Below are 62519 nucleotides of genomic sequence, written 5' to 3'. Positions count from 1 at the left end.
AGTGCAACCAAGATACGCAGTACAGAATCCAGAAAGGTGCCTTCAAAGCATTTTCAAATGAAATGTGAAAGTCTGTTGCTGCTGTTGTGTTAGATATAAGATAAATGGCCATTAACCAGATCTGTAAAATATGTTGTGGGGAGTCAACAGAGGCAATATTGGAAATGCAACAGCTGGACAGCAGTGTTATCAAGTTTTCTTAATTATTGAGACACTTAGGTTCACCAAAAACAGTACTGTAAGAGCATCCTCGACACTTTTTACTGCCAGGCTTTTTTGCGCAAGTGATGTCAGATAGAGAAGGAAGAGGATGGTGATGAAATCTCTGGTGGTGCTGTTGCTGTTAAAGGGATGCAAAATATATTGGATGGTCTCATGAAATGGAGTTACAAAGTATTAGAATGTAATCAATGGAGAAACAGTGTCAGCTACAAAAAGAACAGGTTTTCTATTTGTAACTGTGATTATTCAAAGGTCATGTGTGAACTCACACTTATGGGTCATTCTGCACCTGCACTGAGATCTTCAGAAGCTTCTAGAGCTGCTTTTTGGAGGTAACCCCACCCCCTCACCTGCACCATAAAAGCTGTGCGTTCCTGCGAAAACCCAGTTCTGAGTCCATCATTAGAAGACCAGAAGAAAGGAAAAGCATAAAGAGGGAAGGAGATTAGATTGTGCAAGTTCACAGATATCCATTCAAAGAATCACTGTTACAGATAGGAACCTGTTCCTGTTCTTCTTTATGGTGTTTGTAACTCACACATATGGGAGAATTTCAAGCTAAATTCACTGAGAATGGCAAGTCATGCTAAGACTGGTGACAGCATCATCCTACCAAATGCAGCATCAGCGTGGGGCCTGAGCACCCAGTCTGTAATGAGACAATAATGAAGATGGTTGCAGCCACACAGCCATTTGGCAGAGTTCTGGGAGAGCAATCCCTCTGAGGTATGCCAGTGAGATGGCAGCTTCCCGAGTCGAATGAGTCTTGATCCCTTGCGGAAGAGGTTTCCCAGTAAGTGTAGATGAGGGGGATAGTGTTTACTACTGTGACAGAGAGACAATGAGATAAAATTGCCTTTTCTTTCCTATATGTGCCAAGGGCGGCAAACAGCCAAAGAGACTTCCTAAACTGATTGCTGCAAGAAACAGAACAGGAGCACCTATCTAATGTCTAAGATGGAAAGGTTGCACTCGAGATCAGAACATGGGATTGCATGAAGGTGGGAAGCATTGGTGATTAGCAGAAACAGGCAGGAAAGATGTCTTAGAGAGGACTATTTTGACCCTTTGAATGGACAAGTAAAGTGGTTATATATTGGATGACATTAGCTCAAAAATCCAAGTAGACCACAAGTTGAACATGAGTCAGCACTGTGATGCAGCAGCTAAAAAGGCCAATGCTTCATCAATAGAAGTATAGTGTCTAGATCAAGGGAAGTAATAGTGCCACTGTATTCTGCTCTGGTCAGGCCCCACCTGGAATATTTAGTCCAGTTCTGGGCACCACAATTCAAAAAGGACATTGAGAAAGTGAAGCGTGTCCAAAGGAGGGTGACTAAAATGGTGAAGGCTCTGGAAACCATGTCCTATGAGGAACGACTTAGGGATCTGGGGATGTTTAGCCTGGAGAAAAGAAGGTTAAGAAGTGATATGATAGCTCTGTTTAAATACTTAAAGGGATGACATATTGAGGAGGGAGCTAGCTTGTTTTTCTGCTGCTCCAGATAATAAGACCTGGAATAATGGATGCAAGCTCCAGGAAAAGAGATTCCAGCTCAACATTAAGAGGAACCTCCTGACAGTAAGGGCTGTTCGACAGTGGAACACACTCCCTTGGAGTGTAGTGGAGTCTCCCTCCTTGGAGGTCTTTAAGCAGAGGCTGGATGGGGATGCTTTGATTGAGAGTTCCTGCATGGCAGAATGGGGTTTTACTGGATGGCCCTTCTGGTCTCTTCCAACTCTATAATTCTATGAAATCTAAACTTCATTGTAAAACAGCAAGCTTTATCCAGAAACCAAAGCAGTTCACAGTATGGCAGTGTTAAGACTGAAGCCATTTCAGTTATACAGTACATTTAAAAGCACAAAGCATTTCAAACATTTTCACATGCACAAACCCCATTCATTGCTAAACCAAAAAATTCCTCTTCACAGGACAGCCCCACTGTTTCATTTCGTATGAGGCATTCCCACAGAACTGACCTAGACAGCTCCCTGTGCCTGTTACCTTACCTTCACATCTGTTCAATAAGTTACTCCAGCATAGATAAACAATATTTCCACCTGACAATACCAAATGTATGGCACATCCCATCATCCAGTAATACAAAGCACAGCAGGTATAGCATAAATGACTTACAAGCATAGCAGGAACTGTGACGAACGCAGACCTTGACATTCCACCACTGCCCCACAAAAACATCTTCCCTCACTACATGGTCAACATAGTATACTGTTGGAAAGCTAACACAATTTGTAAGTAGCTTGGTTTCTATGGAGTCAAGCACTGGCCCTTTAAACTGAATATGATGGGAAATGCATAGGAAAGACATCTCATGAATGAAACTACACGTGAAAGGGATCTGGGAGTCCAAGTAGACCACAAGTTGAACATGAGTGAACAGTGCGATGCGGCAGCTAAAAAAGCCAATGCAATTTTAGGCTGCATCAATAAAAGTATAGTGTCTAGATCAAGAGAAGTAATAGTGCCACTGTATTCTGCTCTGGTCAGGCCCCACCTGGAATATTGTGTCCAGTTCTGGGCACCACAATTCAAAAAGGACAATGAGAAACTGGAGCGTGTCCAGAGGAGGGCAACTAAAATGGTGAAAGGTCTGGAAACCTTGCCCTATGAGGAACGACTCAGGGAGCTGGGGATGTTTAGCCTGGAGAAGAGACGGTTAAGAGGTGATATGATAGCCCTGTTTAAATATTTGAAAGGATGTCATATTGAGGAGGGAGCAAGCTTGTTTTCTGCTGCTCCAGAGAATAGGACCCAGAACAATGGATGCAAGCTACAGGAAAAGAGGTTCCACCTCAACATTAGGAAGATCTTCCTGATAGTAAGGGCTGTCCGACAGTGGAATGCACTCCTTCCTCAGAGTGTAGTGGAGTCTCCTTCCTTGGAGGACTTTAAGCATAGGCTAGATGGCCATCTGTTGGGGATGCTTTGATTTGGATTTCCTGCATGGCAGAATGGGGTTAGACTGGATGGCCCTTGCGGTCTCTTCCAACTCTATTATTCTATGATTCTATGATTTACCATGAAGTCCAGGTTCCAAAGGAAGGATATCACAAGGTGAACGTTTTGAAAGATCTTCTCTCCACTGGATTACAAATGGAGAAAAATTATTTTCTCAGAAACAAATATTACTCTTTTAGCAGTAAATAGGATACATAAAATCTACTCCCCGTGGCCATTTGTTAATTTCCAAGAAACAGGTGAATAAATCAGAAGAATACGCACATCCTTGAATATCAAAGAACTTTCCAAAACCAAATTTACTTGTGTGATTACTTCCTTCCAAAATGTAGCTACCATGGAACAACTCCCAAATATATGTGTTAACAAAACATTAGTAGGATTACGTTATATCTACAACAGTTTGCTGATTTAGAAAGCCCTTTCTTGAATAGATGTAACAACCAATATACCCCAAAATGCAATTTCTGCTGTATAAGACACAGTCTGAGATCTCTACCCACACTATAGATGTTAACACCGATGGTTATTGATTAGTCAGAATTGGATATTGCTATTCCACTTTATTCCATGCTTTAAATCTCACATGTCATATTTACTTACAAATGACAGTTATATATATATATATGGGTTGAACAACCCTTTCACTGGGGTCACTACAACATGAAGAACTGTATTATAGAGTCATGGCATTAGAAAGGTTGAGAATCACTGGTTTAGATACTTGGTTGGCCTCAATTAATGTATCTAATATTAAGAAAATGCAGATACACTTAAAGCTGCAGAGCCAAGTCTGGCTTGTAAAAATGTGCCATTTAGCTGATACAGGTAGTTTAAACTGCTTCAGCAAAACTGAAGAAAAAAAAAAGCCAAAACTCATCAGCAATACTAATTTATCTGATTTAAGGTAACAATTCCATTATTGGCCCACGTCTTCCTTAAAAATGTTTCCTTACCAATTTTCAAATCTGGAAGCCGCCCCCCCCCCCCCCCAAAAAAAAAAAAAGTCCATTTGCCAAGAGCATATAGATCAAAATGCAATTGACAAAACAATATTTGCCACCAAGTTCTAACCATTGAAAATGATGGCAAAATACTGCCCTTTTTAAAATAAAATGCGAAGCAAGTACTGACCATTTGAACAGAAGTGCCAGAGAGAAAGACTCCAGGGCTGAGCATGGTGGATTACTTACTACAAATGTCCAAAATTTCATACAAGATAACAGATATGCCCATTGGTGTGTAAGGAGATCTGGAAGGCCGAACCACCTTCTTTCCTTGGAATTTGCATATTTTTCATTGAAATTATAGGAGAAGATGAGTTCCTTAAGAATCTAAACAATGCATTTTAGTTTTTGAAACTACTTGCAATGTATAAGTAGAGGAATTCCACAAATAGTATACACAATTCTAGGTATAACATTTTATACTCTTTAAGCCTTCCTGCCTCTCTAAATCTGTGGCAATATCTGTTAGCATCTTATTCATACTAAGATTAATAATATGCAATAAGTCCCTAGGGATAATTATACCCAAATAAGTAATAGAATTTGAGCAATATTGAAACTGTCATGCTTTAAATACACTAGAGTTCATCTTGTCTCTGACTGGCAGCATTTGTGACTGACCTAGGCCAGTTTAATTGATATTTTACCAAATTTATTAAGCAACTGTTTCAAAACAGGGATTGACTACTGGGGCTTTGGAATGAACAACAAAAGATCATCAGCAAAAAGAACATTTTACTATTCGAAACACAAATCACAGAGGTGCACAAATCTATTTATCTTGGCACATGCTAAGAGTTGCAAACACAAACTAAATATTAAAGGAAACATGGGACATCCCTGCCTTGTAACCCCATTTCAATGCAAAAAAGGATGAGAGGGAAAAAACTGATCATAAGATGTGTTCTTGGTGCTTAGTATAACATTTTTAACCATTTCCAAAATATATTAAATCTGTCTCTGCACTGCAGAAACAGTGCAGTTTGACACTGCTTTAACTGTCATGGCTCAATGCTATGGAGTGCTGTGATCTATACAGTTCATTGTATTACAAGAGCTCTCTGACAAGGAAGACTAAATATCCAACAAAACCACAAATCCCAGAATTCCATAGTGTTGAGTCGTGGCAGTTAAAGCAGTGTCAAATGGCATTATTTCTGCAGTAGAAATACGGCCCAAGACCACTTGGCCATGAAAACTCACTCGGTGATCATCTTGGGCAAGTCACACACTCTCAGCCCTCAAAAACCCTGCCTTAGGATTGCCATAAGTCAGAAATGACTTGAAGGCATATCACAACAATAATTACTAGAACTCCACTACGGTGCCACAACAAACTGCAATTGCCAGAATTCCATAGACTTGAGCCATGCTGTCGCGGCAGAGAGACGCAGAGACAGGAATGGGGGTCCAAAGCTTGGCTGGCCAGGTCTTGGCCAGCCTCCTTTATTCACATTAGGGTTGCATTGGGTTTACATTTATCTCACATCACATCAGAAGGCAATTAGCAGGATCGGGGACCAATGTGTACTCAGGAAAATCCTATCTAGCAAAGGGAGCAGGATGTGTACATCGTCTCAGCCGAATCAACATGGGCTTATCCAATTATGGATAAAGCATTGTCAACCAGAAGATGAGTCATGATTTCGTGGTTTGCCAGCGAAGCCATCACATCCTGTTCTCGGTTGACATTGCTATCCTGGGAGAGGTGCACCCCCCGGGCTTTCCAGGGGATGCCACACCATGGCAGTTAAAGTGCTGTCAAACCAGATTATTTCTGCAGTGCAGATGCAGCCTGAGTTGCATCTCCAGGTGACCTCACTGTCAACTAGTGTGTGTTTTAGTTTGTTGTACCCAATAGACATCAATAACATTCTTAGAGGCACCATCTTGTAATTCAAGCGATAACTTCACTCCTTCTTTAAAAATACCAAAGGACTTGTGGTGCCTTGAAGACTGACCCGTTTTCTGTGCCATAAGCTTTTGTGGATGACATCAAGCTTCATCATTTTCATGGGGTGCAGCCTGTGAAAGCAAATTGTTCCACATAAGATTCCTTAGTATTTAAGATGGCAAAAGACTCTGTCTTCCTTTGATTGGAACACATTAACCAGGCCGAAAAAACAAACAACAACACAACAACCCACCCCCTTAATTTTTTTGGTAACATTTTATAAGTTAAAGCAGGTACAGTCTCACTAAATATGGAGGAATAATAATAATAATAATAATAATAATAATCTTTATTTCTACCCCGCCTTTCCACAATGTGATCAAGGCGGCTTACAGGTAAGAAGACAATAAAATACAAGTTAAAATATTACATATAAAAATTAAAACATCATCAGAGGAGTAGGGACGGGAAGCAAACAATCAAAATATCAGGGCAAAGATAAGACAACAACTTTAAGGTAGTTGGGGCAAAAGATAACAGGATTACTGAAGTGGGAATGCCAGCCGAAATAAGTGTGTTTTTAAATCTTTTTTAAAAGAAAGTAACGATGCAGAGGAACGAAGCTGTACAGGGAGCTTGTTCCACAAAGTGGGGGCAAAGATAGTAAAGGCCCTCTGTGAGGTCCTTACAAAACGAGACTTAGGGACCTCCAATAGGTTGGCCCCAGATGTTCTGAGTGTGCGAGGCGGACTATATGGGGAGAGGCGGTCCTCCAAGTACCCTGGACCCAAGCCATTTAGGGCTTTATAGGTCAACACCAACACCTTGTATTGGGCTCGGAAGCGAATAGGCAGCCAGTGAAGATCTTTTAAGATAGGTGTTATATGGTCTGCCCTGGATCTGCCAGCGACCAATCTGGCTGCCATGTTTTGAACCAATTGTAGCTTCCGAGTGTGGTACAAGGGTTGCCCCATGTAGAGCGCATTGCAGAAGTCCAATTGAGAGGTTACCAAAGCATGTACAACAATTTCAAGGCCCCCCCCGGCCCAGGTAGGGACGCAGCTGGCGTATCAGCCGAAGCTGATAACAAGCACTCCTGACCGTCGCATCCACCTGAGATGTTAGCTGGCGCGACGAATCAAGGAGCACTCCCAGACTGCGCACTGAGTCCTTCAAGGGGAGCGTGACCCCATTCAGGACCGGATGACAAATCTCACCACCCGGAGCAGGGGAACCTATCACCAGTACCTCCGTTTTCCCTGGATTCACACTGAGTTTGTTTTCCCTCATCCAGCCCATTACCGACGCCAGACAGGCATCTAGAGGAGAGATACCAGCCTTAGTTACTGCATCAGTCAGAGACACAGAGAAGATTATTTGGGTGTCATCAGCGTACTGATAACACCGCGCCCCGTGTCTCCGGATGATCTCACCCAGCGGTTTCATGTAGATGTTAAATAGCATAGGAGACAAAATCGCTCCTTGAGGGACACCAGATGTAAGGGCCCTTTTATCGGAGCGACAGTCTCCCAGCTCCACCATCTGGAATCTACCCGAGAGGTAGGACCGGAACCACTGCAAAGCAGTGCCCCCGATACCCAACTCCCCCAGGCGTTCCAGAAGGATACCATGGTCAATGGTATCGAAAGCCGCTGAGATGTCCAGGAGCACCAACAGGGACACGTTTCCCCTGTCCATGCTCAGACGGAGGTCATCAACTAAGGCGACCATGGCAGTCTCAACTCCATAGCCCGCCCGGAAGCCGGTTTGAAATGGGTCTAGAAAATCGGTGTCATCCAGGATCGATTGAAGCTGGAAAGCGACTGCTCTCTCAATCACCTTCCCCAGAAAAGGTAGCAGCGAGATGGGCCGATAGTTATTATGAATCAGGGGGTCTAGGGAGGGCTTTTTGAGCAGGGGTTTAACCACTGCTACTTTCAGTTTCGATGGAAACTGGCCCTCACCTAGAGATGTGTTAACAATGCGGTGTAACAAAGTAGACACCGCATTTCCCCCCTGGGCTGCCAACCATGAGGGGCAGGGATCAAGAGAGCATGTCGTCTTCTTAACGCTTCGAAGAATCCTGTCCACTTCATCAGTACTAACAGACTCAAAGTGATCCAGTACAACAGGGGCCACGGACGCTTCGGAGACCTCACCTACAGGATCTGCATGAATGCTGGCGTCGAGATCAGCCCTTATCCGAGAGATTTTATCCGCAAAGAAGTTGTTAAAATCATCACAGTAGGCTTTGGATGGTACCAAAATAGGGCTCAGGGAGGGAGGGAGCTGAGTTAGCTCCCTCACAACCCTGAACAGCTCTGCTGGACGCGACTCTGCGGACGCAATACGTGCAGCATAGAACGAGTTCTTTGCTGCACTTATTGTCACTCCATAAGCTTTCAAATGAGAGCGAAGGAGTGTCCTGTCAGATAAGCGCTGATGTCTTCGCCATTTACGCTCTAGTCGTTGCGCAGCCCGCTTCCTTTCCCTGAGATCTTCCGTATACCAGGGTTGTTTGTTGGAAGCAGGCCGGAAAGGACACTTGGGAGCGATACTGTGTATAGCCCTGGAGAGATTATTATCCCAGATGTTGGTCAGGGCATCAACAGAATCGCCGTCAGTACCAGTCGTATACCCCTCTAGGACTTCTTGGAACCTTTTGGGTTCCATCAGCCTTCGAGGGTGGACCATCCTAATAGGTCCGCCATCCCCAGGGGGACTTAAGGTAGAAGCCTTGATTCGAGCCTCAACCAGGAAATGATCCGTCCATGACAGGGAAGAGATTTTAGAGATCTCTACCCACGGAGCCTCCATGTCCGAACTAAAGACCACATCGAGAGTATTACCAGCGCAATGCGTTGGCCCTGAGACCAATTGAGACAGGCCCATGGCTGTCATGGTAGACATGAACTCCCGAGCCGCACCTGTTGGAATATCACTGGCCTCGAAAGGGATGTTGAGGTCCCCCAGGACAAGAAGCCTAGGGGACTCCAACACCAGATCCGAGACCAGCTGTGTCAGCTCGGCCAGGGAATCTGTTAGCGCACGGGGTGGCCGGTAGACCAACAGAATCCCCAGACTGTCTCAGGCCTTCAGGGACAGGTAAATACATTCGATGTGATCCATTTTCCGGACTGGGATCCTGGTTAAGGAAAGGGTGTTTTTATGGACCAAGGCAACACCACCACCCCCCGCCCACCTAACCTGATCTGGTCCTTAACTGAGAACCCGGCTGGGAGGGCCTGGGCCCACACTGCCTCACTCTCAGGCCCAAGCCAGGTCTCAGTGATGCACGCCAGGTCGCAGTTTTTATCCTGCAGAAGGTCATATATAATGTGGGTCTTATTATCATGAGGTTCAAGTGCAAGCCTTGTGCTTGTTTGCGGATTTTGAAACTACAACAACCTGGATCGGAAGATTTTGCATCACAGGCCCATGGCTTGTGTAGCATTCAGGTGCACATGTTTGTTTATTTTTCTCCAGAAAAAAATGGGAATTTCAGGGTGATTTAGATCACCCTGACCATTTAGTACCATTAAAAAAGGGAGCCCTGGTGGCACAATGGTTAAATGCCATTCACAGCCACAAGGTTGTGAGTTCAATCCCAGGGCTCCAGAGTTGACTCAGCTTTGCATCCTTCCATAGGTCGCTAAAATGAGTACCCAGCTTGTTGGGGCAATTGGGTTACATATTGTAAACTGCTTAAGCGCTTTGATAAACTGTATAGAAATATACTTGCTACTGCTATTAGTAGCAAAAATCTGCCTCCCTAAAATGACTCCTGGGGGAACCTTTGAGCTGGACCTGGATGGAGATTGAATTAAATCTGTCATTTGCACATCTTCATCAAACTACAGCTCCCAGAATTCCATAGCATTGAGCCATGGCAGTCGAAGTGCTATCAAACTGGATTATTTCCGCAGTGTGGATCCAACCTAGGTCTCCAGGTGACTTCACTGTGAACTAGTGTGTGTTTTGCTTTGTTCTTTTACCTGATAGACATCAATAACATTCAGTGGCCTCATTCCCACTACCTTTTAAACCGGACCGTGAATCATTTTTTTGACCGGCTCAAACAACCCTGGTTCCTACTTAATCCGAATCAATGAAGTGATTCCGAGAGGGGGGGCCATGCACTACACCCATTTAACCTGTGTCTTTTTTCAGCTGATCTTTTCTGCTTCTTTTTCAATAAATTGAATCTGTGCAAGTGTGAACCACATGCGGATCTGAATTTATTCAAACTTCCCCTTTGGCCGGCTGGAACCAAATCATTTTGAATCGATTCATTTGTGAATGGGAACCACAAGAGGATTATTTTGGAGGGAAAAATGTGATCAGGGCCAATGTAGTGGAAACCACGCTCCACTGTTGAATCAATCCATCGATTCGGATCGTACACTGATTTATCTGTAAGTGGGAATGGGGCTTTAGAGGTGTCTCATTACCACCTTAGATGGCTTTAAGAAGGCACTTAAGACGGATCTCTTCCGGCAGGCCTATCCACACAATCTGGTATAAGAGAGTTAGAAATATCCCACCTCTATTTGTAAAGACATGTATTTTAAATGATGATTTAGTCTATGTATTGCATTGATAGTGGTTTTACTGTTTTATTGAGTGTATTTTATATGAAATTGTAGTTTTTAATCTTGTAATGTTGTTTCTGTTGTTGTAATCCTGCCTCAATCCACAGAGAGAGGTGGGAAATATATACAAACTATTATTATTAAAAGGGGTCGCAAAGGTGAAAACTTTGAGAATCATTGCTGTACAGCATTGTTCCTGAAGAAAGGAGGGCCCAGTTCCACAGAGACACATAGAGCCTTATCACACTAGACCAGGGGTAGGCAACCTTTTTGAGCCGAGGGCTGGGTTGCTGTCCCTCAGGCGACTGGGGGGCTGAAGCCGGGGGTGGAGCTTCCACCCTCCGGGGGCGATGCCGCGTGCCGGGGTGGAGCTTCCACCCTCCGGGGACCAGGCCTCTTCCTCTTTGCTGGCCCCTGACGGGGCCCCAGGCCCCATCAGAGCCCGGCAAAAAAGCGGGCGGGGGCCACCAGCGCTGGAGGCCTCCCCCTCTTTGCCGGCCCCTGACAGGGCCCCAGGCCCCGTCAGAGCCCGGCAAAAAAGCCAGTGGGGGCCGCCAGCGCTGGAGGCCTCCTCCTCTTTGCCGGCCCTTTTGCCGTCGCTGGGGCCCTCTTGGAGGGCCCCAGCGACGGCAACCGGCCTCCCAGAGGCCCCCTGCCACCGCCGGGGTCCTCTTGTAGGGTGCCAGCGCCGGCAACCAGCCTCCCAGAGGTCCGCTGCCGCCGGTGGGGCCCTCTTGGAGGGCTCCGGCGCCAGCAACCAGCCTCCCAGAGGCCCGCTGCCCCAGCCGGAGCCCTCCTGGAAGCCCAATTTCTGGGGAAAACCCCTGAAAGTGGCAACGCTGGTCTTCTGGTCCAAGAGTATCTCTCCAAGAAGGCTGCAAGACTCTTTTACTTGTTGTTTTTCTTGCAAAAGAGAGACTGCCCTTCTTAGGAAAAGAAACATCAAACAAAACTTTTAAGGATAGCTAACATATTCTTTCCCCTTGAGGCATCATAGAAATGTGCAAATGCTTTCTCTTTCTCTCTCTCCCCCCCACCCCCCATATTTCTGTTTTCCGCAAAGAAAAAGCTGGCCTTCTTTTGTATCTGAACAGAAAATGAACTGTGAAAATGAAAAAGACAAAACAAAAAGTAGACTTGTCAGTGACAGGCAGCAGGAGAAAACGAAAGGATTTTTAAGGCAGGGGATGATGGGAATGATGGGATGGGTTGCAGTGTGGCAGAGGGGGTAAGATGGCATGAAGGAGGAGGAGGGGGATGATGGAGCAGGACGCAGGGAGCCAAGGGGGTGACATCAGAGTGGTTTTCCACACCAGACCAGTTCGCAGTGCAATCGAAGTGAGCCTAGAAGCAAATTCTGTGAAGTCACTTTTTTCTGGTTATACCAAAATGAGGGGTCACTTTGGAATCACTGCGGAAGCACCTTGCAAGGAGCTCCTATAGACGGAATGGCGTCTGATAACACATTCACATTCTGACGTGAATGCTAATCATTGGAAGCGCAGTCATGTCGGAACTGACCTGCAAAAGCTCTACAAATCTCCATGTGATAAACCTCAGAGCTAGAATGGAGGAAAGTTTTCTTTTTAAATAGTTCATTTCAAAATATTTATTGGATTTTAAAATTACCACTGCATTTAAAAAAAAAAGCATTATTAAAAGACCTGTGTTAGTCTGTATCGGCACCTAAAGGATTCTTGCAGCACCTTTGAGACCAGAAGAAAGAAGTTTGTAGCATCACACCATATATATATCATATTGTAGACATTATCACACCACACTGTTATTTTAAACTTAAAATTTAACCTGTTTGTTTTAAATTTATCTATTTTAAAAATGTAATGAATTTAAACTGTAATTTGATCATTGTATTTTAGTAAAGGGATGAGGGATGGCCTCTTAGTTTGTATATGTTATGTATTGTTTAAGGATTTTATGTATTTGCTTATGTAAATCATTTATATATTTTATGTATTTCTTTATGTAATTTTTTTAGCTTTTATTGATTAAAATCATTGTTCATTACATCTGATTTTACAATGTTGATATATCCATATTTCTATTTACATCTTGTTCTATGATGTTCATTACAATTACAATAAATTATAATATTGGCTAACAAAACTCCCTTGCCTGTTTTTTGTCATTATTGTCATATTTTCACAATATCCATTATTTTCATTTTCTATGTTATTACTCTCCATAACTTACATGCCCCTTTCATCCATGTTGTTATTATTATAACATAAACCAATAATCCAATTTTATATTTTCCAATATGTTTTCAGAAAGTCATCTATTAGTTTCCATTTCTTAACCTCTTTGTTTTTATTTTTCAATATCATAGTCAATTTATCCATTTCTCTGAGATCCAATATTTTTTGTAACCATCTAAGTCTGGAACTGCCATTTTTCTCCATTATTTTGCCAACAGCTGTTACCAAGTAGAGGACGATCTTCCAATGTGTTCTCTCTATTTTGTTTCCCAAAAATGAGGTCATATTAAGCAAGTAGAGTTCCGGTGCCATAGGATATTTTACACTGAACATTTTTTGTATTGTATAATGAATTCCCCCCCCCCCAAACCTTTTAATTTGGGGGCATCCCCACCACATATGGTGATATGAGCCCTTTTCCCTTTGACATTTCCAACATTGTCATTACTCAAATTGTACATTTTAGCTATTCTAACAGGGGTAAGGTACCATCTGTTAGATACCGTCATATAAGTCTATTTGTTTATGTAATTTTGTAAACCACCTTGATCCTTTGGAAAGGCGGTATATAAATAAAAAATAAAAATTATTATTATATTAATTATTATATTTTTATTATATTACTATTATATAGATTTAATATGCATTTATTATATTATTATTATATTACTATTATTCCACTTTAACTCCTGTGGAATCCTTAAGGAGGGACTTTTAAAATTCTCAGCAAGGAAGCTCTTAGGCCTCCCTAAACTACAAATCCCAGAATTCCATAGGAGGCAGCCATAGCAGCTATAGTGGAATAAGAGCACTATAACTATGTAGTGTGATCATCCTTTCAGGCAGCATCTGTACTGCAGAAATAATCCAGTTTGACACCAGTTTAATTGCCCTGGCTCAAAGCTATGGAATTCTGGGAATTGTAGTTTTGTGAGACATTTAGCCTTCTGTCAGGGTGACTAGATGTTACAACTGCAAAGGAGGAAAAGGCCCTGTAAAACGCAGGACATTCAAGAAAAATGTGAGAAATTACAATATAAAAGCTAAAAACACCAATAGAAGTTCATTCTTCTTTGTCATGCTCAAAATGGAGGATAATTTGAAATTCCTCCTGGACAGAAGGGTGAATGGAGGACAGGTCCTGGGAAAGGAGAACATCTGGTCACCCCTTGCCTTGTCTATGAGGGAGTTCTAGTGCCACATTTCCCAGGATTCCACATGGTAGTTAAAGTGGTGTCAAACTGGACTATTTCTACAGTGTGGATGCAGCCTCAGTTTGCGGCTAGGGTTGCCATAGCGCCGGACCTCCAAACCGGGGAAAATGTAGGACAAAATTTTCAAATGTAGGACACACAAAATGTGTCCTACATTTGAAAATTCTGACCTACATTTCCCCTGGCGATCACGGCGGGGAGCGGAGGCCAAGCGGCGAGGGAAAGCCTCCACTTAAGGAGGCTTTCCCTCCCCGCCTGGGCCCCGGGCCTCGCCGCGATCGGAGGCCAGGATCGGGGCCTCGCCTCGTTCCTGGCCCCCGCAGGGACCAGGAAGGGGGCAAGCAGGCCGGTGGCGATCGCCGCGGCCTCGCCCCATTCCTGGCCCCCGCAGGGACCAAGAAGGGGGCAAGCAAGCCGGCGGCGATGGCCGGGGCTTCGCCTCCTTCTTGGCCCCCGCGAAGACCAGGAAGGAGGCGAGGAGGCTGCAGGGAGGCGGGGAGGTTGGCGCGGCTGCGCCCAAGAGGCGCTGCCTCCCTGCAGCCTCCTCCGCCCCAGACCTCACTGCCCTCCTTTTCCTCCGCGCGGCCATGCGCGGTGGAGGAGGAGGAGGGCAGCGAGGCCCCAGGGTTGCCTAGCAACCCCGCTGCAACTGGGCTTTTCCCAGTTTTTGGCGGCACCCGTGACGTGACCGGGCAGGTGCCGCCAAAACCGGGAAAAACCTGGTTGCAACCGGGTTATGGCAACCCTATTTGCGGCTGAAATAGATTGAAGTTGTTCATTCTGAAAAAGATGTTAAGTTACAAGTAGAGAGTTAGTAGGAACTCTGTAACAATAACAGAATGCGAAAGTAACGTTCACGTTCCTGAATACTGTGTGAGATATTTAGATAGTCCGGAAATTCTGAAAGGGATCTGGGAGTCCAAGTAGACCACAAGTTGAACATGAGTCAACAGTACGATGCAGCAGCTAAAAAGGCCAATGCAATTTTAGGCTGCATCAATAGAAGTATAGTGTCTAGATTTAAGGGGGGGATATTTTGTATGTATGGTGTATTCTTTTAACATTGTAAGCCACTTTGATTGTTTCTACAAAAAGCGGGATAGAAATAAAAGTTTTATTTATTATATTATTACTTATTTATCAAGGGAAGTAATAGTGCCACTCTACCCGTATTCTGCTTTTGTCAGGCCTCACTGGAACACTGTGTCCAGTTCTGGGCAAAACAATTCAAAAAAGACGTTGAGAAACTGGAGCCATTTCTCCAAAGGAGGGCAACCAAAATGGTGAAGGGTCTGGAAACCATGAAGCCCTATGAGGAAAGACCCTATGAGGGAGCTGGGATGTTTAGCCTGGAGAAGAGATGGTTAAGAGGCGATATGATAGCCCTGTTTAAATACTTAAAGGTATGTCATATTGAGGAGGGAGCTAACTTGTTTTCTGCTGCTCCAGAGAATAGAACCCAGAGCAATGGATGCAAGGTACAGGAAAAGAGGTTCCAGCTCAACATTAGGAGGAACTTCCTGAGAGTAAGGGCTGTTTGACAGTGGAACACACTTCTCCCTCGGAGTGTAGTGGAGTCTCCTTCTTTGGAGGTCTTTAAACAGAGGCTGTCACAGGGAGTGCTTTGATGGTGAGTTGCTGCATGACAGAATAGGGTAGGAGTGGATGGCCTTTGAGGTCTTTTCCAACTGTATTACAAACTGGATCTTCCTGCATGGCAGAATGGAGTTGGACTGAGTGGTCCTTGAGGTGTCTTCCAACTCTATGATTAACCACCTTTTCCCCCTCAGATGCATCTGAGGAAGTGGAATGAAGCCTAGGAAAGCTCATGTTGCCAACTTATTTCTTTTTATTCCAGCCAGGTTCAAAGGCGCTGTAAGAAAAGCAACAGGGCTGTGTCTTGGGCCAGTTCTTTGATTCCAGTCTTCGCCTCAGAGGTGCCACCAGAAGAAGGCCTCCCTCCCTTCAGAACCAGTGTTGCCAACAAGCCTGGAAGATACTTCCCCAAACGTTTGGCCCCAAACTCACCAAGTCCCCCCGTATCTCACCCAATATTCAGCCCAAATCCCCGAAAAGTCCCCGTAATGTTAATATGACAATAAAACGTCGCCCTAATTGAATAAAAATAATTGGAACTTCTTTCAACTCTCAAAATCACCATTAAAACCAACCAAAGACTCTTTCAGTCCTTCTAATACTTTTAAGATGTTTATTTCGACATGAAGGGGGTCCAGGAAGCTTTGTGCCAAATAGAAACGTCTTCGGCTGCAACCGCACTGCAGAAATAATCCAGTTTGACACCCCTTTAACTGCCCTGGCTCAGTGCTAGGGAATCCTGGGAATTCTAGCTTTGTGAGGCATTTTACCTTCTCTCTCAGCAAACTCTGCTGTGAGAACAAACTACAGTTCCCAGGATTTCATAGCACTGGGCCATGGCAGTTAAAACAGTACGAAACTGGATTGTCTCTGGAGTGAAGATGCAGCCTGGGTTGGGTCCAAGACACACTGCAGAAATAATCCAGTTTGAGACTGCTTTAGCTGCCCTGGGTCAGTGCTAGGGAACCCTGGGAACTGTAGTTTTGTGAGACACTGAGCCTTCTCTATCAGAAAGAGCTCTGGTGCCACAACAAACTACAATTCCCAGGATTCCCTAGCACTGAGCCAGGAGAGTTAAAGCGGTCACAAACGGGATTATTTCTGCAGTGTGATTTGGCCCTTAGTTATTAAAAATGCTCAAGGTCCAATCCATACTGCAGAAATAATCCAGTTTGAGACCGCTTTAGCTGCCCTGGCTCAGTGCTAGGGAACCCTGGGAACTGTAGTTTTGTGAGAAAGAGCTCTGGTGCCACAATGAACTACAATTCCCATGCATCTGAGGAAGTACGCTGAAGTCTAGGAAAGCTAGACTTAAGAGGGAGTCAGGGGCTGAGAGACTAGAGAGCTTTTCCTGAGGGCGGGGGGGGGGGCGACCACTCTCCAGTCCTCTCTCTGATTGGCTGAAAACTGTGAGTGTGTGACACTCCAAAGGGTTGGTTGCTCTGGAGCCTGGCTCTCAGAGTCAGGTCTGGAGCTGAAAGGGGCAAAAGTCACCAAAAATGCACTGAAATGGAGCCAGGCACCAAAATCACACGGAAAACCCTGAAAAGCCCCCGTTTCCGTGTGAAAGTCACCACATTGGCAACACTTTATCCTTCAGAGTTGCCCCGCCCACTGAAGCCTCGCGCATGCTCAGTTCTTCGCGAGGGAGGGAGGCGCGCGCGCGCCATCTCCCTGACGTGCGCGCGCGCTCACGAGCCTGGGCGCGCACGTCGTTCCGTCCAAGCAGCACCATAGAGAGGGCTCGCTATATAGGCAAAGGGCCGGAGGGCTAGAGCGTCGGAGGAGCCAGCCAGAGTCCGCCAGGAAGCCGAGAGCCAGCCGCGCGGTGCGTCTCCTCCTCGTTTCCCCGGACAAAGCCTTAGCGGCCGCCGCCGATCATACGCCGCAAACCGCCGCCCCTCCTGCTCCTGCTCCGCTCCCCCTCCAGGCAGCGCTCCGCTCACCTCAGAACCCCGCCGTCGCCGCCGAACGCAGAGTCATGTCGGCCAGCAGCCTCTTGGAGCAGGTAGAGGAGGAAGGAGGAAGGAAGGAAGGGGGCCGAGGCGGGCCTTGGTGGGAGGGAGAGGGCCTCGTGGCTTAGGAAAGGCCCCGGCTTTTGAGGCCTAGGAGGGAGGGAGGGAGGGAGGGAGGAGCGCGCGGCAAAGAAGCCTCCTCCGTGGTTCCCCTTCTCCTCCAGAGGCCTTCCGTCCTCGGCGGGGCCTCGTTTTGCCGCCTCATGACTGACGCCTCTCTTGCCTTCTCTCTCTGTCTCTCTCCCCTTCCTTCCTTCCCTCCCTCCTTTTCTTTTTCGCCTTCGCCGCCGCCAGAGACCGAAGGGCCAAGGCACCAAAGGTGAGTGAGGCAACCAGGGAGGGAGGCACAGGTGCTGGGGCTTCAGGGGGCCCTCCGCTCGCCCTCCTCCCTCCGCAGGGAGCGGGCTGCCGACCCCGGGATCTCCCCAGGCGGCGCACGTGCTCCTGGCGCAGCCTCTCAAGGGCCCGCCTCTCGGGCTGGAGGTCTCAGGAGACCAGTGTCTTCCTGCATGGAGCACAGGCACTGAGCCATACCTCCCTCCATATTCATAGACTCATAGAAGTTGGGAGAGCCATCCAGCCATGCAGGAACTCCCCGTCAATCTGTGTCTTCCTGCATGGAACACCTATGGAGTGAGATACCACTTCAGAAGCATAGAGTCATAACGTTGGAAGAGGCCTCCTGAGCCATCCAGACCAGCCCCATCTGCCGTGCAGGGACTCACCGTCAGTCTGTTTATTCCTGCATGAAAAACATATATTGAGTGATAACAGCGTTACAGAACCATGGAGTTGGAGGACAAATCGAAGGCCACCCAGGTCAACCCCATTCTGACATGTAGGAACTCAAAGATATAGCATCTTCTAATCATAGACTCATAGAGTTGTAAGGGACCACAAAGGCCACCCAGTCCAACCTTATTCTGCCATGCATGCACTCACACTCAGTCTGTATATTCCTGTATGGAACACATTGAGTGATCATAGACTCATAGAGTTGGAAGAGACCTCAAGGACCATCCACTCCAACCCTATTCTGCCATGCAGTAATTCAAATCAAAGCACCTCCCTGTGACAGATGGCCATCCAGCCTCTGTTTAAAGACCTCCAAAGAAGGAGACTCCTTCTCTCCAAGGCATCATATTCCACTATGAAACAGCTCTCACTGTCATTAATCTCTTCTTTATGTTGAGGAATCTCTTTTCCTGCAGCTTGCATGCATTCTTTCAGGTCCTATTCTCTGGAGCAGCAGAAAACAAGCTTGCTCCCTCCTCAATATGACATCCCTTCAAATATTTAAACAGGGCTATCATATCACCTCTTAACCTTCTTTTCCCCAGGCTAAACATACCCAGCTCCCTAAGGTGTTCCTCATATAATTATTATTATCATTATTATCATTATTATTAACCTTTATTTATAAAGCGCTGTAAATTTACACAGCGCTGTACATACAATCTTTTTAATTGGACGATTCCCTGCCCTCAGGCCTACAATCTAAAAAGACACGACACAAAAGGAGAAGGGAGCGGTGGTGGGGAAGGGGCATCTCTAGTAGGATAATACATATAAAATACATAGCAATACAGGAAATGATTCAATAAAACAGACATAGGGCATGGTTTCCAGACCCTTCACCATTTTATTCACCCTCCTTTGGACATGCTCCAACTTTTTCCTGCATGGAACACATATATTGAATGATATCAATTTGTAATGCATATAATACATGATATAGAATGCTAGTGAACATTATTTCATGAGATGTAAGACTGAACTTTTTGAGGATACATTATGCAATAGTAGCAAAGAAACAGAACACAAACACAAGTCAAGAAATCCTTTCTTAAATGTTTACTTTTCCTTTATTGCACACGTCCCCAACACAGGTAAGCATTCTTCTCCCATACATGCACTTTTACATACACACATACATTATATACTCGACTGTAAGGTGACCTCATGTATAAGTCAAGGGCAGGTTTGGGGACCAAAATTATGGATTTTTGATATGACCCATGGATAAGTCAAGGGTAAAATTTAGGGCCATGTAACAAAGGATCTAAAGGATGAAACAGAAAAACAAAGGCATAACTGTTTGTGCTCACACTAAAGTCTGGATGGATGAGAGAATAGCAGTGTGTCAGTGCTTCCAGGACAGATTATACTATTGCCTTTCACCAGGGGATGGTTCCTTTTTTAAATTGAGAGTGAAAGTACAGTACTAACATTGACCCATTGATAAGTTGACTTGGGTTTTTGGGGTCAATTTTTAGACTAAAATTTCTGGGCGTATACATGAGTATATACAGTAGTTAATGCTAGTAGAGGCTGAAACCTTGCTTCCATGACCTGTATAGATTTGCCCCTACTAAGTCTAAACTGGTCAAAACCAGTGACTGGGAAGACATTTAAAATAGGCTTGTTAGAAAGCAAATGTTTACTCTGCTACTGGGCCCTTTAATTTGAATTAGATGAACCTTCAGGGCTAATGGGAAAACAGACTCATCTTTTAAAAAGCTGAGTGGAAAGTGTTTTAAAAAGTGGCAGTGGCTGAGTCTGTTAAAATGAATTTGGAAGAGTTTGTTGTTTTTGCCTCTAGACCAGGACTACTGTGGGCACTTGGTATCCGCTGGGGTTTGGTTCCAAAATCTCCTGCAGATGACAAAATCTGTGGATGCCCAAATCCTGTTAAATACAATGGTGTAGTAAAATGGTGTTCCTTATATAAAATGCAAAAAAGTTTGCTTTTTGGAGTGTATATCTTTTTTGAATACAGTCATCCCTCTCGATTTGTGGTCTTGCTGTTCGCATCCATCAGTCTTTCATGGACAGCAAGTCGTGAGGGACATAATGGCGCATGCAGGGGAGCGCCCCACCATTGTAATCAATTGAACTCCAATATTGGCGATTTCCTGATTTGTGGCGGGGTGGGTGGCAGAATGGATCCACCACGAATCGGAAGGAACGACTGTATTTTCAAACTGTGGATGGTTGAATCAATGGATAAAGAATCTGGATATGGAAGACAGGCTAATGTGATGCCATCCAAATGTTTAGAACTACAAACCCCATCTACCTTAGCTAGAAAGATTAGGTAATACAGTCCAAAATATTTGTAAAGCACTCTAGGAAAGCTTTGTGTGAAGCCTTCCAAGGGCAGAGAAGGGAGCCTTAACAGTTTACTCATATTTTCCAGATTGAATTTTTATACCGGACCAAAGAAGATTCCCATGGAGCTCTTGCCAATGAATTTGTTTGAGTTCATTTTAGTGTAGGATTTGTAAACAGAATTCCAGTGTGTGTTACTCAGGAAAACAGAGATATTCCAGGGCTTAATTTGTACTTTAGCCCCAAAATTATTTCCAGTGCCAGGGATCAATGTTGAATTAATAAAGAAAAGTGAGCATATTCTCTTAGTAATGAGCAGCAATTGGCAGACTCTCACAGGTGAGATAAAGGTCCCCCCCAGGTAAGATTAATCCTTAGGTATCTTGTTACAAATACATATAGTATTCATATTGGTACTGAATAATCATTGTTACAAATTTTTGTCTTTAGTGCAAAATGGATCAGTACATCAGAAAGATGGATTAAATGATGATGATATTGAACCTTACTTGAGTCCTCAGGCCAGACCGGTGAGTGCTTAAAATGTACCTATTTGTTTACTAATGGTGCATGATGCCCATTCATTAGACCCTTTCCTACTTTCATCTAGCTTTCAATACTGTATGTTTCTCTGGCTTGTGAGATTATGTTCACTTAATTAACTGACATGATTTCTACACTTGCTAGTGTCTTATAGCTTGTCATATGCAGCTTATCTGTAAAAATGTTGTGGAGCACTTGGTAACAATTTGTTGAATTTAGTTTGAATGTGATTATTACCTTGCAACAAACTGTTATTTTCCATATTTAATAAAAAGTCTCTCCTCTCTCAAATGAACTCTTTATTATTATTATTCTCAAGGGAGTTGCATGTATACTGTTTTGAATTTTCTATAGGAAGAATGGGCTATTATAAGTGTATATATTGGCTTTGTGGTGGTGTTTAACTGCTGCCAAGTCAACTTTGATTTATGGCAACCCTATGAATGAGAGACTTCCAAGCCATCCTATTATGGCTAGCAGTAATCAAATGAAAACAAACACTAGAATTTCTACTGGGATCAAAGCTACAATAATTAAGATGTCTTTTAAGGAAAAGGTTCTGTTGAGCTTATTTACACACACTTCTTAGTATTTATATGTAGACTTGTGGTTTAGCTAAATAACGGTATCTCAAATGTATTTTTTTTAGAAATAAATGTTGTTGTTGTGTGCCTTGAAGTTATTTCCAACTTATCATGACCCTAAGGCAAACTTATTATGGGGTTTTCTTGGCAAGATTTGTTCAGAGGAGGTTTGCCATTGCCCTCCCCTGAGGCTGAGAGAGTGTGATTTACCTAAGGTCAGCCAGTGAGTTTCATGGCTGAACTGGGAATCAAACCCTGGTCTCCAGAGTCATAGTCCAACAATGAAACCACTATGCCACATCGGCTCTCACATAAATAAATAAATAAATAAATATATATATAAATAATACTGACTTCTTTAAGACATTACACTAAATACACTTACAGTTGCAGTTCAAATAAAAGTACTTTGCTCCATTTAGTTATAGATCCTAACTTACTTCCAATAATATCCATTCTATATCTTGTAGACAATTTCTTTTCTCTTATCAATCATAAAACAGAATGATTTAATGCTAGTAGACTGCATTTAGAAAATATTCTCGAAAACAGTAAACAGTGTTTTAAGCTAATTTAGGGTAGAAGAGGAATGATTAAAAGATCCAGGATTCTTGATTTGAAGATTCAAATCTCATCCCTAAAATTCAATATCCCTTTAATTTTGGCTGCTGAAAACACCATGTCAGTTACTTTTTCTTGCTTTTGCAAGATTTCAAACTTGTTGGAACCTGCTGGGAGAGAACTTGATTGTTATGGAGTCGTGTCCAGCATATATTGCTGCATGCCATGGTGGATTATAGTACACACAGGCATGGTCTTTGTTAGCTTTGTGGTACTATGTCAGGGTGTAGGGTGAATATGACCTGTTTACGGTTTCTGGTATCTATGTAAGTATCTTGAATTGCTCGCAGAGGATCACACAGGCATATGTCCTAAAGCTTATTGTAATGTGTTCCAAGCCACTGATTTGCATCAGATTAGTTGCAGTTTCAGAGCAGTCATGAAGAGCAGTTCATTGTATTGTGAAATCGGTCTTCAGATGAATGAAAACCTACAGGATGATTGTCATATTTGAATCCGGAAGAAAGGGTAGCAGATTCTTTTCAGTGTTTGGCTTCATAAAAAGTTTTTTTTAAAAAATGCTATGGGAGCTCTTGCAAAATCAAGAGATCTAGGGATGCTCCATTAATTTAAACCTGAAAGAACTTGGTGCACACCATGCCCCATTCATTCTGTATGTTCCTGTTTTTCTGAAATCACTCATGGTTTCACCTCTAGTTAGCTTATCCTGTTCCCCACTTATCCTGGATGTCAAGTAAACTGATTGCAGGACTTTGATTGGATGAAATGGAAAGAAATGGGTGTCAGCAGTAGACTTAGGGCATCTCTTCACTTGAATTTGTTCATTGGCTTTGTGTATATACCATATATACTCGACTATAAGTTGACTTCATGTATAAGTTGAGGCAAGATTTTGCGGCCAAAACTATGGAATTTGGTATGACCCGTCAATAAGTCGCGAGTAAGAATTATGGTCATGTAACAAAGGATCTAAAGGATGAAGCAAAGGAAGACAATGCCAAAGAACTAACAAAATTGCAGGAGGCGTAACTGTGTTCACACTGAAGGATGGATGAAAGAGTAGAGGGAGGTCAGTGCATCCAGGAGAGATTCCACACTTGCGTTTCACCAGTAGATGGTTTCTGTTTTTATGAGAGTTAAGGAACACTTTTTATTAGAGTACTTACACTGACCCGTGGATAAGTCGACTCAAATTTTTTGGGTCAATTTTTGACTAAAATGTCTACACTTATACATGAGTATATACAGTACATGTTAACCAGAAGAAGAGGTGGGATCCAGTCATTACTTGAACAAAAGTTTACAGTGAGGACAAGGGAAAGGTTGGCCATAACATCTCCTTTAGAAGTGCAGTGGTTATTAACCATTTTGTGTTATAGACCTAGTTGAGAATCTTATGAACAATATGGACTTCTCTCTAGAGTAATACACGTAAACACAATTTTTGGAGTAACAGGAAAGAAATGTTAACACCCTCATATTTTTGCAACTGGTTCAAGAACCTCCTAAAGTGGATGTGGGCAGCTGTGGGGGGTTAGGGGGCCTCAGTAGCCCTCTGGGAGACCAGATTGGGGGGGGAATGTTTTGCCCCCCAATACTCACCCCCATGCCCTCTTGTATTATGGGGACATTTTTGCCATACCTTTAGGCCCAGGAGAGGTGTTTTTATAAACACATCGGGTTGTTTCTGGTTTTCTAAAAGGGCAATTTCAGAGCCTAAAATGGCCCAGTGGGCTCCAGAATGGGGTGAACACCCACACAGGGCATGGGAGGTGGACAATATCCTTTGACTCTGGGGGCTCTTGGCCATGGGAGCTGATTGTGGCCTGTGGGTTGCACTTTTCCGACTCCATCTTGAAGCCTCTCTACCCACCCCTAGAGATCTATGAACCACAGGTTAAGAATCCACGAATTACTGAAACACCTAACTAGCTTTGATAACAAACCATGTGAACACTTTTTAAGAAAGAAAGATCCATTTGGATTATAATTGTTTAAAGGAAACATTAATCCAGACCCTAAAGTCCATTTTTATGCTATATCTGATTGAAACTTAATAGTAGCAAAAATTCAGGAAAGACAGATAATCAGTTTTGCAGTCTGCTTAATCCAGGATGATCGACAGTTGTTAGCTGTTGTATGTTTATATATGTGCCTTCAGGTCGCCTGTTGATTTATGGTGACCCTATGGGTTTCATAGTGTTTTTGTAGGCAAGGAATACACAGAGGTGGTTTTGCCAATTCATTTGTCTGAAATAAACCCTACAGCTCCTATGCAACTCTTAACCAAGGCTTACCCTGCTTAGATCAGACAGGATCTCATGCCTTTAGGGTATTTAGGTCCTTATCCAGCCTTAAAGCCTGAACAATGTTGATTTTTTGCATTGTGATCTTGTCTTAAGTTTCATGTTTGGGGGAAAATCACCCAGTTATTTGTCTGCTTGACACATGAAAAGATGTACATATGGTTCCTTTTTATAGCTGGACTCGGATAATCATGTGCATCATAATTGGCAGGAAATACTAAGAAAAATGCACAAATCCAAGACATGCCTCTAAATTGGGCTGAGAATGTAGCCCCCAGTGTCTCTTGCCCACCAGACCCTCTCACACCACTGAGGCCCCACACCATTCAAAATAGGGGGTGAGTGGAGAATGCCCAAGGTAGAACACTCCTTTACATCAGAAATATCTCTCAGCCTCTGCCCAATGGAGAAAATTGCCCCAACTTCAAAACCAAACAGTTTTACAGTTTTGTTTTCCATTGCTTTTCAGCAGATTTTTTTAAGAGAAAGAAACCTAACACATGGACAAAAATTAGCCTATGCATGCTCCACAATTGTTCACCCTTACTTTAAATCTTAATTCCATAACCTACATTTATGCCTACAATAAGAGATGCTCCATTCACAAAGCTAATCTAATTTTAATAGGACTGATGTAATTCACTCTTTGAGTATAGGTAACTCAGGTGATTAACTAGCCCTTTGTATTGGTAGGGAAACATTTCTGCATCATAAACTGTCATTTCAACAGTAAAAGATTAGCATTGCCAGAGATGAAAAAAGAACTGTCTTCGTACAATCATGAGTGTCTTCAGCACGTTACAGACCGCCCAAAGGGGCGGCCTGTATCCGGCCCTTTCCCCTCCGGATTGGGGCCTCAGCTGCCACAGTGGCAGCCTCTGAGGCCCCGATCCGCCGCTTCCCAGGCCGCAGGGAAGTGGCAAAAGGCTGCTTCCCCGTGGCCTGGAAAGGGGTGTCCCTGGGGCTTCATACCCCAAGGACACCCGACGGCGGCGGGGACGCCGAGAAAGGGGCCACTCGGCTACTTTCTCATTTGCGTCTCTGGCACAGCCGTGTAGAGGAGCTCCAAAATGGAGCTCCTTCTGGCACCGCGGAAAGAGCGCCCCAGGCACCCTCGCGCAGCACTGGGACATCATTTCCGTGCCGCCCCGTTTGGAGGTGCCGCATTGGTGACATCCCCATGGCGGTGCTCATGTGTATAGGGCGCCGCCATTTTGGACGCCCTTTCTTAACCTTAGTACGTCCTGGGGACATACTTCACGTCCGTCTAACGGGCCTAAATTTCTTTAGTAGGTAAATCAAGGGGATATATGCTGGTTACACCAATGGTGAGGATAACTAGTAGTGAAGCTTGGCCAAAATCTTCTTGATGTTTGAATATTTTGGCCAGATCATTGGCAATAGCTGTTATGTTTTCTGATATATCGTATTCTATCCCTGCCTCTTGAGAGTTCTGGAATAGATTTTATGCTATACATAGACAAATCATCCATATTGGCCCATTTCTAGTGAATTGGAGATAGGATGACATTTTGCTCTTACCATCTGCACGTTTCCTCAGTCTATGTAGGTGGTGGTGGACTCTGTTTTAATTAACTTTAATTAAGATTTACATTTTTAGAGTCTCTGTATACAGTGGTACGTTCATTTATGTTAATTTCTCTTTTGCATTTAAAATAAAGTCTTCTGACATGGTTAAGAGAACTGCTGCTTTCAGCTTAAGTGCACTTTATTTAAAGGACTGTGAAGTTTGCTGAAGGAGCCAAAATGTTGAATTTGATTTTTAAAAATAATAACAGCAGTTAAGGTAGAGTTTAGAGCAATGATTCCCTAACCTTATTCTTCCAGGTGTTTTGGACTTCAACCCCCAGAAGCCCCAGGCAACTTGGCCAACAGTCAGGAATTCTGGGAGCTAAATTCCAAAAGATCTGGAGGATGAAAGTTTGGAAATCACTACTTTAGAGCATTAGTGAGTCTACTTCACAGGTTTAACGTGGTTGGTTAATTTCTATAAATTTACTTGTGGGCATAAGATTAGGTTGCAAAACTGAAGATTGCAGTTACAAAGGTACACAAGAGAAATAAATTACTAACTTCTTGAGATAACTATTCTAAATACCATATGTACTTGACTATAAGTTGATCTCATGTATATGTCGAGGTCAGGTTTTGGGGCAAAAATTATGGATTTTGCTCTGACCCATGAATAAGTCGAGGGTAAAACTTAGGGGCAGATAACAAAGGATCTAAAATATGAAGCAAAGATAAATGATGCCAAAGAACTCATAAAATTCCAATAGGCATAACTGTTTGTGCTCAGCTTTACAGGCTGGATGGATGAGATAATAGAGAGAGGCCAGTGCTCCCAGGACAGATTATGCTCTTGCCCTTTACCAGGGGATGGCTCATATTTAAATAAGAGTTAAAGTATTTACATTGCCCATGAATAAGTCGACTCAGATTTTTTGGGTCAATTTTTAACTAAAATTTCTAGACGAATACATGAGTATATACAGTAGTTATGTTCAACAGACTAGAATGCCTAGTCCCTTTTCATATGTTAGCAGGGTAAGGGTATTGTGAAACTTAAATATTAGGAAAGTATTCTTTTTACAGCTTCTGAACTAGGTTTGCTATGTATCCTTCAGGGAGCTATGTAAATCAATTTGCTCCTATGGCTACATTTCCTTCAGTGCTGCCAAAAAAGAGAAGAGATTGGAACTGGAACTGAAGTTCATTACCAGATTTGAAAAATACATATTTTCCCAGCAGACAGGGTCCTAACCTCCTGTATTCTGGGTTAGCTCCTCTTATTCGCTCCTGTAGGCAGGGACAATAGAACAAGGACCGGCCCCTATATAGGGAGGAGCTAGCCCCCCTGGGCCTCAGTCTTCTTCCTGCCTGTGCTCCTAGCAGGACGTGTCTCTTTGAGCCAGCGAAGTTTTTCCTTTCGCCGAAAGCGGTTTGAGAGTTTTCTTGGCCTTCCCTTCTTCTCTTTCCTGCCTTTCCCCCCTTCCTTGGTGGTGCCTATGGCAGAGGACCCCAAGAGCATGGGTGAAGGGCCATCCTTAGCTCAGGCTTCCCTAGCTCAGGGTCTGCCAGCTCAATAGAGAGAGCTGGCTTCAGAGGGAGATCCATTAGGAGGTGTTTGCTGTTGCTCTGCAACTTCTTCACTACAGCCACTCCAGTCCTTTTCTTCTCTTCGTTTTCTCTTGCTGCCTTGGAAGCATGAAGAAAGACTTAATATGGCAAGGGCTCCCAGGATTGGAGGAAGGTCTTGGCTTTGCCAATGACTCTCCCTCTCCTCCAAAGTTGCCCCCTTTCATGGTGGGAGCACAGGAGATTTCTGCAAGCAGCTTTGCAGCACATGGGAGCCGTGGGAACAGATGGTGAGGGGTATCCCCTCGTTAATCACAAGTCCTGAAGTTACCAGGTGCAGTCATCCCCCCCCCTTTTTTTTTTGGCATGGAGTTGGAAGCCACATAGGGGGCCTGGGCAGCTTTTTTCTGATTCCTGAATTAAGCAGTTTGAGAATGTGAGATTTGTGAAAATATTCATACTGACAGAAGAGGCAGCATAGCTTATTGCTATTTCTAGTTCCTGTAACAGTGTGAGGAAACCACCCTTGAAATCAGTGACAATTACAGTGAACAAGTAAATCAGAATGAGATGCTTAAGTTAATTCAAGGAAGGAGTGTTCCTGTTCCTGTGGGAATACTGCCTTGTTGTCAGTATTCTATATGATACAGATGAGTGTTGAAATAGCTTTTAGCTGTGGTATTTATATCTTAAGTAAGGTAGAGTTGTTAAGTGTCAAATTTAGGAGGCGATTTGGGGCAAATCACCTTTTTCTCACACTGGTATTAGTTGTTCATTAGGCTAAAATGCTGCTTTGAAAATTTTTGTGGAAGTATATAATACAGATAAATAAAAAACATGAACTCGAAAATAAATAAACAGTCATGTGACATTTTGTGTAGGTTCATGGGAGCTGTCCAGCACCATAGCTTCATAACAATTTAGTGAGCTGGTTATGTGTAGCCTGAAGAAGAGAAGATTAACAAGTGACATGACAGCCATGTTTAAATATTTGGAGGGATTTCATATTGAGGGTGAAGCAAGCTTGTTTTCTGCTGTTTCAGAGACTAGGACATGAGGCAATGGATTCAAATTAAAGTACAGGAAAAGAGATTCCACCTGAACATTCGGAAGAATTTTGTAATGGTAAGAGCTCCCTTGGAGTCTGGTGGAGTCTCCTTCTTCGGAGGTTTTTAAGCAGGCAGTATGGCCATCTGTTGGGAATGCTTTGATGGCATAAGGTTGGATTGGATAGCTCTTGTGGTCTCTTCCAACTATGATTCTATGCAAGGTTGCTGAAAAGTGAGCCATATCTGCTGTTCCACAGACCCTAAAGTTTGATGTACTTGGTACTTAAATTTCCTTCCTTTCAAACTCTTTTTAAAGTTTTGAAACTGAAATAGTCAGATGGAGCAAGATTCAGCGAGTAGGGTGCATGGTCTGTGCATTCAACTCCCAAATTCTTCAAAGCATTCATTGTCTCACTGGCTCTGTGAGCAGCAGTGGCATTGTCCTGCAAAAAAGGAACACCTTTCCGCCGCATCCCTTGCTGTATTTCCTTCAATGCCCTCTTGAATTGCCACAGCTTTAACTGTTTGGCCCTTCTGGAGATACTTAGCAAAACACCTTCCTTATCCCAAAAAATCTGACCATCATCTTTCCTGCTGACATTTGTGCCCTGAATTTCTTGGGCATGGAGAACCTGAGTGCTGCTACTGCAAGGGTTGTAGTTTGGTCTTTGGATCATAGTGTTGAAACCATGTTGCACCAACAGTGATAAGTCATTAAAAAAAATCACTAGATTTTTCAAAATGCCACAAGATCAACTTGTAGATATCCACTTTATTTTATTTCTGGACAGCATTCAAACATTTTGACACCCACTTGGCTGACAGCTTCTGCATAGCTATGAATTAGAGTCAGCCCTCTGTATCCACACATACACACACACACATTCCAAAAAGCAAACCATGATTTTGCCATTTTATATAAGGAACACTATTTTACTAGACCATTTTACTATTTAATGGGACTTGAGCATCCATAGATCATGGATCTGTGGTCCTGGAACTAAATCCCAGTGGATATCAAGTGCTCACTGTGTAAACGCAGTGCATTCCTGGGATATTTCTTGTATCTTGGCAATTTTAACTGAGATTTCACCAACCTGTGAAAACCAGGTCACTAACACTTACAACAGTTTCTGGAGTTGACACTGTTTAAGGCCTCCCAGACCTTCCTGTATCTTTGGCCATGCTGAAAGTTGGCACACAACTTCTTCACAGTTGGGTATGACAGACACTTGTCACTCTAGTGTTTGTATCATATTCTTATGGATTTTATTTGCAGTTTTCTTCTGCAGGAAGACAACTTCATGACAGCCAGAGTTCAGCACTTGATAATTCCACACTTTTTGTTGCATGGTTCTATCAATGACCTGAAAAACTTTGGAAATTAGCGCTATGATCTTACAAAATGGCTATTTACAATACAAAAGAGTACGGGCTACAGTGACAAAATTATACTCAGATTTTGGGAAGTGGATCAGGCCAAAAACTTTCCATCATTCCCTCATATTTCTTTCTATGTGGCTTGTCTCTGCTAAATCTAGAGTGAATTCAGGGTGTTTCCCCCTCTAAAATATTAGGTAGAAAATGTAGGAAGGTTTTTGTTTTTTTAAGTAAGTGGAAACAGTAACTGAAAGACTGTCAGGTTAATCTTGAAAGTTTTTAGTTGCTGAAAAATATTTCATGTGTTTAAACTGCAGACATCCATTGAAACAGTAGTTATTATAATACTGATGACTACAGGTGAGGTACATTTAATTTGGCATTGTAAGTGATCAACCATCATCTGAACATTTCTTGCCACTGAGGGTTTTAGTTTAGGGGAGAAACAGCTTGCTTTTTGTCATTGGTGAAATGTACTGAAATCAGTAATCCCCAAATGTTTCTCAGTATCAGCCAAATTTAACCATTGAGCTAGTTTGGAACTTGCTGTAATCTTTAAAATCGAAAGACAAAGATGAAAGTCTGGATCCAGCTATAATTTTGCTCCAGAGTTTGGAAGATAATGTCTTAAGACTATATAACTCACAGGATCTCCCAGCCAGCATTCTGGAGATTTTGTGTTTTAGTGAATTTTACCCCCAGGTTCTACTTTCCTGTTTGTGTCTCAGATATTAATATCCTTGCCCACTGTGCTAGCACATGGTTTTTGATATACTGTATAAAAAGGTTAATCATTCCTGTAATCAATCCAGTAATAGTTGTCACCCATCTATCCATTTATCTATTAAAAAGTGCAAACCATTAGACAAATGGGTATTTTTGTGCCAGGGTACTTTTTGAAATTGCTTTGTGTTTAGATAAAATTTGGGATACCCTTATTTTATGAAGAACTTCACTCTAAAATCAGATATCCTTCCTGGTTAATGACAAATTTGAAGGATTCTGTCACAGAAGGATGACTTGAGGGAAAGACATGTAAGGGCATTTAATGTAATTTGCTGCATTGTGCTGTTTTATCTGATTATTCAGTCTTGGTTTTCTGTTCCAGAACAACGCATATACTGCAATGTCAGATTCCTACCTGCCGAATTACTACAGCCCATCCATTGGATTCTCCTACTCCTTAGGCGAAGCAGCTTGGTCTACTGGGGGTGATCCACCTATGCCCTACTTAACATCTTATGGACAACTAAGCAATGGAGAGCCTCACTTTCTCCCAGATGCCATGTTTGGACAGCCAGGGGCTCTTGGCAGCACACCATTTCTTGGACAGCATGGCTTTAACTTTTTTCCAAGTGGGATTGACTTCTCAGCTTGGGGCAATAACAGTTCTCAGGGGCAATCAACCCAAAGTTCTGGATATAGCAGTAACTATGCTTATGCACCAAGCTCACTGGGTGGAGCCATGATTGAGGGACAGTCTGCTTTTGCCAGTGAGACCCTGAATAAGGCACCTGGCATGAATACCATAGACCAAGGGATGGCAGCCTTGAAGCTAGGCAGCACTGATGTAGCGAGCAATGTTCCAAAAGTTGTTGGCTCTGCTGTTGGCAGTGGATCCATTGCCAGTAACATTGTAGCTTCTAACAGTCTGCCCCCAACTACCATTGCTCCTCCAAAACCAGCATCCTGGGCTGATATTGCTAGTAAACCTGCAAAACAACAGCCCAAGCTGAAGACTAAAAATGGCATTGCAGGATCAAGTCTTCCACCACCTCCCATAAAACATAACTTGGATATTGGAACTTGGGATAACAAAGGGCCAGTGGCAAAAACCCCTTCCCAGGCTTTAGTTCAGAATATTGGTCAGCCCCCAACCCAGATATCTCCCCAACCAATGGGTCAGCAGATGAGTAACAGCCCACCAACTGTGCAGCCTTCAGGGGGACAGCCGCCACAACCCTTGCCGCCACCACCACCACCCCAGCCAACTCAGCTAGCAGTGCAGCAACAGGCAGCTCAGCCAGCTCGTTGGGTTGCACCTCGTAACCGTGGCAATGGGTTTGGTCAGAATGGAGTAGATGGTACTACAGTTGGACAGTCTCAAGCCACTTCTGGTTCTGCCCCTCTGGAGCCGCATCCAGTTTTGGAGAAGTTGAGATCCATCAACAATTACAATCCTAAGGATTTTGACTGGAACCCAAAACATGGCCGGGTTTTCATCATAAAGAGTTACTCTGAGGATGATATCCATCGTTCTATTAAATATAATATCTGGTGCAGTACAGAGCATGGTAATAAGAGACTGGATGCTGCTTACCGATCAATGAACGGTAAAGGTCCTGTTTACTTACTGTTCAGTGTCAATGGCAGTGGTCATTTCTGCGGAGTTGCAGAAATGAAGTCTGCTGTGGACTACAACACATGTGCAGGTGTGTGGTCCCAGGACAAGTGGAAGGGACGCTTTGATGTGAGGTGGATTTTTGTCAAGGACGTTCCCAACAGTCAGCTGCGACACATTCGCCTAGAAAACAATGAGAATAAACCAGTGACCAACTCCAGGGACACTCAAGAGGTGCCTCTGGAAAAGGCGAAGCAGGTGCTGAAAATCATTGCTACCTACAAGCACACCACTTCTATCTTTGATGACTTCTCACACTATGAGAAACGCCAAGAGGAGGAAGAAAATGTGAAAAAGGTAACTGCTTAACATCCAGGATTTAGTTAGGAAGAGAAACAAAGGAAAGTTAGGTGTGGTTGTATATTATGGAGCTGACCATGGTGAACAGGGTCCCACTCCAGGAGAAAGGCAGCATATAAATAAAATAAATAAGGGTATACCATTGTGGTACAGCTTTACCTCAGTTAATTAAATAGCTGGGTTTCTGGAAATTAGTTTTTTAACAGAAAATTTGGCACTTGAAGCAGAAATAACATGGGGTAGTTTTCTAAACCACCAAAAAATAAGAGTAATTCAACATGATTTAGCAAACTTTTTTATGACAGAGTAACAATATGCACATTTATTTATTTATTTAAATTTTGCTTATATTCCACTTTTCTTCCAAATGAGACACATGAAATGAAACAACCAGGTCAGGTAATTCTTGTCGAAGTAAACAAAATAGGAAATGCACAAAAATATATGGATGCCGGCCATGAAAGCCTCCAACTTCACATAAAAAGAATTTGAGCCCTCTAGAGACCACTTGAAAGATGCTTTCACAATGCATCTATGGTTGTCTGTTTCTTTCACCATTCTTTACAGTTGCCACTTTGTTGACTAAACTTATACAACAGGCTTGTTTTCTCTGAGTGACTGATGGAAAATTGCTTGTCAATGGCAGAGACATAAGTTCAACGTGCCCAAAGCCTTTTACTTTTGAGTAGCATGCACCAAACTAATGTCAATATATTACGTTTGAAACTCATCTCAGTTTCAAAAGATACTATGTGGCATTGGGACTGCTGTTTGGTAAACACCAGTCCAAACTTCATTTAGGCATGTCTAGTTGCAGGATGATTTGTATTCAGGTCATTGAGAAATATTTAATATATTTGGTGTATTTCAGTAACTATTTGGCAGAGATATTGTTTCCTCCTTTTTGTTTGGAACCAAACTTAAGTCATGGCTTAATAACTGGCTTTTATGTTCGTTATTATGACTGAGTTGTCTCACTAATTACAGTAGGTTTAAACATGATTAACTCAGTCCCAAGCAAACATTAAAAGGCGGGTTAAAAACGGCAAAGATTCCGATATATGATCCTGTTTCATGTATATCACCACTTACGAGTATTTTATAATATTTATTTCATTTTTATGCCACCTTTCTCCCAGAAAGGGACCCAGGGCAGTTCACAAGATAAAAACATTTTTAAAATTGTACAATAAAAATTTTAAAACAATTAAAATAATTTAATTAAAACACTAAAAAAATTAACATACAATTAAACATAAAATTAACATACAGTAGTTAAAAACATAACAGCATTCAGCTGCCTTGGTGACTGTAATCTTATCAGAACTGAAAATTGGGGTTCCAGTGTAATTTTTATAATAGAGCATGCATGTTGTCAAAGCATTAGTAAAGAAATGAAAGTAGTGTGGATAAAATAAGACTTTTGAGTTGTGACCAGTTGTAGATCTAACAAAAGGTAAGCAATGGAGAATAGCAGACAAGAATGAGAATATAAATCATAGAATCATAGTTATTTCTTTAAAACCAAGTTGTATTTTTGATGGTTCCACACATTACTTTATTAACATTCAGGTAGTATATAAACAGCATTACAGAAGATGTTAAAAGCTGATATGGTTGTTGAAACATGCTTTTAACTTAAAAGATCTGGGCCTTTTTCATTTTGAAGATAAGCAATGTGTCCTCAAATGGGTAAAAGCAGGAGAATATTTGTGTCGATTTCCAATGTGAAGTTGAAGGCTTTCATGGCCTGCATCCATAGTTTTTTCTGGGTTTCTCGGGCTATGTGGCCATAGAATCATGTTCTAGAAGAGTTTATTCCTGATGTTTCACCTGCATCTGTGGCTGGCATCTTCAGGCTGGCACATGCAGGCGAAACATCAGGAATAAACTCTTTTAGAACATGGCTACACAGCCCAAAAAACCACCGAAAACTATATATTTGTGTGCCTAGAGATTTTGCTAAGCAAAAGTGATCTTTCTAATGAAATCAGTGTAGGTTTGTTCTGCAGCCAAGACTGATGCATATTGAAATTGTACTTTGCAAATTTACTTCTACATAATCAGTATGGGTCAGTTCTAGATGTGTCCAAGATGTTATGAGAACATAACCTAACTTTGAATAGATTAAGACTCATTTGATTGCTGCCTTTTAAGACCCATTTGTTAAGCAAGAGTTTTGCTCTATTAATGTGTCACATGACTATTCAGTGCAAAGCAGCTGTGTGTGTCTGAGTCTTTAACCTCTTCACTTGCCTAGTTACCAGTTACGCTCATACTCAGTTTTAAATATTAAACCAATTAAATGTCACTTCACCTTTTATTTTGGAGGTCCTGCTCCTAAAAGCTTTTTGTTTCTGCATTGGTAGAAGGATGTTAAGAGATTTTGCATTATTAATCTTTGAAGCTTCAGTATTTCAATTTGGCTGATATGTAACTTTTAAAAAAAATCAACACGTACAATTGTTTCATTAAATAGAGGCTTGCCTATTAGAATTGTAACATCTGTGAAAGTAGCACTGTAATACAACCCTCCCTCCATTTTTGTGGGGGATCTGTTCCAGACACCCCACAAAAATGGAAAACCATTCATATTCAAGCCCCCACATCCCCCATTTTAACTCCCTCTGTTTGCCCCGTGCAGATAATAAAGGGACGTGGATCCCAAGTCTGTGAGAACGGAGGGAGGACTGTATTTGGAAATGGTTAACTTTATAGGAATTATATTTTCTGGCTGGATGGTTGGGGATGCTTTGATTTGGATTTCCTGCATGGCAGGGGGTTGGACTGGATGGCCTTTGCGGTCTCTTCCGATTCTATGATTCTAATTTTTCCAGCCTTTGGAATCCAGACATATATTTTACTGCACAAATCACCCTCTTATTTATTATTATTTATTATATTTATTTGTATCCTGCTCTCTTCCCAGGACTGGGACTCAGAGCGGCTTCACAGCATTAAAAACATAAAAAAATTAAATTAAGTTAAAGAATTAATAATAATAATAATAATAAGTACATTAAAAAGGAATTAAATTATTACAATATTAAAACAGATAGTTATTAAAAATAAAACATATTCCAAAAAGAAAAAACTGTAACAAATTTTTAAACTGGTCCAATATCCCAGCCTGTCCTTATAGTAATTCCTTAAACGCCTGTGTGAACAAGTAAGTCTTCACCTGCCGGCAGAAGACCATCAAGGAGGGAGCCATTCTGATCTCCCTGGGCAGGGAGTTCCAGAGTTTAGGAGCAGCCACCAAGAAGGCCCTTTCTCACATCCCCACCAACCGTGTTTGTGATGGTGTTGGGATGGAGAGAAGGGCTTCTCCAGAGGATCTCAGAGTCCGGGCCGGTTCATACCAGGAGAAACGGTCTGCCAAATAGCGTGGACCTGAGCCATATAGTACTTTGTAGGTAATAACCAGCATCTTGAATTGTGCCTGGAAACAAACTGGCAGCCAATGAAGCTATTTCAACAGGGGCGTTGTATGATCTCTGTAATCTGCCCCTGTTAACAGCCTGGCAGCAGCTCTTTGAACCAACTGAATTTTCCAAACACTTTTCAAAGGCAGCCCCATGTAGAGCCCATTACAGTAGTCCAAACGTGATGTAACCAAGGTATGTACCACCGTGGCCAGATCTGGCTTCTCAAGGAATTGGTGCAGCTGGCGCAAAGTTTTAAATGTGCGAAAGCGCCCCTGGTCACAGCAGAGACCTGGGCCTCCAGGTTCAAAGCTGAGTCCAAGAGTACCCCCAAACTGCAAACCTGTGTCTTCAGGGCGAGTGTGATCCCATCTAACACAGGCTATTCCTCGATCTGCCTTCCGACTGACTAGGAGCACCTCTGTCTTGTCTGGCTTAAGTTTCAGTTTGTTTGCCCTCATCCAGTCCATTACTGAAGGCAGGCACTGGTTTAGGACCAGGACAGCCTACTTGGATTGAGGTGGGAAGGAGTAGGAGAGTTGAGTGTCATCTGCGTATTGATGACACTGCACCCCAAAACTCTGGACAAACTCTCCCAGCAGTTTCATGTATATGTTAAACCCTCTTGTTGTCATGATGCTCTAGAGCAGATGTAGGAATAATGTGGCCTTCCTGATATTTTTGGATTGCAAAGCACAGTAGCTCTAACTAGCATTGGTTGGGGTGAAGGATACTGAAATTGCAGTTCAAGAACATTTAGAAGGCTGCATGATTCCTAACCCTGTGCCAACATAATATTTCACCTAGCAGAATGGATTTTGCATTTCATTGGAGCAATAAATGCAAAACTAAGAAAGATTTAATATTGATAGGGTTACTTTTACAACTTCAGAAACTATATTTGCACCTAGCAAATGGATCAGTGTTTTAACAATATCTTGATTCGGTTTCATTAGAGTTTACTGTTCTAACTTTAGAACAGAAAAGCAGTTGAATCATAGGAACATGTCTAGCTGAAGTGGACTTTCTAGGTGGAGCAGCTTTCCCAAGCAATTTAATCTAGCCTAATTTTGTCTACTTTAACTGGCATGGTCTTCTGTCAGTTCTTTCTTAACTTACTCACCTGATCCTTTAACAGGAGATGCTGAGGATTTAACCTGGGACCTTTTGTGTGCTGCGCAGGTGTGTGTGTGTGAAAACCATCATTAAAAATACTATGGCCTGTTACAGACAGGCCAAAATAAAGCTGCTTCGAGTCACTTTGGAGGTATGGTATTTCAATGATGCATGTGTCTTAAGAGTCCAAAAGCCACACCAAAGCCACACTCCAGTTCTAAGGACTGGAATGCAGCTTTGATGCGGCTTTTGGACTCTTAGGACACATGCATCATTGAAATACCATACCTTCAAAGTGACTCGAAGCAGCTTTATTTTGGCCTGTCTGTAACAGGCCTATGTTTTTAAAACCAAAAAAAATACTCTGCTTTTTATTGCCTAAAATCTATTAAATATTGATACCAGTCTGATTCTGAAAATCATGTCCCTCTCCCTGGGGCTTGGATGTGTTATTCACAAAATACTTCACATTTATTGGTATTTATGTCTAATCCTTCCAGCCAATTTTGAATAGTTTGCAGTTGCTGTTTCTGATATGGAACATAATAAACATTGGTGGTTTCAATATTGCCTTAGCTGTTACTTTAACATGATTTCCAGCTGTTAAAAAGCATGATATTTGCTAATTTGAAGGATTAGTTTAAGTCTAGTAACACACATTGGATTCTCCTTTAGCATAGAAGGTTAGAAGGAAAACAGCCTGGAGGAATAATGACAGTGGTAGTTTCAGCCATTTAGGATGCTGTGGCTTAGGGGTTAAGATGCCAGTTCTGATGATCGAAAGGTCAGAAGGTTGGCAGTTAGAGGCCCAAGTGCTGCATGATGGGTTGAGTTCCTGTCACTAGTCCCAGCTTCTGCCAGCCTAGCAGTTTGAAAGCATGCAAATGCAAGCAGATACATAGGTACCGCTTCTCAGTGGTAAGATAACAACTTTCAGTGCAGTCATGCTGGCCACATGACCACCAGAGCAATGCTGGCTCTTCGGCTTAGAAATGGAGATGAACACTGCCTCCTACAGTCAGTTACGACTAGACATTCATGTCAAGGGGCTACCTTTACCTTTAAGAAGTGAATGTAGGAGTATATGGGTTGCTCTTCACAAGACTAGAGCCAGTGTGGTATAGTGGTTTGTTCATTGGCCTAAGGCTCTGAAGACCATGGTTCAGAGCCCTGTTCAACCATGGAAGCTTACTAGGTTGCCTTGTGCAGTTCACACCCTCTCAGCCTGAGAGGAAGGCAAAGGCAGCTCCGCTCTAAGAAAACTTGCAAAAACAAAACAAAAAAGACAACTATGATAAAACCTTGTAAGTAAGAATTGACTTAAAGGCATGCAACAGCATTAGTAGACTACTGGGCCTCTTGAAAAAAAGCATTCCATTTCTCATTTGCGATTTCTTAAGGACTAGAGAAATAAAAATAAACACCTCTCTTTATTCCAGATTACTCCAGATTATTTTATTTTATGAATAAATTTCTTGTATTACTTTTTGTATGGCTCATACAGTCACTAATTGTAAATCAAGCTATACAACCAATCAGTAAAATCAATACAATAGGGTAAGATGTCAGATAAAAGGACTCTGCATAATTCTATATATTTTTAAAAAAATAATTAGATGAGATTTCCAGTGTAATAAAACTACAACTAGAAACAGTAGGGAAACAAACTAGAGAACAGCTACATATATAAAAAATTGGGGTATGTGTGTGGGTGTATCTATCTGTCTATCTATCTATATCCCAAAAACAGAAAGAAGACAAGTGAAACATTGATTTCCAACTTTTTTACCAATGATTTTATGTGTTCTATAGTTTTACATACTCTATGGCAAAATGTCTTGCAAGTAATTCTACTTATTTGTCCCTACTAATATTCAGAACCCATCAAAATTTGTATTTTTTTCTTATTGCAATAGATGGATTATCATATTATTCAGTTTCTACCAGCAAAAGACCATAGGGAATTCTCCATTTTACAAATAACGCCAATAAATTTTTCTGGCAATTCCAATATCCATTTATTGACATTAGCATATTAACATCTTAAATAAGTTATTTCCTTCTTTTCACTAAAATAACTTTATAATTAGCTTAGAATTAAACTGCAGGTTGAGTTTCCCTCATCTGAAATTTCAGAATGCTCCTATCAGGGTTGGAAAAACCCAGTTTTTTTTTTAAAAAAAACTTTTTTGTTTTAAACCAGGTTTTTGTGTTAATGTTTTACCTAAAATTGAATCATGCTTATTAATAATGTGAAACATTATTTTATGTATCAGAAAGTTTGATCAAGCATGCTTTAATGCTTTCTAACATTAACAATCCAAAGTAATTAGGCTTTGCTATGATTTACAGCGTTCAGTAAAACAGATTTTTAATGTGAAGTCGAAGGCTTTCATGGCTGGCATCCATAGTTTTTATGGGTTTTTTTGGGCCATATAGCCTGAAAAACGCACAAAAACTATAGATTTTTTAATGCTTAGTAAATCTGAATATATGTAGATTATATATAATAAAACATACAAAGTACAGTATTCTCGGAGTTGGTTTGGTTGAACTTGCATTAATTTAAGAATTTATTTTTGAATGGCATTTTTTGCATTATAAAATAAAATGATTAAAAAGAAGCAACTGACACTGGATACTGGTCTAACAGTGAACAACTGTCAGTAAACTGTTAAAGTGTTTAAATTTCCCTACTGTGTCATATGCTCCTCAGGTTGAGCATCCTTTTCAATTTGTAAGAAGACAGAGGCAAAGAAGGTGTTGAGTGGTTCTACCTTTTCTCTGTCCCTGTTAGCATTTCATCATCTCCACACAATGGCCCTACTGTTTCCTTTATATAAAAATGTAAAAGAATATGGACTAAAATACAGCTTTATTGAACTCATTTAGATGTAGGCACCTTTTTAATAAGAACACAGTTTGAACTAGTGTGGACCATCAGAGTTATTTCTCTGCGTGTGTGAGTGCTTATGGAGCCTTCAACTTGGCTGTTGACCTCTGGCAACCCCATGCATTTTCATGGCTTTTTCTTAGACAAGAAACAGAGATGATTTGCCATTGCCAGCTTAAAGAGTCCTCTAATTCAACAGAATAATCTCAAATCAGTATTCATTTTTGGTGCTTTGCCCCAGAGATGGTTTCTATTTTGAGAACTAAAAGCTACCCTTACATCAATATATGCCATAAAAAGCTGTGCACCTCTTGTATATTTAATTACCAGATGAAATAGGATGAAACTATGGAAGATCCATTTGTTGAACTCTGCCTCCTCTTCCACCAGTATGTGATTTTCTTCTGTCCAGTGTTCATTTCTTTGAAGGGAATAATACTTTGCATAAATTTGTCTTGTTTATTAAGTATGGGTTGGGCAACTGCAGAAAGGTTGAAGGGCTTATTTAGACATTTGTTTAAGCCAGGACTGGAGTGAAGAGGATGGAAGGAAGGAGTGGGAGCATATGTGGGACAGGGATGAGATTTTAAACTGGGACTGGAGTGAATCAGGGATGGAAGGAGGCGGGTGGGAACGTTTTGTACAACTTTTTTTTTTTGCCACAGCAAGCCAAGGTATATTTTTCTGTTTAAAACATTGGAAGTCTCTGCATTGCAAGGGCACTCCAGAGGCTGGGGGCTATACTTTTGGGGCTGGCAGCTCACACTTTCCCTACCCGGGTTAGGGTGATCAGTACTTTATAGATTCCACATTTGAAAAAAAAAAGCATAGCAATGAATTGGATCAACAAAATTATTATACCCTTTAAAAGTTCATTACAAAACTGTAAATTAGGTTTGCAGTTGAATTATTTATTTATTTATTTATTTATTTATTTATTTATACCCCACTCTTCAGCCAAAAGGCTATCGGAGCAGCTTACAATTTGTTAATTAGACATTTCCCTGCCCTCAGGCTTACAATCTAAAAAAGACAAGACACAAAAGGAGGAGGGAATGACAGTAGGGAAGGGGAAAAGTCCAGCAGATCTGCTCTCCCTCAGAGGCCTGTTAAAGCTGGCTTGCCTTCCTCTCCCTCAGATGGTGGCTAGAGGGAGGGCTCTTCTTCTTTCAGACAAGGCCTGTTGGAGCTGGCTTGCCTTCTAGTTCCTCTAGAATAGACATCTAGTGCAGGTGATAAAAAAATTAGTATGGTATGTTCCATTAGGTTGGATACAAATGAAGATGATTTAGTATATACAGTAGTTGTGTTGATGGGATTTTCTACAGCTTCAGTACTCTCTCCTGCCCATAATATCCCATGTAGAATTACAGTGGTTTCCACCTGAAAGTATATTAATGTTTACAGTCCTTAAAGTCTTTTAAACATAATTTCTTTATCTAGGTCTTTCAGTTCACCAGATGGCATTTCTTCATGTAGGCCTTTCATTTTTGGATGAAGAAGATAATTTTATAGGTTTATTTCATTGGGCTTACTGTATATACTGATGTTTAAGTCTAGAAATTTTAATCAAAAAATTGACCCAGAAAACCTGAGTCGACTTATCCATGAGTAGGTAGGTACTGCACTTTGACTCTTACAAAAAAATAACCATCCCCTGGTTAAAGGCAAGAGTATAATCTGTCCTGGAAGCACTGACCCTCTTTTAGTCTCTCATCCATCCAGACTTTAATGTGATCACAAAAAATTATGCCTGCTGGAATTTTGTAGGTTCTTTGGCATTATTTTCCTTTGCTTCATCCTTTAGATTCTTTGTTACATGTTACATAAGGTTTACCCTTGACTTATCCATGGGTCATATCAAAATCCATTATTTTGACCCCCAAACCTGCCCTTGACTTATACATGAGGTTGACTTACAGTTGAGTATATATGATATGCTTTTCTAACTAGATTTTAAATCCATGATGGTGAACCTATGGCATGCGTGCCACAGATGGTATGCAACACCATTTCTCCCTGCAAACAGCAGGGAGAAAAGGAGGGAAAAGCACACGCTTGTTCCTCCTCCTTCCTGACCCTTCCCGGCCTCCAGCTGCCTCTCCGGAAGCAGCTGGAGGTGGCACAGGAGGACCCTTCCTGGCTTCCAGTTCTCTCTCCAGCTTCCAGGTGCCTCTCTGGAGGCAGCTGGAGGCCGGGGATAGTGAGGGGGGGAGGTGGCTGGAGGCCAGGAGTGGTGTGTCCCAATTCCTCTTCTTCCTCCCCCCCCCAGGCCTTTAGCTATCTCTGGAGAGGCAGCTGAAGGCTCAGATGGGGGGGAGCCCTGCCCCTGAAGCCCCCCCCCCCCCCCAGCACTGGGTAAACCCCATGTGCTGGAAGACCTTTTCGTTTGGGCACTCATATTATCTATGATCTCCTCATGGATGAGAATGCCGACCTGGCTTGTTTTACAGAAACCTGGCTAGGAGAAGATAGTGTCATCACTTGGAATCAAGCTCTCCCAGCTGGGTAAAGGAAAGTGGGCGAGGAGGCAGAGTGGCTCTGGTTCATAGAGACAATCTCATTCTAACCAGGATAGCTGTCCGGAAGACTGACCGCCTCGAGTGTATGTACCTACGCTTGAAGACCAGGGACAGTACACTGGTACCCCGGGTTACGAAATTAATTCGTTCCGCTATTCCTTTCGTAAGCCGAAAATTTCGTAACCCGAAGCGCTTTTCCCATTGAAAATAACTAATGCGTTCCATGACCTCAGACTGAACCTGCAAGTCAAAACAAAGTCACAATAGAGGCCTATTAAGCTAAGTACCCTACAATACAATGTAATACAAAGTTGCCTGAGGCACTAAAGAGCTTAACAATGACTGGCAGGTCCATTCTAAACTTTCTAAGGATCTTAACAATGACTGACAGGTCCATTCTAAACTTTCTAATGATCTTAACAATGACTGACAGGTCCATTCTAAACTTTCTAAAGGATAAAGAAAAAAAGTTTTTTTCTCTCTTTGATGGTTCTGGCATCTCAGAGTGAGGCAGGAGGAGGAGGATGAGCTCTCAAATCATCACACCCATGACCAAAGCACCCCAAATCTAAAAAAGCAACCCCATGGTCACACTCTCTGGCCCAAACTTGCAAAAGTCCCACCCCACACTTTGAAAACATCACAGCCATGACCAAACCACCCCAGAACCCAAACTCAAAGGCCAGAACCCCCAAATCTGAAAATGCCACCCCAAAGTCACACTCTCTGGCCCACATCAAATCAAGGCCAAACTTGCAAAAATCGATGCCCACACTTTGAAAACATCACAGCCATGACCAAACCACCCCAGAACCCAAACTCAAAGGCCAGAAACCCCAAATCTGAACATGCCACCCCAAAGTCACACTCTCTGGCCCACATCAAATCAAGGCCAAACTTGCAAAAATCGATGCCCACACTTTGAAAACATCACAGCCATGACCAAACCACCCCAGAACCCAAACTCAAAGGCCAGAAACCCCAAATCTGAACATGCCACCCCAAGGTCACACTCTCTGGCCCACATCAAATCAAGGCCAAACACATCTCACACTTTGAAAACATCACACCCATGACCATGCCACCCCAGAACCCAAACTCAAAGGCCAGAAACCCCAAATCTGAACATGCCACCCCAAGGTCACACTCTCTGGCCCACATCAAATCAGGGCCAAACATGCAAACCTCACATCTCACACTTTGAAATCATCACACCCATGACCATGCCACCCCAGAACCCAAACTCAAAGGCCAGAAACCCCAAATCTGAACATGCCACCCCAAGGTCACACTCTCTGGCCCACATCAAATCAGGGCCAAACATGCAAACCTCACATCTCACACTTTGAAATCATCACACCCATGACCATGCCACCCCAGAACCCAAACTCAAAGGCCAGAAACCCCAAATCTGAACATGCCACCCCAAGGTCACACTCTCTGGCCCACATCAAATCAAGGCCAAACACATCTCACACTTTGAAATCATCACACCCATGACCATGCCACCCCAGAACCCAAACTCAAAGGCCAGAAACCCCAAATCTGAACATGCCACCCCATGGTCACACTCTCTGGCCCACATCAAATCAAGGCCAAACTTGCAAAAATCGATGCCCACACTTTGAAAACATCACAGCCATGACCAAACCACCCCAGAACCCAAACTCAAAGGCCAGAAACCCCAAATCTGAACATGCCACCCCAAGGTCACACTCTCTGGCCCACATCAAATCAAGGCCAAACACATCTCACACTTTGAAAACATCACACCCATGACCATGCCACCCCAGAACCCAAACTCAAAGGCCAGAAACCCCAAATCTGAACATGCCACCCCAAGGTCACACTCTCTGGCCCACATCAAATCAGGGCCAAACATGCAAACCTCACATCTCACACTTTGAAATCATCACACCCATGACCATGCCACCCCAGAACCCAAACTCAAAGGCCAGAAACCCCAAATCTGAACATGCCACCCCAAGGTCACACTCTCTGGCCCACATCAAATCAAGGCCAAACACATCTCACACTTTGAAATCATCACACCCATGACCATGCCACCCCAGAACCCAAACTCAAAGGCCAGAAACCCCAAATCTGAACATGCCACCCCATGGTCACACTCTCTGGCCCACATCAAATCAAGGCCAAACTTGCAAAAATCGATGCCCACACTTTGAAAACATCACAGCCATGACCAAACCACCCCAGAACCCAAACTCAAAGGCCAGAAACCCCAAATCTGAACATGCCACCCCAAGGTCACACTCTCTGGCCCACATCAAATCAAGGCCAAACACATCTCACACTTTGAAAACATCACACCCATGACCATGCCACCCCAGAACCCAAACTCAAAGGCCAGAAACCCCAAATCTGAACATGCCACCCCAAGGTCACACTCTCTGGCCCACATCAAATCAGGGCCAAACACATCTCACACTTTGAAAACATCACACCCATGACCATGCCACCCCAGAACCCAAACTCAAAGGCCAGAAACCCCAAATCTGAACATGCCACCCCAAGGTCACACTCTCTGGCCCACATCAAATCAGGGCCAAACATGCAAACCTCACATCTCACACTTTGAAATCATCACACCCATGACCATGCCACCCCAGAACCCAAACCCAAAGGCCAGAAACCCCAAATCTGAACATGCCACCCCAAGGTCACACTCTCTGGCCCACATCAAATCAGGGCCAAACATGCAAACCTCACATCTCACACTTTGAAATCATCACACCCATGACCATGCCACCCCAGAACCCAAACTCAAAGGCCAGAAACCCCAAATCTGAACATGCCACCCCAAGGTCACACTCTCTGGCCCACATCAAATCAGGGCCAAACACATCTCACACTTTGAAAACATCACACCCATGACCATGCCACCCCAGAACCCAAACTCAAAGGCCAGAAACCCCAAATCTGAACATGCCACCCCAAGGTCACACTCTCTGGCCCACATCAAATCAGGGCCAAACATGCAAACCTCACATCTCACACTTTGAAATCATCACACCCATGACCATGCCACCCCAGAACCCAAACCCAAAGGCCAGAAACCCCAAATCTGAACATGCCACCCCATGGTCACACTCTCTGGCCCACATCAAATCAAGGCCAAACATGCAAACCTCACATCCCACACTCTCAAATCATCACACCCATGACCATGCCACCCCAGAACCCAAACTCAAAGGCCAGAAACCCCAAATCTGAACATGCATCCCCATGGTAAGGCCCATTCTAAAGGATAAAGAAAAAAAGTGTTGCTGGTCTTGGCATCTCAGAGTGAGGCAGGGGAAGGAGGAGGAGGAGCTGCTCTCAAATCATCACAGCCATGACCAAAGCAACCACAAATCTAAAAAAGGAACCCCATGGTCACACTCTCTGGCCCACATCAAATCAAGGCCAAACACATCTCACACTTTGAAATCATCACACCCATGACCATGCCACCCCAGAACCCAAACCCAAAGGCCAGAAACCCCAAATCTGAACATGCCACCCCATGGTCACACTCTCTGGCCCACATCAAATCAAGGCCAAACATGCAAACCTCACATCCCACACTCTCAAATCATCACACCCATGACCATACAGTACAAAAGTGTTTTTCTTATCTTTGCTGGTCTTGGCATCTGGTCCTGGCATCTCGGAGTGAGGCAGGAGGAGGAGGAGGAGGAGAGGGGCAGCCCAAAAAGCCAAATTTAAACCAATTCAAGCAATTTAACCACTTCAGCCAATTCAAGCAATTTCACCACTTCAGCCAATTTAGCCAATTCAAGCAATTTAACCACTTCAGCCAATTTAGCCAATTCAAGCAATTTAACCAATTCAGCCAATTTAGCCAATGCCACCAATTTAACAAAGTTAACCATTTTTTAAAAAAGAATTTGGTGTTTTTTTTTAGGGTCACCTTTTTTTTAAGGGTCACCTTTTGCCTTCTTGGAAGACGGTTCTCCCGCTCTAGGGAAGAACTGGTCCAAGGATGTCTGCTTTTGCCGGCCCTTAAGCAGGTTCTTAAAATGGCTAAGGCAGACATTATCAAAATGGGCAATGGCATGGCTGGTGAGCACCTGCTCAGGGTGGTGCTTCTCCACAAAGGAAGCCACATTGTGGAATTGCCTCAGAATGTCTTTAATGTCTGCCGTTGGCAAAGATGCCCCCGCAGCCTCCTCCTGCTGGCCCCTGTCGAAGTGGAGCACGTCCTCGTCCACGGCCGAGTGTTGCATCGCCGCCAAGGCCTTCAGGTCCTCTGTTGTCAGGTCCTCGTTGTGCTCCTCGAGGAGTTCCTCCACGTCCTCGTTGTCCACGTCGAGTCCCAGGGACCTCGCGATGGAGACGATCTCGTGCACCTCTTCCTCTTCACCTGGCTCAGCACCCTCGGACTGTGACCCTTCCAAGGAAGAAGCATCAGGCCACAGCTTCCTCCATGCAGCAATCAGGTTGCGCCTGGTGATCGCCTGCCAGGCCAAGTCCACCATCTTTATGCACACCACGATGTCAAAATGCTGCTTCCAGAACTCACGAAGGGTCAGCTGTGTGCTCTCGGTCACATCGAAGCAACGCTTGAAGAGGTGCTTGGTGTACAGCTTCTTGAAGTTGGCGATCACCTGCTGGTCCATGGGTTGCAAGAGGGAGGTCGTGTTGGGTGGCAGAAACTGGACCTTGATGAAGGAGAACTCCGCGAGGATGTCCTTCTCCAGGCCATGCGGGTGCGCAGGAGCATTGTCCAAGAGGAGGAGGCACTTCAGGGGCAAATCTTCTTCCTCCAGGTACCGCTTCACTGTCGGGGCGAAGACACTGTTGATCCACTCGACGAAAAGGAGGCGTGTCACCCATGCGCGGCCATTGGAGCGCCACATCACTGGCAACCTGTCCTTCTGGATGTTGTGTGCCTTGAACGCCCTGGGATTCTCGGAGTGGTACACCAACAGGGGCTTGACCTTACAGTCCCCGCTGGCATTGGCACACAACGCAAGTGTGAAGCGGTCCTTCATTGGCTTGTGGCCTGGCTGTCTCCTCTCCTCCTGGGTGATGTAGGTGCGGCGAGGCATCTTCTTCCAGAAGAGGCCCGTCTCGTCGCAGTTGAAGACTTGCTGCGGGACGTAGCCTTCCTCCTCCACCATGGCCTTGAACGCGACGACGAATGCTTCAGCGGCCTGGTGGTCTGCGCTGGACGCCTCGCCGTGACGGACGACAGAGTGGATCCCGGTCCTCCTCTTGAACCTGTCGAACCAGCCACGTGATGCTTTGAAGTCCGGGGTGGCTGGCTCCTCCTGCGAAGAAGTTCCTTCGCCTGCCTCCTTGCTGGCCAGGTCTTCGTAGATGGCGGTGGCCTTCTCGCAGATGACCGAGGTGGTCACAGTGTCCCCGACTCGCTCCTTTTCCTTGATCCAGAGGAGAAGCAGGCGCTCCATCTCCTCATGCTTCGGTGTCCTCTGCTTGGCGATGGTCGTCACGCCTTTCGCTGGAGCCACAACAGCTCTGATGGCCTCCTTCTGCTTGAGGACAGTGCCAATCGTCGATGGGTTGCGTCCATACTCCTTGGCAATGTCCACCAAGCGCACGCCCCTCTCGTGCTTGGCAATGATGTCCTTCTTGTCCTCCAAGGACAAGGGAGCCCTCTTCTTCTTCTCACCGCTTGGCTTGGGAGCCATAGCTCAAGCCTAAAAAGGACAAAAGGCACAGGCAATGAGCAAAAGCCACAATTGGAAACCACCCCCACCCCCATGGTCACACTCTCTGGCCCAAACTTGCAAAAGTCCCACCCCACACTCTCAAATCATCACAGGCATGGCCAAAGCACACAAGAACACAAGCCCATAAGGCCAAAACCCCCAAATCAGAAAATGCCACCCTATGGTGAGAGTCTCTGGCCACATGTGACCATAGCCAAAGTGTTAAAAGTCTCACACCACACTTTGAAAACAGCACAGCCATGAAGAAATCAAAGCAGCAAATGAAGCCCATCATCCACACATCAGAGCATGCCACACTAACAGCAAGAAACCCCAAAAAAAGCAACCCAGCAGCTCTAACCCATCATCCACACATCAGAGCATGCCACCCAAACAGCAAAAAACCCCAAAAAAAGCAACCCAGCAGCTCTAACCCATCATCCACACATCAGAGCATGCCACCCAAACAGCAAGAAACCCCAAAAAAAGCAACCCAGCAGCTCTAACCCATCATCCACACATCAGAGCATGTTACCCAAACAGCAAGAAACCCCCAAAAAAGCAACCCAGCAGCTCTAACCCATCATCCACACATCAGAGCATGTTACCCAAACAGCAAGAAACCCCAAAAAAAGCAACCCAGCAGCTCTAACCCATCATCCACACATCAGAGCATGTTACCCAAACAGCAAGAAACCCCAAAAAAAGCAACCCAGCAGCTCTAACCCATCATCCACACATCAGAGCATGCCACACTAACAGCAAGAAACCCCAAAAAAAGCAACCCAGCAGCTCTAACCCATCATCCACACATCAGAGCATGCCACACTAACAGCAAAAAACCCCAAAAAAAGCAACCCAGCAGCTCTAACCCATCATCCACACATCAGAGCATGTTACCCAAACAGCAAGAAACCCCAAAAAAAGCAACCCAGCAGCTCTAACCCATCATCCACACATCAGAGCATGTTACCCAAACAGCAAGAAACCCCAAAAAAAGCAACCCAGCAGCTCTAACCCATCATCCACACATCAGAGCATGTTACCCAAACAGCAAAAAACCCCCAAAAATGCAACCCAGCAGCTCTAGCCCATCATCCACACATCAGAGCATGTTACCCAAACAGCAAGAAACCCCAAAAAAAGCAACCCAGCAGCTCTAACCCATCATCCACACATCAGAGCATGCCACACTAACAGCAAGAAACCCCAAAAAAAGCAACCCAGCAGCTCTAACCCATCATCCACACATCAGAGCATGCCACACTAACAGCAAAAAACCCCCAAAAAAGCAACCCAGCAGCTCTAACCCATCATCCACACATCAGAGCATGTTACCCAAACAGCAAGAAACCCCAAAAAAAGCAACCCAGCAGCTCTAACCCATCATCCACACATCAGAGCATGTTACCCAAACAGCAAGAAACCCCAAAAAAAGCAACCCAGCAGCTCTAACCCATCATCCACACATCAGAGCATGCCACCCAAACAGCAAGAAACCCCAAAAAAAGCAACCCAGCAGCTCTAACCCATCATCCACACATCAGAGCATGTTACCCAAACAGCAAGAAACCCCAAAAAAAGCAACCCAGCAGCTCTAACCCATCATCCACACATCAGAGCATGCCACCCAAACAGCAAGAAACCCCCAAAAAAGCAACCCAGCAGCTCTAACCCATCATCCACACATCAGAGCATGTTACCCAAACAGCAAGAAACCCCAAAAAAAGCAACCCAGCAGCTCTAACCCATCATCCACACATCAGAGCATGTTACCCAAACAGCAAGAAACCCCAAAAAAAGCAACCCAGCAGCTCTAACCCATCATCCACACATCAGAGCATGTTACCCAAACAGCAAGAAACCCCAAAAAAAGCAACCCAGCAGCTCTAACCCATCATCCACACATCAGAGCATGCCACACTAACAGCAAAAAACCCCAAAAAAAGCAACCCAGCAGCTCTAACCCATCATCCACACATCAGAGCATGTTACCCAAACAGCAAGAAACCCCAAAAAAAGCAACCCAGCAGCTCTAACCCATCATCCACACATCAGAGCATGTTACCCAAACAGCAAGAAACCCCAAAAAAAGCAACCCAGCAGCTCTAACCCATCATCCACACATCAGAGCATGTTACCCAAACAGCAAGAAACCCCAAAAAAAGCAACCCAGCAGCTCTAACCCATCATCCACACATCAGAGCATGTTACCCAAACAGCAAGAAACCCCAAAAAAAGCAACCCAGCAGCTCTAACCCATCATCCACACATCAGAGCATGTTACCCAAACAGCAAAAAACCCCCAAAAATGCAACCCAGCAGCTCTAGCCCATCATCCACACATCAGAGCATGTTACCCAAACAGCAAGAAACCCCAAAAAAAGCAACCCAGCAGCTCTAACCCATCATCCACACATCAGAGCATGTTACCCAAACAGCAAGAAACCCCAAAAAAAGCAACCCAGCAGCTCTAACCCATCATCCACACATCAGAGCATGTTACCCAAACAGCAAGAAACCCCCAAAAAAGCAACCCAGCAGCTCTAACCCATCATCCACACATCAGAGCATGTTACCCAAACAGCAAAAAACCCCAAAAAATGCAACCCAGCAGCTCTAACCCATCATCCACACATCAGAGCATGTTACCCAAACAGGAAAAACCCCCCAAAAAAGCAACCCAGCAGCTCTAACCCATCATCCACACATCAGAGCATGTTACCCAAACAGCAAAAAACCCCCAAAAATGCAACCCAGCAGCTCTAGCCCATCATCCACAAATCTGAACATGCCAGTAGTGTAGCAAAACCCACAATCCACACTTTGAAAACACCAAAAAAATAAAAATAAAAAAAATAAAAATTAAAAAAAAATTAAAAAAATTTAAAAAAAATAAACAGCACCCCAGCACCCCAGAGCAAAAGCATGGTCACACTGTCTCAGCCCAACCCACCCCACAAGAAGAAGGTAAAAATTCATCAACCTACCGGTAGAGAAATTCCCGATGCCGGTCTTGATCCGAAGATACACCTGGCAAAGGCAGCAAAAGTCCAAAGCCAGGAAAAGTCCGAACCGCAAGTGAACCCAAGAGTCAGAGCTCAAATATCAACTCTTCCTCACACAGTCCACAGGGCCAGACAAAGGAGCCGATCAATGGAAGCCGGCTTTTATTTCGCAAGGCAAGCCACCCCCCCCAATTTCGTTAGCCAATGCAATTGATTGGCTTGATTTCTCAAGCCAATCACTGCTGCTAACGAAATTCAAAAATCGCGCCTAACCCAGCCCCCTGGGTTAGCCGTTAGCCCTTTAAATCCCTGGAAAGCCTATCGCTGCACTTTGCATTTTTTGAATTTCGCGCCGAAAAGGATTGCGTAACCCGAAGAATCTTTCGCAACCCGGGACAGCTTTTTCCAAGCCGCATTTTTCGTATCCCGAAAAATTCGTAACCCGGTCCTTTCGTATCCCGGGGTACCAGTGTATAGGGATTCTGTTGGTATACCGTCCACCCCGTTGCTTAACAGACTTGCTATCCGAGCTGATGCAACTGGTCTCAGAGTTGCTTTTGGAGTCACCCAGACTTTTAGTCCTGGGTGATTTCAACATCCCACTCAACACCAGTCTTAACAGGTGCAGCTCAGGAATTCATGGAATCCATGACAAACATGGGCCTTTCCCAATTGGTCAACAGGCCAATACATTGTGCGGGTCATACTCTCGATGCGGTCCTTAGTATGGAGCAGGAATATCCGTGGGCAGAGGTAGTTAATACCTCCGCATTATCATGGACGGATCATCTCCTGGTCAGGGCAGAACTAAGAGCCACTGTCTGCTCCCTCGGGGGTGGAGGACCCATTAGATGGGTCCGCCCTCGAAAGCTAATGGAACCGATCGGATTCCAGAAAGCTCTAGAGGGTTTGATGGTTGATAATGCCGGTAATTCTGTTGAAGCCTTGGTGAATATGTGGAACACCTATCTTACTAAGGCCATCGACACAATCGCTCCTGAGTGTCCTTTCCGACTCCCCTCAAATCAGAAGCCCTGGTATACCGGAGAACTGAAGAATATGAAACAGGTGGGACAACGACTAGAGCGCGATTGGCGGAAATCTGGACTCTTATCTGACAGAACTCACCATAACAAATTCCTTTGTTCTTATGGAGAGGCAATTAAAGCAGCAAAGAGATTCTTCTCGTCTGCTCATATTGTGTGTGCAAAGTCTCGTCCGGCTGAACTGTTTAGGGTGGTGAGGGAACTGACGGCGATGCCATCTATCCAGAACCCTCTACTTAACACAACAACGGCCTGCTGCGACGCTTTCAACAACTAATTTGTAGACAAAATCTCTCAAATAAGAGCCCATATGGGACGCCAATGTTGAAACAAAACCGACTAATGAGGTGTCCAGTAAATCCGTTTATGAGATTAAACTGAATCAGTTTGAGCTAGTGAGTACTGAATACGTGGACAAGATCCTTGGAAAGGTTAAAAAAAAGACAACATGCCCTCTTGATTCCTGCCCATCGTCCAGGGGGTGAGGCACTGATGGAACTTCTTAGACGTATCATCAATGCTTCCCTTGGGGAGGGTCATATACCATCCTCTTTGAAAAAAGTGATCATTAGACCGCTCTTGAAAAAACCCTCCCTTGACCCCCTGGACATGAAAAATTATAGGCCTGTTTCTCATCTACCATTTTTGAGCAAGGTGATCGAGAGGGCAGTTACTGTTCAGCTCCAAATGGTCTTGGATGAAGCTTATTTTCTTGATCCGTTTCAAACGGGCTTCAGGACCGGGTATGGGGTGGAGACTACCATGGTTGCTCTAACTGATTACCTTTGTCTTGGCATTGACAGAGGGAGTGTGACCCTATTGGTGCTGCTAGACCTGTCAGCGGCATATGATACAATAGACCACGGCATCCTCCTGGAACGCCTGAGAGAGTTAGGAATTGAAGGCACTGTGTTGCAGTGATTCCGTTCCTTCCTCTTGGGAAGTGATGCTCGGGGACAGTTGCTCTTCAAAAACAGAGCTTAATTGTGGCGTCCCTCAAAGCGCCATCCTGTCCCCATATGAAGCCGCTCTGAGAAATCATCCGTGGATATGGGGCTGGGTGTTATCAGTACACAGATGGCACCCAAATATGTCCCGGTCATCAGCAACAACGACAGATGGCATCTCTCCTCTCAACCAGTGTCTTCAGGCAGTAATGGATTGGATGAGGGAAAACAAGCTCAAGTTGAATCCAGACAAAATGGAGGTACTTACGATAGGGGCCTCCAAACCAGGTGTTGAGCAGTCCTAGAGGGGTTCACACTCTCCTCGAATGACTGTGTTTGCAGTCTGGGGGTGCTACTTAACCCGTCGCTTCAGATGAGGAATCAGGTGAATGCGACGGTCAAGAGCGCCTGTTATTAGCTTCGGCTGATACGCCAGCTGCACCCTTTCCTGGAACGGGGTGACCTCAAAACCGTAGTACATGTACTGGTAATCTCAAGACTTGATTTTTGCAATGCGCTCTACATGGGGCTACCCTTGTGCCTAGTCCGGAAATTCCAGTTGGTTCAGAATATGGCAGCCAGGTTGGTCACAGGAACAGCAAGGAGTGGCCATATAACACCAATATTGAAGTCTCTCCACTGGCTCCCTATTAGTTTCCGGGCACAGTACAAGGTGTTGGTTATCACCTTTAAAGCCCTACATGGCTTGGGCCCAGCCTATCTAAGGGATCACCTGCTTCCTTACAATCTGCCCCGTACACTCAGGTCCTCTGGGAGGAATTTACTACAGCCCTTAAAGATCAGATTAATGGCGACCTCCCAGAGGACATTTTCTGCAGCCGCTCCCAATTTATGGAATGGTCTGCCGGATGAGATCCATCAAATTACCAATCTAGAGAGCTTCAAAAAAGCCATTAAGACAGATCTCTTCCAGTAGGCCCGGAATAAAATACTCGACCACGAATAAGACTTCCCATCAATCAAACTCTGTCCATGGTTATTATTTGGATTAATTGGATTTTAGCATGTTAGTTTTACTCTTATATTGGCCTGTTACAGACTGCCAAAATAAAGCTGCTTCGGGTCTCTTTGGAGGTATGCTATTTAAATGATGCATGAATCCTAAGAATCCGGAAGCTGCACCAAAAGCTGCACTCCGGTGCTTAGGAATTGAGTGTGGCTTTGGTGCGACCTCCGGACTCTTAGGACCCATGCATCATTTAAATAGCATACCTCCAAAGAGACCTGAAGCAGCTTTATTTTGGCAGTCTGTAACAGGCCATTGTTTAATCTTGTTTTAAGGGCAGGGGGTACTATGTATATATGGATGTATTTTAGCTTGTTGTACGCCACTTTGGTTGCCTGGCAAAAAGCAGGATAGAAATATATTTTTTAATTTGTTATTATTATTATTATTCATCCCCTAAAAAGTTCGCCATCACTGTTCTAGATGGTTTCTAATGTTTTACATTATAGTAATTGCCATGTCCTGAGAGATTGACTGATTTGTATACTGAGTTGTGTTTACATGGCTAGAAGTTTGGAACACTAAACAGGTTACAGCTGGCTCTTCATAGGCTGTACAATCACCAACCTTCAAAGTTTGTGCCCAGGAAATTTGTGCACTAGTAGGATATTGACCTGAAGCATCAGCCAATTGATGATTGTCAAATACTCTTTCATTAAAGTTTGTATTCATCTGTGGCTTAAAGCTTATTTTCACATTTCTTCAGCTTTATGTGGGAACAGACTGCTATGTTGTCATCCCTGCCTTAATACCAAATGTGTGATAAATGGTGTTCTTAGTAGCTTGGGGATCAGTAATGCCTGAGCAGTTGAAGGGTGTGCCTCATCTAGTGCTGCTACTTAGCTGCCTGGCATTAATCTATTGTGTTGAAAGCATATTGCTCTCTGTCACACTGTAGTTAGTAAAAAAACCAACCTTGTTGTCTCATCCCATTCTGCCCACTCTGGCATCATCAACCCAAGCGGCCTGCAAGACTTATTTTCAGACATGAAACAATACTGATCTGCTTGGGTTAATCCACACTAATTTCTCAGTTTCAGAGATAAGGTAATTAAATTACATCTTTCACATTTTGAGTTAAAAGTGCTGCCAGCGTTTTTACTGCATCATTTCTCTAGAGCTTTCAGTGTACAGAGTGGACCTCTTTTTCACCGCAGCACTGTGAAGGTGTGGTTAAGAAAAATATTGTTTGTCCAAGGTTTTTTAGGGAGTCTCAACAATTCATAAAAGAGGCCCCTCCCTCCTCAACTGCCATCTCGGCCTCAGAGGGAGCCATCAGGCAGACCCAGCAACATCAGGGACTGCCTGAAGGAAGAGGCCCCTCCCTCCTCAACTGTCATCTCGGCCTCAGAGGGAGCCATCAGGCAGACCCAGCAACATCAGGGACTGCATGAAGGAAGAGGCCCCTCCCTCCTCAACTGCCATCTCGGCCTCAGAGGGAGCCAGCAGGCAGACCAGCAACATCTTGGACTGCCTGAAGGAAGAGGCCCCTCCCTCCTCAACTGTCATCTCGGCCTCAGAGGGAGCCATCAGGCAGACCCAGCTACATCTTGGACTGCCTGAAGGAAGAGGCCCCTCCCTCCTCAACTGTCATCTCGGCCTCAGAGGGAGCCAGCAGGCAGACCAGCAACATCTTGGACTGCCTGAAGGAAGAGGCCCCTCCCTCCTCAACTGTCATCTCGGCCTCAGAGGGAGCCATCAGGCAGACCCAGCTACATCTTGGACTGCCTGAAGGAAGAGGCCCCTCCCTCCTCAACTGTCATCTCGGCCTCAGAGGGAGCCAGCAGGCAGACCAGCAACATCTTGGACTGCCTGAAGGAAGAGGCCCCTCCCTCCTCAACTGTCATCTCGGCCTCAGAGGGAGCCATCAGGCAGACCCAGCTACATCTTGGACTGCCTGAAGGAAGAGGCCCCTCCCTCCTCAACTGTCATCTCGGCCTCAGAGGGAGCCAGCAGGCAGACCAGCAACATCTTGGACTGCCTGAAGGAAGAGGCCCCTCCCTCCTCAACTGTCATCTCGGCCTCAGAGGGAGCCATCAGGCAGACCAGCAACATCTTGGCCTGCCTGAAGGAAGAGGCCCCTCCCTCCTCAACTGTCATCTCGGCCTCAGAGGGAGCCAGCAGGCAGACCAGCAACATCTTGGACTGCCTGAAGGAAGAGGCCCCTCCCTCCTCAACTGTCATCTCGGCCTCAGAGGGAGCCAGCAGGCAGACCAGCAACATCTTGGACTGCCTGAAGGAAGAGGCCCCTCCCTCCTCAACTGTCATCTCGGCCTCAGAGGGAGCCAGCAGGCAGACCAGCAACATCTTGGACTGCCTGAAGGATGAGACTTCTCCCTCCTTTAACTGTATTTTTATTGTATTAACGATTTTACTGTACACCGCTATGATCATCGCGGAATAGCGGTCTATAAATAAAACATATTATTATTATTATTATTATTTTGAACCTAAAAACTCCAAAATGAAACCCACACACCTTTCTTTGCATAGTATTGGTCTTCCTTATTTAAAGACTGGGGAAGCATGACAGTTTTTAAGGCTATTGGTAACATAGGGAAAGGCAAGAATGATCAACTTGTTATTTCTTTTAGAAACATAGGTAGCTTCATTAAAGAACACCACTTAAGTGGTGTGTTAGGTTGTATGAACACACTGCTTCTCTGAAGATGCCAAAAAAATTGTGTCTTAGCAGTCAGTTGATGTAGAGGTAGCAGTTTGCCTACCAAGTATTACATATTTGTCTCCCCCCTTCTATATTATGGAAGAGGCAGTTGTTAAAAATGTGAGCAATTTCACAGAGCTGTATGTGGTTGTACTAAAATTTTATCTTTTTGGCTACATGAAGTTCAGACAAAACACAATATAAATCATCATTATCTGTTTAAGACCTCTAATTGCTTAGTAATTAGAACATGCAGGAGGAAAAGACCCAGTGGACGGTATTTTATAGTGCAGAAGGTGAATGTTTTGTTGCTAAAATATCTCCAAATGTGTTTGTTTAGGATTTACCTAGACATTTTTGGGATATTTGGGTGTGTACTTTGGGGATATTCAAACTTCAATTCAGCTGATGTCTGTATAAAGAATAGCTTCCTGTTACATTTTTGACCAGAAGTCTAATTTAAAGCTTTACACTAACTGTTACTTTTTTCTTTCCCTTTCGTATAGGAGCGCCAAGGCCGTGTCAAGTAAATAACTGGATCCTTCCTCAGAAACTGCAGCAGAAGTGTTGCATCTTGGGTATCTTTCAGAAAGGAAGAAAAACTATACCAGAAAGAATTAGGACTTATTTCATTGACTTCATACAAACTCTTACAAACTTAACTGTTTAAAAATGTATTGGAATTTCACAAGAGACATAGGACTTTAAACAAAAACATCCCTTCTAGGTAGAGTAGAGGTGAAAACTGTCCCCTTCTTTTGGCTTTGGTTGTGATTTCAGAGGATAAACTTTGTTTTGGTTTTTCTCCCCACTTTTTTCTATGTTATTGGATTTTAAAGTCCACCCGTTTCTCTAATTTTTAAACCCTGCTGCTTCCCTGATTTCCTGGCCTTCTGAATCCCTCTTCCCACTGTTTTTTTAAATTGTTATTGCACTTGGAACACCGAGTTGTGACTTTCTTTTGGACATCTTCCATGGAAAGTGGAATGGATAACTTTTTCCATGGACTGGAAGAGGAATTTTATGAAGAATTTGAGGGGTTTTTACGCCTAGAAGATCTGAATGGAATTTGTCTACACGGTCTTGTCTGAGGGATAGTTCGTTTTCTCTCAAAAGTCAAATACAAAAGTCCTAAGAAATGTTCTGTTCTTGTGCATCATATGGATTACAGATTAAGTCTGGCTTGATTTGATTTGAAGGCTGAGAACAGTGGTAAAACATGTTTGTTTACAGGAAAATTAATTTTGGAAAAAAACTATTGTAATGTGTAGTGAATGTTTCTTCAGTTTTCTTGTTAAGCCAATGAGGAATGGGCGCTGCCTTTCTTTCACCATTAATCACTTCTCAATAATAAACGTGAGATCCTATTGAGCATCACTTCTTGGCCCCTTAGTTTTTAGTGTGTAGGCTACTGCTTCAGTGCTTGTACATAGCTATGCAAAGGCTGCATATGAGGAATAAATTCAGGTAAAATGAGCTGTAATGAAGTTTTCCTTCCTCTGATCCATAAGCTATGCCTAGTCTTTTACATTTTAGTAACGCATTATTGGAAGCAGTTCTGTATACCTATATGAACATCACAGGTAGTCAATGAAGTCAATCAGAAATGCCACTAATTGGAACTGTGTTTCTGTATTTACAGGCAAGCACACCTGATTTATATTACTGTATTGATTTTCTTTAATACAATGGACTGGCTTTACTTGTGGGATGAGGCATTTCTGTTTATGTGATTATGAACTGGTAAAAACCTATAACAAGTGTGAAGCTCTGTCTGTTGTACCTGAGGTTCATATGCACTCTATCACATCTGGACAAAGTTGTCATATGGAATAATACTAGCTTACTGAAGAATTTAAATTAAATCTGGTGAGTTTGAATGGGAGACCAAGGACAAGAGAGCTTGATCAAGATTGAGATACTGTGACAAAAATATGACCGACTCAGAACTGCAGCCCTGTGACTTGCTGTATAGAGGTGTTGCTTGTGCTTTTGTGTTTAATTCTACTATGATTTTCTCTGTGTTCCTGTTTTGTCAGAAACATTTCTTATTTTCCAGCTTACACAGAGTTATATGTAGTAGTGTGGCATGCACGCAAATAGTTGTTGTGTGCCTTCAAGTCATTTGCAACTGATGAAGAGAAGAACCTATCATGGAGATTTCTGCAACTGGGAGTGTGTGACTTGCGTAAGGGGAATTTGAACCCAGGTCTCCAGAGTCGTTTCTATGGTGGCTTTCTCAAATAGATTAAGACTCTAGAAGTAATACGTGCAGAGATTTGAGCAAATGCAATGCAACCTCTGAGTTTACCAACAGAACTAAATTACTGTTGTAAAAGAAATCTGCTCAGAGTGCTTATATAAACTCTAAAATAGGTCTTAGTAACTTGGTTGTCTTCCAGTATTACTTGTTGACTGTGTTCCACCTCTTCTTTGCAACAAAACTGTAAAGACAACCAAATAAACATAGGATTCCACATGAGGCCCTGTACTGCTTTTCCCTTATGGATACTTGAAGGAGAAAGAGTGGATCGTGTGTGGTTGGTGCGAAAGTAATAAGTAATAGATATTCTGTTTTTAAAAAAAGGCAAACAAATGTGCCTTGTCCATTTTCCTTTTCGCCTTCATGGTTTCTCAGTTTTACATTTGGTAAAAGTACACAACCACCTATTTTCAATTTTGGCTTATGTGTTAAAGATGTATCCAAGGCAAGGGATAGTCCTGTGTTTGAAGTATGTAGGTACCTTTTGTGTATTCTAGTACTTTCTTTGTTATTCTTGGGATTGCCATCTTTATAGTTTCTTTTGAAAGTTTCTGACTCTTGAGTGAGAAGCTAAGCTTGGAAAACAATTACAGAGAAACAAGGAATTATTTTAAAATGTCAGAATCATGTCTTGAGAATCATCTGTGGTTGTCATCATTGTTTCTTCTTCCTCGTTTTTTTCTTTCTCCAGCATAACAATTTCAGAATAACATTCTAGAATTATTTTGTTTTAATTATCTGCATTTCATCTGGGATGGAACTCAAAAAGATTTTCTATGCATACACAAACAGATCTAGACATGTTTCATGTCAGGAAGATTGCTGCATAGTGAAATTTGACAGATCATAGCCTTCTCTGACATTGCCATTTGTCATGTTCTGTATTCATTCCTAGGAATGTGGCATTTTCTATTTGTACTGTATTGTACACCTGTATTCATTCCTGTCCCATCCTGTGGTTGTTTCATGAGATTTTTTCTGCATAGAAATTTGTATGCATTTTCGTAACATAAGCTTTTTGTATATATTTTCTCCATTGAATAGGTTTATGTGTATTTTTAAACTGTATGCATTTTAGCCATTCCCAGATTTAAATGTATGCATGATTCCACACATACGTTATTTCTTAACTGGATTGTAAGCCTCTCGGCATGTGAATCTCTGAGACGAGGTGCTTTTATTTCACAACAACGCTTGGAAGTTGTGAAATTGATCATTTTAGTGGTAATTCTTTCTATACAGTACATGACTATCATAAGAGATATAAAATGTGTTCATATTGGTCTCTTAATACATTTGAGTTGTGGATCCTTAGTATGTGAAGTGTTTTAGCTTCTTGTTTCTTAAAGCCACTGAGTTTCTTGCTTCTGTGGTATGAGATCTGCCTCTTCTCACCTCTTCTGTGCATTAAAGCACCTGTGGTGAGGTATTCTGTGCAGATTGACTTTGCATATGAAAACTAATAATGAAAGATCAGTATTGTATTTGTGAAAGTACATGGAAGTAAAATGTCTGACTTTTTAATTCTGTCAAGTGGGTTATCTGAATATTTTATTCCAAGCATCCAGAACTGGATGCAGTATTCCAAGTATGCATTAGAAAGGTACACATTTAGTATTAAGCATTGGTATTAAGTATTAATAGCAAACTTGTCTATCTTCATTGCCATGGCAGTGTTAACCAGTTCCTGACCAAGACATGACAAAGGAACTGACTGAACCTTCAAGCTACATATGGCAGAAAATTTCATCTTTAATTTCTTCTGCTGGCCTTTCTTTGGCAGTCTTTGCAATGTGACCCTTTGATTAGAATGTGTGCACAAACACTGCTGTTTAAGCATATAGTTTACAGTGATTTTCCAAAGTGATTTATGGATTTTTTGTGTTGCGCAGCCTACTTTGAAAATGAACTGGCTTCTACATTTAAAGCTTCTCAGGACTTGCATATTCTGTATATGATCAGGATGATATTGTGCACTGCACAAGTGCAGAAATTAATGTTCGTTGTGGTACTACCAGCAAATTGTTTCTAGGGCTAGGGTTGGGGAGGGAAAGGTTTAAAAGCACATGTATTTTTTATTTTACTTTAAATAGGACATATCAAGATGTATGGCTTTGTGATCGTCCTTCCCCATGAGGCAACCCATGTCTTTACTGAGGCAATAGACATATCCTCTGTCTCAATTGAATGATTCTTAAGATTAAAGATTGGTTGTACAGACAGAAGAGTGAACCAGAGACATACACTCTACCTCTGATTTCAGTAATACTGGGTGAGATCCCAAAGTCAGTAACGCTCAAAGAGAAAGGAGGTTATCATTCATGGGAGTTTCCGGAAGGTGAGATTTTGAAGTCAGAGTTGCAAACAATTCCAAGAAAGCAAACAAGTAGAAGGTGTCTGAAGAAACCAGGGTGGATGTACAAAGAAATTTCAGATAAATTGAGATTGAAAAGAAATATTTATTAGAAATGAAAGAAGGAGGAAATCACCAAAGAGGATTGTCAGTAGATGTAGGAGGAGGTGAGTAGAATAAAGTTCAGGATGAGCTCAGGCTTGCTAAGGAGGTGAAAAAAAAACCCCAAATTAGTTATATTCAGATGAAGGACAAGGATATGGTAGGGCCACTGCATAGAGAAGACAATGGGCAGCCAATAGGACAGAGAAAAGGCCAAACTTCTCTAAAAGGAGAACAGTGCTCTGACTGGTGAAAATGGAGTAAATAATACAGTAAGAAAACTACAGCCTAGAGTAGGTAAAGAGGTGGCAAAGGAATACCTAGCTCCGTGATGGCGAATCCGTGGCACATGGCGCCGT

General features: G+C 43.4%; 1 protein-coding gene across 3 annotated transcripts; it reads left to right on the top strand.

Moving 5' to 3' along the window:
* Positions 1-17424: 17424 nt before the first annotated feature.
* Positions 17425-60579, top strand: YTHDF2 (YTH N6-methyladenosine RNA binding protein F2). 3 transcript variants are annotated; one of them, XM_089478598.1, is made up of 5 exons: positions 17425-17732; positions 18034-18058; positions 21301-21380; positions 31502-33091; positions 57949-60579. In XM_089478598.1, the coding sequence occupies exons 1-5, from the start codon at positions 17706-17708 to the stop codon at positions 57970-57972; spliced, it is 1746 nt and encodes a 581-aa protein (XP_089334724.1). In that variant the 5' UTR covers positions 17425-17705; the 3' UTR covers positions 57973-60579. The 3 variants fall into 3 exon arrangements, with proteins under 3 accessions (XP_089334724.1, XP_089334727.1, XP_089334725.1); XM_089478599.1 differs by lacking the exons at positions 17425-17732; positions 18034-18058; positions 21301-21380 and adding exons at positions 26754-26834; positions 29008-29089; XM_089478601.1 differs by lacking the exons at positions 17425-17732; positions 18034-18058; positions 21301-21380 and adding an exon at positions 26751-26834.
* The last annotated feature ends 1940 nt before the right edge of the window (positions 60580-62519 follow it).

This window comes from Sceloporus occidentalis, unplaced genomic scaffold (assembly GCF_023333645.1).
Source record: "Sceloporus occidentalis isolate IW3139 unplaced genomic scaffold, rSceOcc1.0.p SCAF_13, whole genome shotgun sequence".
Lineage (NCBI taxonomy): Eukaryota > Metazoa > Chordata > Lepidosauria > Squamata > Phrynosomatidae > Sceloporus > Sceloporus occidentalis.
The sequence above is the reverse complement of the archived record's forward strand: the minus strand, read 5'-3'. Positions and strand labels throughout refer to the sequence as shown.

Excerpts from the sequence above, each read along its gene's own strand:
- YTHDF2 (XM_089478598.1), top strand. The coding sequence starts at position 17,706 with ATGTCGGCCAGCAGCCTCTTGGAGCAG. Across the intron at positions 18,059-21,300 it reads GAAGGGCCAAGGCACCAAAG|TGCAAAATGGATCAGTACAT; the intron begins GTGAGTGAGGCA and ends TTTTGTCTTTAG. Across the intron at positions 33,092-57,948 it reads AGGAAGAAAATGTGAAAAAG|GAGCGCCAAGGCCGTGTCAA; the intron begins GTAACTGCTTAA and ends CCTTTCGTATAG.